Raw genomic sequence first — 72,089 nt, 5'->3', positions numbered from 1 at the left:
AAGAACCTCTGAGAAAGGCATGATTTGTTCAAAGAAGAAGGATGAACACATTTCAGTTTCACTGCCCATATTTTATTCTTTGCCAAAACTCAGAGGAGACCCAGTCACCTGTGGAATTCACTGTGCTAACAAATCGCAAAAGTGCTCAAACTTGAACACGAACCTCATTACAAATATCAGTCAGTTTTAAACAATGCATTTGTGCAGTGCTCTATCTGAACAAGTCATACGTGTACAGCACTCTCCTCCAAAGGAAGGCCAGATGGCATTGCTGCAAAAACTCTTGCTAACTCTGCTAATCTGCTTGTGTAGACTAGTAGTCCTTGAAGAACCACTTATTATCACTGGTGAGCCATTTCTTTCTAGTTGTCACGAGTAAAAATTGCTTTCCTGGCTTTAATCTCTCTGTGAAACCATTGTAGGTAAGTCTGCTACCACAGCAATCAAACAGAATATTGTACAGTGCCAAGACATTATGCTACAAATGAAGTCTCAGCACGTAACTCTCCAAGAACATCTTTCCACCCATTTAAAAAGGGGTGGCACTTTTTCTTGTTTCCCTTGGCAGTCTCTCCAACAATTCTCTAATTAAAAAAATTCCATTGCAGATTATTCTGCCTGAACTTACTTTACTGAAAGAAATTCTACATTCTAAGCATTTCAATACACATTTGGAAGGTACTGTATAGAAAAGAAAATACATGTAATGAAAAGGCAGGACAAATTAGTTTGTGAGAATGAAATGAGCTAAATATCAGCTTGTTCCAAATATCCAGCAGCTCACAGAACTTTAAATTTTTCTGGTTTGTTTGGGTTTAGTCTTTTTTTTTCTTTTAATTTAAAGAATGGGAAAGGTTTTTCCATTAATGGATAGCATACTGAAGTATTGCCATCAGCTTGAATAGCCTTTTTGTGATAGAAGATTTAGATACACTAATTCTCCTAGAAAAGGCAATATACAACTGAAAGACAAGCTTCATTACCTGGAAGAGGGTCACCTCTCCCTCTGCCCTGTGGTGCTGGAAGTTGTTCTGCAGAGGTTATCCAGTTCTGATGGCTCTGGAAGGGGCACAGAGGGGTGTGCTCCTGTTTCTCTTGAGAAATAACTCAACCTTCTTAGTTCTTATAGAATTCAATTCTTTTCTTATTTAAGGACTACTTCACATAGACAGTAAATATACTAGTCCTTTGAACGGCAAAGAGAGTCCTCACCACTTCGATAAATATCTACTTCACTTGTGCAGGCACTGTAATAAGCCTGAAACATTTCAATATGGCTAGGGAATTTCTGCTTGTAAAAAAGATGATCTGTGGAAAGAGTTAAAAACATCGCCTTGCTAACAAAGGACTTTACTTTATCCAGCTAATTCTCTGACCACTTCTCAGTTTCTGGAAAGTGTCCCTAGTTACATGAGCTTCACAACACTGGTATTGTAAGGCTGACCTCTTCACAAATGCTCCCTACCCCTTTCATAGAATCATAGAATAGTTAGGGTTGGAAAGGACCTTAAGATCATCTAGTTCCATGGGCAGGGACACCTCACACTAAACCATAACACCTCACACTAAACCATAAATGCAGAAGTATTCTAAGTGTCTTATTTTCCAACATGAGCACTTAATAACTTGCTTCTTGCAAAATCTGTTTTTTGGTATGTTGAAATCTTAAGTGTCTTGCTTGTACTCACATGGTAGGAGCAGTAACAGAACTGAGGCATGATCATAAGTAACCACATGAATTTGTTCTTCTTTCCTTCCTTACGCAGCCTAACCTACATGCATAGTACCTTGATGTGACAGGTGCTGCTGGAACTGCAGATTTTCCCAGAGCTCTGTTCTGATCTCTAAAGTCTGATAGAGTCCTTTTGCTCTTGCTGTTTTTCTAAGCACTTAAAAACCAGCTGTCATTACTAGGCCCTTAAAATAAAACTGAGATATATGATTTTCTTCATCCAACAAGATGAAGTTTCATACAGACTGAACAGAAACTGCTGGTGTGTTTCAGGGGCTGTCAACAGCCCGGAAGCACTGTGCAGCATTGTGGAGGAGTGCTTAGTAGTCAGAGGTCACTGAGACTGCTGAACAGTGACCACAGCCACCCGCTGCTGTTGATAGTGTTTCTTTCTACACGGCTGGAGAAGCGACTGCTTATACAAATAATCTTTATCACTCTTTTACCAGTAAATTGCTTACCATGTATCTGAAGCTGAGCATGTTTAAGTTGAGCTCATTTCATTTCAAGCCAGCTGCTGTTTTTGTGCTGCTCAGTGAGCACAACCCTTTCAATTTTAATTCTGTTACAAACAAATACAGATAACTAATAACATACGCTTTAAAAAGACATTTTTCCTAGAGTAAGATGTCTTCCCAAGCCCTTTCCAATGCAGAGGTAAGAGCAACAACTGTTCTAAAAACTGCTGTGTGAGCCTCAGGAGTGCTGTGCTCTCTGTACATTGCTGTCAGCTTCCTCAGACATCCAGTGTCCTGAGCCATTCTGTGCACCATCAGTTCTCGCCTGCTAGGGTTGGGCCTTGGGTTTACATGACGGCAGAAACATAGAAATCATTGCCATAGAATAACTTGGCAGTCAATTCTCATCTATTATCCCATCTCAAAGCTAAATATGTTAGAGAAAACAACCCACCACCCCAGAAGAAACTACTGGAATGTATGAGATCAAACCAAACAAGGACTTTTTTCTGAACATGTTTCTTGAGTTAATACTAAACAGAGAAGGCCCTGTGTCTAATATAAATAATGAAATAAAATGAAATCACAAATGGAGATTTCTACAGATCTAAGGTATCTGATGAGCAACAAAACATTAGGTGTGTAGGAAAATTCAGGAAAATTCCAGTTGGCAGTGATCTTACTTATGATCTAAATGATTTTTTTTTTAAATCAGTGTCAAGAAAGCAAAACTGTACTGACTTTTGTACACATATATTTTTCAAAAACATCTAGAAATGGAGTTGAACCAGAACGACAACCCCAGACCCTAAAGCTTTGATGGGGTTTTGGTTGGAAGACAAGTTTTGCAGCTAGGTTTTCGTCTGAATAGAGCAAACCCAAACCTAGGATGAGATCTCCTCTGATTGCTGAAGAAAATTGTGTTTGGATCCGGATTCAGACTTCACAACTTGGGGCCCATCTCCTAAAGTGGTGTAGATGAGGGCCAGAAACGACTGCCTGCTGTAAAAGGAGGCGGAAAGCCCCCCACCAGCTGCATACACAGAGCAGCCTAGCTGCCTGTGTACAGTAGTATCAACACAGCAGGGGTAAGCCCACAAGGAAGTCTGTGGTAAGCTGGTTTGCAGAAGCTAAAAGCGGTGTGCATCCTTTGTAGCACAATAGCAGAAGGTTATTCTGTGGCTGCTGCAAAACAACCTCTAACTCCTTTCTAGGGCTGAAAAGGCAGCCTTTGCAAACGTGCACTAGGCTTTGAAACCAAAGTTCACACTGGTTCCTGCTTATCGCATGTTGGCTCACATGTTTTATCAGCACCTGCCAGCTCTCAGTTGTCACCACTTCTTTCACACCTGGAAGCTCACATTGCTGGTCTATGACTAGCATTGAGTTGCAAACAGTAAGTGTGATGTTAGCATGCCCCAGATGAATCAAATTTGATACTGCAGATGTCTACTTAAGAGTCACCAACACAAACACTGCAAAAAAAATTTGCACCTGGAAGGCCATGTAGAATAAAACATGCTAGAATTATGAAGTACTTTAAATATCTAAACATGAAGTAAATGTAATCTAAATATGACGTACATATGTATGGTGCTTTCCACCTGGGGAGTAAAGTCTACCTTATATGCCCAAATAGATAAGTCTCATCCACACTGTAGGTTAGTAGTTATTACTTCTACGTAACACATGAGAAAACATGTCCACAGAAGTATGAGTTATCCCCCATCTTGTCCCTTCAGTTACCACACACTAAAAGCAACAATTGAAATAATAGATATACATCCTTGCCTAAAAATCTGCTCAGTGCTGTAAGCACTAACACTTTTGGGGTTTTATTTTTAATGTTGTAATGATCACCCCTGAGAAAAGAAATTTGCCTGTGCTTCCCAGGGATCTCTTTCTCCACCATGCATTCCAGCTGAGGATCTTCTAGCACTTCAACAGGGAGTAATATGTCTCTTAGTCTGTAAGAATTATTGGGTTTCCTCTTAGGATTCTTAGAGAGCTTGTATGGCTCCCTGAAGAGAAGAGCAAGCTGTTGGCATGATTGGTGCAACTCTGCAGCTTTAGTGGTTTATTCTGATGTAAAACCCATAATTTTTTGGGGTGAAAATCAACAGGGAGGGAAAAACGGGGGGAAGACTTAGGGCCCTCTAGTGGTTACCTCCAGCTGTTTTCTCCAGTGGAAGGTTTTGAGGTGAGTTATATTTACAGTTACATGACTTGCAGTTCATTGAGGTGAAGGTCTACATGTCTATGTAGGACAGGCAGAATGGTATCTTGCTCTCTTCATCACCTCCATAAGCTGTTTTCAGGTTGCCAGTGAAGCCTCTTCAAAGACATGGCTTCCTTTGCTGTGAGGTGGGTGAGGAGTAAGCAGAAAACAGGAAGGCAGCAGACCTTGGCTCTGTGCTCCAGCTATATCATGCAAAACAAGCACAGCTGGCACCGTTTGTCATAGCACATGGAAGGAATTGTGACTTTCAGGGGATGTTCTGCATGACTGAAGACTTTTGGGGCCTGTGTACTAGATGATTGGGCTGACAGCCATGTCTGGCTTGGTATGGGGAAGGGAAGGAAAAATACTTGTATAAATTTGTTTTTTGCCGATTCTTATTGTTCTCACTGACACCCAAGAGGACAAACATCAGAACTCATCAATAAGCAGCAGCTAGATACACAAATTTTTAGAGTCCAAGACAGCACTTACTCCACATTTTCTATGTAGAAAGTCAGTGATGAAAAGCCTTGTCAATGATTACACGACTGTGGCACCAGCAAACTTTAACTGAAGTATTAAAAGCAATTTAGTTCCAATAATCATATTTGCCTTTTAAGTTCTCTTGCCCACAGCAGCTAAGTATGGAAAGAAGTTAAACAGTGACCTAATAGGTATTTCAGATTACAGACTGATGTTTTTCTTGAATTCTTATTGGTTTTAAGAAACTTTACATGAAATACCATATAAAAGCTTCCACAAGAGCCATGGAGGGTGACCCATACAGGACGGGCAGGGACACATCAAGGGGCACAGCAGCCCAAAGCAAGTATATCAAACCCTGACAGCTGGTGCTGCTGCCCAGCAAGCCAGGCTGAGCAGGCAGTGGCAGCAAGAGGAGATCAGGGAGGCTAGAAAGAGCATCAGTGAGATCTCAGGAACTGGAAAAAGCAGGTGAAGAATGCACTGATGGCAATGGGAAAGGCAGGACAGAAAAGAGAAGCTCTGAGACTGAAACATCCTGCTACAGCTCTGTAAGTTTAGTTACATGGTCTTTACTGCAGTCAGCATAGGCACTGGTAACCTGGATCTGACTTTGTAAGTTAGTCTAATCTACCTTTGTCTCCTCTGGGTCTCCTAGGAGACTATCAAGCAAGTCTGGGAGTAGTTCTCAGTGCAGTATTCATGTGAGCTAACAATCCAGTCCTTGGGAAGGACTGAAGAGCTCACAGCCAGGGCAAACTGTGGGACTGCACTGGAAGATGTTTGGCACTGTCATGAGTCAAATGCCCAGTTTTGCAGTGAAAATAGGATCTCTACTCCCCAGTATGCTTCATGAGCAGATTGGAGAGGGGTGGAAACAGTTTCTGTACAGAAAGCCAAGCTCAGCTACACTGGTAGAAAAATCAGACCTCAGTGACATGGCTTTTTTCAGTGCTTTATGTATCAGCTTATCAGCACATATGACTATAACTAGAAGAATTGTTGAGTGCAGTAATGGAATGAGGACCAGCCTGGGCTAGGGCTCTTCACTGTGGTTAATAGGGCAAATAAAAGAGCTGTAAAGTATATTATGCCACTCCCATTTCACAATGCCCTTTATTCTGGGCTTTGACTAAAAGGCACTATATGACAGCCAGAATTTTTACCACTGATAAATTAACTGACGGTTGTTGCTGCTAGTTGTGAAAGTAACAGTCAGAAATTTCTCTTCTGAATGAAATATTAATGTGCACCCAGAAATACACAAGCACTTTTTGGAGAAATAGCTTGTTAAATCTAACAGTACCACAGTTTGAAACAGCAGTAATTGCAAAGATGTTAAATAAAATGATTGATTTTTAATAGCAGTGTGTAATTGACACCCTGAGAACAAGTTAATGGAGATAGATTAAAATGCTCAGAATAAACTAAAAGAAGGAAAGATATATTAGAGTATGGGAGAAATAAGGAAAAGGAGTCCAAGGAAAGAAGGCAAAAAACCCACAACAAAATGAAGAAAAGAAAGACATGCCAATTCAGAACAGCATGCTCTTTAAAGGAAAAACACTGAAACTAATACAAGAGTAATGTCATGCAAACAGCTGTAAATTACTTTTCATTTGTGATGGAGATCATTGAAGTTGATTTTTCAATCTTTTCTTATTTTTGACTCACAGTAGAAAATCATCAGAAAAGGACAGAGACGAAAACCAGGCCAATATTTATGGCAAGCAAATACATGCATCAAGTAATAAGTACTATAAAAGCTTTTCAGCAAATTCAGTCTGACTTCAACAGGATCTCCTCACTCACTAATGAGCATCACTACATTTCTCTGTGCAGCATCCCACCCCATTGCCTGGCTGTCTTGTTTACCTCACCATAAAGCCTAAAAGCTCCTCAATTTCGAAGCAGTTTTTACATTAGATGGGCAGTGGTCCCTCAAGACAGGAAGGCTCTAACTGCTGTATGATTCAAAGATCAAACTGTGGTAGCACTGAACAAGATGTGTCCTTATCTATACTTCAAATCATGCAAATAGGCAACTATTCACTCACATTCTCATCCCTTATCAGTCTCAATTGCACGTCAATTTGTAGTAGGCAGGGGAACTGCCAAATCATTTTCTCCAGCCATAGGTCACCAGAGACATGAAAAACATTCTTACAGACTGGGCAAAGTTGAGCAAGAAATGTTATGCACCTTTGTATAGTGAAGACTGACTTTAAACCAGCAATGCTTATTTGTTCCATTACTGCAGTCAGTGTCTGGACATAGAATCTGGGGAATTGACACTCCAGAAATGTGAGATTGGCAGAAAATGCATAGTGTTATTTCTCTATAGACAGTGAATTCAATCATGCACCTTTTATTAACTGCAAAGCATCTAATTCTCAGTTATGTCAAGGACTATTTATAACACTTTAATATTGTAAAAGGATAATAAAATGGGTATAAATTGCACTAAAGCTTTCCCTAATAGCCCCAATATTGTTATAGTAATGCAGAGAGCCTTGAATATCACTGAGGCTGCAGATTAACAAACTATCCCTGATTCTTGCAGAAGTCTTTAATGCCCCCAAGACTTGTCCCAATATACCAGATGCAACTTCACACCTACTGAGAGTTTCGGTTGAGCACTGTGTAATATTCACTGTCCAGTATTAGACAACTTCAGACAAGAATCAAAACTATTGGCATTAGCCTGGCTAGTGTAGCCTGAGTTGTGAAGGGAAATTCCTGCCCAATGTTCAGGGCCAGTAGGATTGCATGAAGATTGTCTTCTAACTGGGGAGATGGCATACCAGCTGGAAGATGCAGGACACTGTGTGTGCACAGCCTGAAAATGGGGCTCACAGGCTATTTTGGTGATGGGCTCAGTCACAGAAAAGGAAAATAGCAAAGTGAATTGCATTAGCTGTGTTATTTGCAATCCACAGTTACCCCATTTGTTCCAGGGTCAGTTCTGTTGGAGCAACATACAACTCCCAAGGCATTGTGGAACCTCCTGTACTGCTTGCTTCTGACCTCTAAAGCACAGTAGCCACTTTCTGTGACCACAGATCATAAAAGTTGCCTTGCAGACAAAAATTATAGAACCATGCATTTCCTTCCTGAGATGAACAGCTGTGCTCTCTCAAATAAATTTGTTTAAAGATCATGGTAAAATGAGTCAGTTTAACATCAGCAGTGTACTGAATTCCTAAATAACACAGACATGATCCTCTGCTTGGTGGGGTTGGAGGATACTTTCCTCGGTTCTGGGGCTTTGCGGTTGAAGTACTGGGATTCTTTCAGATTAGATTTAGGGATATGATCTATCATAGATTCACAACTCCCTTTTGTTCCAGGAAGAAAAATAAAACAGAAGGGCCTCTGTGTCATGCTACTTAGGTTCTTTGATAGCTTCACATATTTTCTGAGGCTTGGCATCCCCTGTTCAAATTTTTCTAATGAAGAGCCTAAAATAACAAGCTTTGATGATAATGGATACTACAAATTATGTGGTAATGGAGACAGGTTCCACGCGCTACCATGTTTTTGAGCAACTCAAATTATCTCACAAGTATATCTGTAATAATTTGGTTCCATATCTTTTAAAAATGACACTTCATCTACACTTAGTTTTACTACTTCTTTGTATGTGTAAAAGAGTTAAGACAAAAGATAAAACATGCTTATGGAAATGTGCAAGTTTGCTCATTGTGAGAAGTACAAGAAACCTTAGAAAACTGTATAAAATTATCCAATGTAGTTTGCTTTTGAAACATCAGAATGGAATTCTTCATGTAAAAGGTTGTGTGGTGAGATTAATGCTGCTTCCTGTGAAGCTCTGCAGGAATGGTATCTCTTCTGACAGTAAGGACTTCTGGTTTCACTATTAGAGGTATTTATACATCCGCGGTAAACACAGAATAAGCCAGTTCAGTAAAGCTTAAAACGGTTGATTTGCATTATAGCTAAAATTCAGAGATCATGTGAACAGCAGTGCGCTGAGAGTATATTGCTAATCTGAATAATGTTTCAAAACTTTATTTTCCTAGGTATCATTCATGAGATTTGTACAGAGAGCATTACTAAGATAAATCTTGAAGATAACATTATTCTTGCTGCCTCTGATGTATGCAGAAGTTGATAACAAGCTGATTGCCTTTTGACAAATGATTACACACAGCAGATGTTTTAATTTGATTATATCTGTGAGATAAGCATAATGTTGTGTTAAGTCCAAACACTTTTTATGAGTCTTTCAAAACAATTTGCAATGAATGTAACCTTTTGTAAATGTCCTTGCTTGAGGCTGTGTGTGTTCTCATAATGCTGCAAATTATTAGTAACAAGTTGAAACCAGCAATTATGCAAAAGAAGAAAACTGCATTTAACAGTATCTATAATTCTGTGCTTTATGATAACCTAAATTAAGAGGGAAATATGATGCAAGCAGTGATACAGGGCACCATAGTTTAACACTGCTCTGAAGAGGACTATGTGTTCTTCAGTGAATTATGCACAAGACAGACAGAACTTTTACCAAGCACACTGAAAGGCCAATACTCCATGCCAAGCACCCTCAATTTGAAAATTAGCAGGCAAATGTCAGCTTTGTGAACAGAACACTGTAGGGGACAGAAGTTTTGAGTTGTAAATGATACAGAGTTACAAAATTTTACTTTGATTTGAACTGAAATAGCAGAATTTCCCTGAAATCAAACCTCTTCCTTAACTGCAGTGAAATCAAAATGTTGTACATTGCTCCCATGTTTTGTTTTCATATGCAACAAGGAGACAACAAAAAAAATTCAAAACTAAATGGACTGCTTCAAAATAAAATCTGACCTGTATCATATCAAAATGGGATGTGTCAACTTTTTCAAAGCAGATTTCCTATTTTTCTTTTGAAAGTAATCAATGTTTTTATTTCAGTCAAACTACTTATTCCAGCTACATCATTAGTAGTTTTGTCAAGGCAGTATCGGCATACTATGTATCCAATTGCTGTATTTCATTCACAACAAAAATCACAGGCAGTAACTCCAATGATTGCCAGTGAGTAAACCACCTTGTAGCTTACATTTTATGATGTATACAATTCAAAGAACGTTTTCTTCAGGATTCATGTAATCTAACATCAGATAGCTAAAAAGTAGATGTCTGAGCTAACTATACTCTCTGCTGTCAGCTCATGTGTCTAGAGGTTTTTAAAACACCTAGACTATTTTCCATTCTCTGGTGACTGAGGGAATGTAGGTGACCTAATAGCTTGCTGCCACTGTAATGGCAGTTCTATTCATCCAGCCTTCATCCTTTGGTCCTTGAACCTGACCAGGGACTAACCCACTACAGTCAAATGAAACTGTTCCTTTAGATGTCAGGAAAGGTGCTAGATTGTTGCAGTCATATCCTAGAATTTCACTTTAAGGCTAATTCGTAGACAGCTAAAGTAAGGTGAGATGTCTTCACCCTAAGCCACATATGTCAGCTTTATATAGGCACGAACATTACATTCTGTTAGTGCAACTGTATAGGCCTTGTTTAATTTTGAGTAAGTGGACTTGGGAAGTAGGTTGTCTTAATCAAAGCAGCAGTGGAGCTAATGAAATAATCAAAATAATGGTTTTACTTCAGCGGTTCTTGGCTGTGGGTAGAACGATTTTGGGCTCAAAGTGTATGTTCAGTACAGTGAAACTATAGACTTTAGTAACATTGCAAGTTTTGTAGAAGCTTGAAAGTGTTCTTCATATGAGAATAACGCTGTAGTTCACATGGGATTTTGACAGAAATATGATACTGCAAGATGAGAAATGGTTGGAATAATAAAGAGAGATAATTCTTAGTCCATACTTTTTATGGACTGTTCTAAAAAAGCTGTAAATAAAACTGCAGCAAGAAACACTTAGCTTGTTTTCACCTGGAGGCCCTGAGGTACAAGAGGTGCTAGATTGTATAATGGGTATCTCTTTCTGGGGGTCAGAAAGAAAATACAGTAGTCATGCTTCAATATTTTGCCTTTCTAAGGAGCAAACTGAAATTAGCTGATCCTTCCTTACCCTGTAAGGCTGCAGTTAATTATTTGCAGCTTTAATCTGTGACTCTTTGAAGCCAGCTCTTTCTTACCTCAGGCTGAGGTTAAATATTCACAGTTTCAATCTAGAAGTAAGAAACTGCCATCTGCAAATAGGGATCTGGGAACTATGAACAAGGAAATGGAAAGAAATGACCAGCTTGGTCTTGTTCTATATATTTTGATTGTCCAGGAAATCCTGATTAAGCTGCATTTTGGCCTCTAACAGGGAAGTTTGTAATACTCAAAAAAGCAGGACGTGAGCTTTTGTTAGTAAGCCTGTGTGGGACATATCTGTGAACCATTTTGGGTTTACTTTAACTTCCACCTTGACCTTGGTCACACTAAATACTACAAATCATATGGATATCCAGGTAAGACATATTCCTTCCATGCAAAAACCTTCTAGTAGCATCTACCACCCTCAAGGGCTCTGAACATCCCAAGTACAGATGTAGCACAATCCAGCATGATGTCTTTGGAAATAAAAACATTGCTTATATGGAGATATCAGACTCCTGAAATCCACCTGTTATAGACTCCTAACTTCCTGTGGAAAAGGCAGCATATCCTTTCACGTGAGAGAGGCTGTGATGCCAGGCTGCAGTCAGGGATATGAGACTACTGGGGACCCAAGTACAACCCTCCCCAAGGCCTCCATATCCTGCAAGCCCCTCTCCTATCACCAGACACTAACTGAGATACTGGTCAAAAAATACCTATGTAGGAAAACAGCCATGGCATTCATGCAAGGGAGAGAGATGCAAGTGAGGCAGAGGCCAGCTTAGCAAGTCACGCTTGAGTCATGACTGGTTTGATTAGTAACATTAAATCTGTATTTAATGGCTTTTAAGCTTCTTTTCACATTGGAAGTCAGTCACCGAAAACTAAAAGGAGAGATCAGTATACACAGACAACTTTCCAAGCAAACAGCAACTCTTTGGTACCTGCTGCTTGACAGCTACAAGGAGGGAGAAGTGTATACAGCATACACTATATACTGATGGAGGCTGAGAAATGCTTTCACTTAAGTGGATTACTGAAAACACAGCCAGCTTCTAGCACAGAGCTGGTGCACAGGAACTGATAAGAACACTCCAGCCTGTGCTCAAAGGGGAATCCAACATTTTTCTTAACTCTAGAAGGTGGTGACTGTGTTTAAGCAAATCTTGACTGTATTTAAAGGGGGTGGAGAAAGGAAAATGCTCTTGGAGAGGTTTATGAGAATTTGCACCATAAACTGGGACTGCACTGTGAAAATAAGCATTTAGGGAGTTTTTAAACCTAAATTTACGTATCACAATGAGGGTTTTCTTAAAGTCTGTTATAGGCCAATCAAATGCATTATGCAAACATTTCCAAATTCATACAGAGTTGATATGGGACATTCAGAGCATGATTACATATATTCTCCCTGAGGACTTAGCCTATTTCCTGAAATAGCCAGGTTGGTATCTCTAACTCATGCTGTAACCTACACAAAAGCAAATCAACAGAATTTTAAGACACACTCAAATTATTCCCAGGTGCATCAGTTTGCCTTTCAATCAATGCCCAGACACTTAGAGAGGAAGGAAGAGTCTGAATCTCAAGACAACTGCTGGCTTTGCAATGGCTGGATTTATAGTGGCAGAAAGCTCAGGTCTTACTCAAATTGAGAGTCTAGAGGTTCTGTCTGGGCCATGCAAAACTAGCATTGCCAGTCTGATCCTGTTCCCTGAATTCTGTAGGCAATTTCTGCCTTCTGGAGAAGGCAAAATCTCTTGTAAATCTGCTCCAGAGGGTTGGAGAAGAACTTGATCTTGTCACATATGCAGCACTTGGGACCAAGTGCTGCATATACAGCTCATCTGGGAGCAAAATGCAAAAAAAAAAAAACCAAAACGAGGTAGGTGACAAGTTGTCTCAGTCAGCTTCAACATGTGCAAGTTGAATGCCCAGCTAGTCTATGTGAACGTTTCCTGTTATTACCCTGACTTCAGCCTCCTCTGGCTTTAGTTCATCTGGGGCTTATGTCCATCTTTCTAAACTACGTCTGCAGAGGGGGAAAGAGGCTGCAGCAGCATCGGTAAGGTCGGGAATAAGGGCACAAGGAAGAGCCTCCGTGCCTCATATGACAAGACTGGGCCCTTGTCAACTGGTGAGGAGGAGGAACCGTTTTAGCTGACGTTTTTCCGTGGACCCTGAGCCCCCTCGCAAGCGAAGGAGCCACTCCAGGGCTCCGCAGCGCAAGCTGCGGCTGTGCCAGGTCCTCGTCTCAGGGCGGAGGGAGGGAGGCAGGGAGAGAGGCAGGCGCAGGGCTCCGGGCTGCACGTCGAGGCTGGTCCTGGCGCGCTTGCAGGGGGAGAGCCGGACCTGATTGGGGCTGGCCTCTGGCAGATGATTGACACCAAACTGGGTGAGGTTTCATGTTAAATAAAAAAATAAAAAAAAGGAAAGAAAGAAAGAAAAAGGGCGAGCGCAGGGGAGGGGGTGGCTGTGGGAAGGGGGAGAAGGAACTACTGTAAGAGTAAGAAAGTCCTGCCCAGCTGTTTGCGAAGTTTAAGATTTCCTGTTTCCCCTGCAGCGCCGAAGTGCCGTGTTCAGTGAGTCACCCGCGGTCCCGAGCCGCGGAGCCGCGCAGCCCGCTCCCAGCCCTGCCGCGGCCTCCCGCTGCCTGCCCGGCCCTGCGCCCCCCTCCCGTGCCGATCCGGCTCCGCGATGATTCCCTGTCTGCCGAGGAGCCTGCGGCCGCTGCTTCCGCGCCTTTCCCTCTGGGTCCTCATGGGCTGCTCGGTCCCCGCTCTGCTTCGGGGTAAGTGCGCGCCGGGCCGGCGCTCCTGCTTGACAGTTGCTGGGGCCGGAGGCAGGAGCGGGGCCGGAGGCAGCAGGCAGACGTCCGCAGCGGAGCAGTGGGGAGACGCGGTTGCTAAGAAAGTTTTGAGGCTGGAAACGTTTCGGGAGGGTTGAACGTGTTTGTTTATAACCCCGCTCGAAAAGTAAGCGGGGAAGCAAGACTGGGAACCCGAGGGTCCGTCTGTGGAGGGAAGAGCGGGGAGAACACAGAGGATTCGACAGGAAATGCAGCAGAGTCTGGTCCGGCCGGAGGAGCCCAGAGAGGGCAGCTCGGAAGCTGGCTGATGCCTCCGAGGTAGCGGCTGCCCGGCCCTGCAGCTGAGTCTCCTCACCTGGTGCCGGCAGCACCATGTGCCGGGGGGGCGGCGGGCCCTGGGGACCCGGCCGGCCTCGGCCCGTGCTTCCCGCCCGCTCCGGTGCGTGCTTCGGTGCAGGATCCAGCCCCCGGCACAGTTTTTGCGATGCCCTCTGGGATGGGCACCAGCTCTGCCTGCACGCCCACAGGGAGCAGGGCGAGAAGGTAGCACCCGAGGCACCATGGCCTGAGCCGAGGCCACAGAGCTGGCAGCTGGGCAGGTCAGCTGTTGCTCACCAAAAAGTTGTTTTACATGGGAGTTTCTGCCATGTACAGTGGAATTAAGCCGTGATTGTGAGCAGCTGGACTGAAAGTAGCATTCATTCATGTAGTACTTGGTGCTGATGTTGCTTGATTCACTTTTAATGACACTTCACATCCCTTATTCTATTTTTACCAAGACTTCTTGAAATATGTTTTTGAGGCTGTCTTGTGGTATTCTTCATAGGATAATCTGAAAGGTACCGAGAGTTTAAAGTGCTGCTGCAAAAATAAGGTCCCTGCCCTGAGGAGCTTTCAGTCTCCATCCTACTAGTACTAACCCACATATGTGAACTAACATCTGTAACTGCAATGTTAGGCCCTAAATCATGTTGTAACACAACTGGTGAACCTAAAAAGAGAACATCAGATTGCAGCAAAACTACATCTGCAATAATTTTGAAGAATTAAGGAGATTTTTGGGATGTCTTGTGACATCACATGCCTAGTTTTTATCTTCAGGTAAGATGTGTAGACACCTGAGCTTCTAAAACTTTGCTCTGTGCCCTCTGATTCTTCCTTGTTCATGGTCAATAATGATCTCAAAATTGCTGCTGGAACATAACAACATAAAATGGATAGCTCCTGTAGAGCTACTGCCAGTAGGTCTATGCAGTATGAATAACTTCATGTTTCATTCATGATCCTGTCGAAGTTAACAGATTTTACATACCTGTAAAGTTGTTCATGGAAGCATAGGACAGATATAAAAGAACAGTTCAAGAATAAGACACCACGGTCTAAAAATAGTATCATGTTAAATTTGAGGTGTGCAGCTTCTTGATTTTGATATCTATTTTTATTATTTCCTATTAATATACTCAAGTAGTGATGGCTTTTATTTTGATCCTAGTCTAATTTTTTTTGCAGATTCTGATCACAAAAAGCTTTACATGAAAAAGGTCCATTTTTGTTAATCTGGTGGTATTATTATTATTATGCTCTTTTTTCACTCAACTAGTATAGACAGTCTCAAACTACAGGTAGATTTTAAAAATGGACATAGTTTAAGAGTTTGTTATTCATTCTTGTTATAGGTCCAGTGAGGAAAAACTACATGAATTGCTTGCAATTCAGCATTTTTCATGCTGATCTTCGTCTATACCCTAGGATAAAACTGGGTAGACCTGTTGTCAGATAATCTATAGCTTCTAAAGTTGTTTTAATAATCCTGGTAGGAGTCTGTTGCATGTATAACAAGAAGAGTTGGTCAGAAAATAACAGTTCTGTAGGGGCAGAAAGTGTGAGGTTTGGGTATTGGTGGTTATTTGGCTTTGAAATGACAACTAGAGCTGCCAAATATTTTGGAGAAAACAAAATAAAAAGAGATATTTTGTAACAATCAACAGCTTATCAGTTCAATGAGAAGGAAGCAGTAGAAATACCAATCTCAACTCCCACATATGACTACTAACCGGCTGGCTTTTGCTGGTGAAGAGGTTAGTAAAAGTCTAGCTAAAATTTCATTTTAACATTCTTCACAGCAAAATATTAGACATGGTGCATTCCCATAAAGATTCTGGACAAACCCACAAACTCGCAAGCAGGTCCAATAGGAACAATCTACTTTGAAAAATGTGTTCTCATATCCTGTACTACACAGGTAATTACTTTTTCTTTCCATGGACGAGGTGTGATTTTTCTGGAATGATTACTAATGCTGTATTGAGTGTTTAATCAATCAATGGCATGCAAACTAGCAGTTGTCCACATAAGAAATTGATGCTGTTGTGTCCAAGTGACTATGTGGGTTATTAAAACCAGAAGTTGTTCCTTGGAATGATCTGTGTAATAATTGTTCATTTCTGAACACCAGGAACTTAATTTCTCTGTTCAGCCAAATTCTATTTGCATTATTGTCTCATTTTTTAAAATCCATATCATGGTTAATTTATAATAACAAAATCAAAATTTAGAGCTTCAGATATTTGCAAGAGGGATGTATGGGAACAAACATCTCCGTAACATGGTGGAACATGTTTGCAACAGAATTGAATCAAAAATTCCTGCCCCCATCAAAACTGGCAAATTTCCAATTATTTCAGGAGAGAAGTAGGACTAGAACAGAGATATTACTGCATTTCTTCTATTTATGGGGTATCCTTGAATTCCAAGCCTTTTATACCTGAAACTTTGAAAATCATTTTTATTTAATTGCTATTTTGAGCTCCTTGGCATTAACATTCAGCTGCTGAATTCCATATAGGAATGGTTTCTATTAAAAAATGATAAGCCAGATTTTAAGTTGATGCAAATGAATATAGTTCCATTAGCATTAGTAAAGTTACACAGAGTTATAGCATATAAATTTCCTGAAACAGTTTCAAAAGTAATTTCGAAAAAGGGCAATGGAATAATTCAGATTTTTTCATATTCATAATATTTTTTCACTTATATTTTATAAATACTATTATATGACCTACATTTAGCCAAAAAGCATTGCTTTAAAATTAAATACTTCTTTCTGGGATGACAGTTTCAAAGATGTAGTGTGCTATAATGGTGAATGATAAAAGTTGTCATTGTGACAAGGTTACTTCTGAACTTAGGAGAAAAGATGGTGTCAGGTTCTTAGCAGAAGGAAAGTTCTTCATGATTTGGTTTTGAGGGATGGGGGTTTGTCTTTTGAGGGGAGAAAAAAGAGGATTGTATCAGTGTAGCACCAGTTGTTGGAGTTTCCTATGGTTATATTTCCTTTGCAGGATATTTTTAAGCTTACTTTTTTGCATTTATGGCATAGGAACGTTTTTGTCTCAGTAAGGTATGTCTGTGGTACAGCATTTTGCTAGCATTCACTTTGTATCGCTGTAAGTCCTCTAACCTCAGAATACCTGTGCCCTCACTATGGTATAGTAAGAATGAGCAAAAACTAGTTGGGAGCATTTGTTACTTTCTTGGGTACCACATAACAGGGTGGATTGGTATCAGCTAGGTATGAAATACTATCACTAGTGCTTGATCTGAAAGTGATCCATTCAGCCTCCCCCCCTGGCTGGCACAGCTACAATTGAGCATTGATGGCACAGTGAAAGTCAGGGCTTCTGGCCATCTCTGTGGCCCCGTGGTCCTGGGATCAGTAGGAAAGAGGTGAGTCATTACAGTTCTGGTCTGCTCGTGGTCCCCACAGTGTCCCTGGTACCTGGTGAGCAGAGGAACAGAAAAATGTCCTGAGGCATGTGGGAGACCAGTGATGCAGTGTCTCCTTTGCCACATAGGGGCCCTTTGACTCAGGGGAAATTACCAGGTAGGCACATGCTAGGGACATCAGATAGTTTGTACTGCCAGTGCATTGCAAAGTTGTTAAAATGGACCAGTCTGTGCAGATGTTGGAAAGTTACAAGAGATTTCCAGCATGGAGTAGTGAGAGCCAGTCCTGTTATGAAATAGAAAGTTGTCTGAGTCCTTAACTCCTGAAGAGATTTAGCACTGAGATTTTGGTTTACTTAATAGGTCTTTAGCCTTAAATTTTGTTGTGGTTAGAGGGGATTTTGTTTCTTTCTTTTTTCTTTTTTCCCCATAGGATATTGGGAACTGTTTTTTAAACTCTTGTAATCAAGAATAAAACAAATGGTTACAACAAAATACTCATGCTTTTCCATGGAAGGTTAAAATACATCAAAATAAGTCAGAATGAATATGCCTTGGTTTTGACAGACTACTTGTAAGCCCTTTTGAAGTTTAACTTTACTGGCAGGTGGAAGTGATAAGAGTTGTATTAAGAAACTGAAGAAACCTCTTAGTACAGGAGATAGATTGCTTTTACAGCAAAGAGTGAGCTTACATACTGGGGCAGGACATTGTAACTGTGGCAAATGCCACTGTTCTGTATGCTACTGTAAGAAATAGTTAATAATAAATATTTGCAATATTGGGTTCTCAATGACCCATCTTCCACACTTACTTTTCACGGCACTTTTCATTCTGGCATGAAGACAGAGCAGCAGCACCAGCATTGGTTGAGTACAACCATTTATATCCTAATGCCTGAAAACATAGATTTAGTTAGTGTACAGATGTTTAGGGTAATATTGTATAGAGCACGAATTACTTCAGACACCATCCAGTGATGAAAAACTCATCCAAAGTAGTAGTTAGAACTAACAAATTTCACCAGGAGTTGCTTAATTCACAAATCATTTGTGTCCATTAACTTCTAGGGATTTAAGCAGAATTTAAATTAGAGGGATCTGCCCTGCAGCCTGTATGGGTTTTTGAGTCTAATGTCTGTTTGTTTACATTGCTGCAAAGTTTAGCAATTGTTTCAGATTTCATAGAATAGTGAAATTTGCAGTGGCAGGAGAAATACTAGTTGCTGATTTGTCCATGTTTGTGCATTTTTTTTTTGCTTAAATATGCCATTTCCTTGCCTTTCTTTTGTTCTGAATGCCATTGTTTTTGCTACAGTTGGAATTACCTGCCCCTTTTTTAATTTCACATGGGTTTAAAGCCTTTTGACCTCTGGGAAGATCGTCTAAAGAAGGAATAGTTTTCCTTAACTCAAACAAATGGTATTTATCAAGAACTTCCTGCTGGCATTCATCCCTGAGTTAATCTGGTTAGAATTAGAGCTGGTTGAGAGTTTTTGACACTGTTTTTCATGGGAAAATGCTGATTTGTCAAAACTGAAACAATTTGTGGAAATGTACCAGTTTCCATTCAACTTTCATCAGGAAACTTTTTTTTTCTTCCTTCCTTTGTAGTCCACAGTGGAATTTCTGATGTAGGAAGATAGAGAGAGAAAGATAAATCATCATTAATCAATAACCAGAATAATCAGTGGTGGAGGATGGTAGAAAGGCAGGATCAAGTGCCTGGTCTGACTAGTAGAATGAACATTTGAATCTGGAGCTCCCCCTATCCACTCTCCCCAGGATATTGGAGGGCTGTCACTGTTGTGCACGTACAAACACCCTCACACTCACCACTTCAAATAATTTTGGTTTCACTCTGGTTGGGAATATGAAAATGTATGAAATGTTACATCACTTTGTGGGGCAGGAAAAGCATTTTGCTGATAGTGATTTTTAGGTCAACCTATAGCCATGTGTTCATTTTCTCCTTGCTTGATGGGAATGACAGTGCCCTGAATGACTGATTTCTTCTGATCTGTGTTTCATACCATAATAATAAGCTGTATTCAGAAATTGCTGTCATGCAAAGGAACCACAATTTTGATTATTAACAGTCCTGATAGATAGGGTGATTCTAGTTCTCCAGTCACCCAGAGTAGTATTTTCACAGAAACTTGAAAAATAGTGGACTTCAGGAATAGATAGAGGAGTCTATTTCCTCACACTTAAAGCATCTTTTAGTTTACAACCCATCAGATGACATGACTACAATGACACATTGGGTTAATACTGTGCCTTTGAAACTAATCTGGAATTGAAGGTATTACAAAGCTGTCTTCTGTTTCCTACATACCTTCTGTTTCTACCCAAGGACTTTAGCCCACAGCCTCAAAAGAGCTGTTGCCCTGCTCTGTAAGTAGACATCTGAGGTTTAAAGGTAAGAAAGAAAGATGTATCAAGCAGCCAAAGCTGTAAGCTCAGCCAGTCATTAGGAAGTCACATCACATTCTTTCCAGCTTGTTTGTAGTCACCACTAATACGAGTTTTGAAAGATAGCCTCTGCCCTCTGTGCAGTTCATCGGTTCCTCCGGAATATTGCATTGGTATACCCATGGGCTCCATTTAATTCAGGGTTAAAATTCAGTTAAAAAACTGGTCTATGCAGAAGACATTAGAAAATTTATCATGTGTACCCAAGGTTGCAATGTTCAGGGCTTAGAGGCTTCCTTCGGTTAGAAAAGCAAGTGAATCTGAACAGTACATACTTGGAGAGCAGTGGGAAGGTTTCACAGTCTTACTCGTCAGAGGGCCATTTTCCAAGTAAAGACCCAAGAGGTGTTCTTACGTGCCTGCTGCACTTCAATTGGCCTATTTAAAAACTAGCATTGTGCAAGTGGAATGCATGCAGGGCCAAATGGTCAGCTGGCATAAATCAGCTTTATTTGGTTGAAGGCAAGGAAACTGACCTGATTTATACCAGCTGAGAATTTGGCCACAGAATAAATAATAAGCAACTGTATGTTATGAGGCTGTAATTCCCTTGAGGGGAGTTTTGTGATACCAGTCTTATAGAAGCCAAAGTGATACGGTTCTCTTTCTTGGGGCAGGAGTAATATGACTGCAATATTTTTAAGTCCTCGAAATGATAGGAAGGAGAGATTTCAGGCAGCTGAGGGAAAGATGTGTCCACACTTCTGTAATGTATACTTAAGGATTTTGCCCAAGAAGAATCACAGGAGAAGAATTTGGAAGTATGGAGATGAATTGTTTTGGGATAGGTAGTCCCAAGAAAAGAGAAACGAGAAAGAAGAATGATTTCTCATTGAGACCAGGCCTTTCCTTCAAAAACACTTGTGTACATGTTCCAGTCTGTATGGAAACTGAAGCTCCTCATCACTGATAAGCTGCTCATGTTGGTGTAAATGGTAAGGAAGCAAAGTGGAGAGTGGGAAATGAGGACTAAGGGGCAAGCTTCTCCTTAATATGTGGATGTGGTTTTTAATTTTGTTTAACATTTTGCCCAGAACGGCCATAAGTGAGCTCATACTCGTTCTATTAGCTTAGAAAGAAAAGTTAGATTGTCCAAGAGTTAATTTCTAGTTCTCCTGGGTCTAAATTTTTTAGACATGAATTGCAAGTGAGCCACCTCCTTCTGGTTTTAATCCTGCTGTGAATTCTGCAGCCCAGAACAGGAGGAAGTGCATCATGCATATACGTCACCTGTTGGCATGGTTAGGTGGTGCCTGGGGCTTTTGGATGATAATGTGGTAATTTTGTAGATTTCATCTCACTAACTAATATAAGCACATTTTTAATGTTGCTGTACAAAAGGGGAACTTTGAAATAGACCACAGATGATTAGTAATGGATTATCACTTGTAGTTATTTCCAGGGAAGGAAGCAGAAGCAGCTGTCCAGGATTCTTGTGTGTCTTGAGATGCTGATCCAGCCTGATCCTTCAGGTCTAATTAGTAGTTCAGATGCTATTGACAGCTCACCATATAAAGCTTCAGAACAGCAGTGGTTTGGATAGCATGGCTTAGGCAACAGTGTAAGAAAGGTCTTAGAGCTCAAAGGGAGCTGTGTTTTCTTACCATGTTGACTGCTTCCTGGTTCTCAGTGTTACTTAGCTATCCTGACCAACATCCATATGCTTTGGAAGCTATATGGCTGGAGCAAACTGAAGTAATAGTTACATCAGGTCTTAGCATACCTTGTGCGCTTAGAGTGCTCCAGAGGAGCATAAATAACTTCTGCCCATTAAAGTGCATGCTTGGGGAAATATTGTAGATGTAACTACACTTTTTCCCTTCAATTTTTATCTCCAACTATCTAGTCTCTTAAAATATTCCTTCATTAGACAGTATCCACAGTGCAATTTCAGACCACTGCTAAAGGGAGGTCATAGAATCATAGAATAGTTAGGGTTGGGAAGGACCTTAAGATCATCTAGTTCCAACCCCCCTGCCATGGGCAGGGACACCTCACACTAAACCATATCACCCAAGGCTTCATCCAACCTGGCCTTGAACACTGCCAGGGATGGAGCATTCACAACCTCCCTGGGCAACCCATTCCAGTACCTCACTACCCTAACAGTAAAGAATTTCTTCCTTATATCCAATCTAAACCTCTGCTGTTTAAGTTTCAACCCGTTGCCCTTGTCCTATCACTACAGTCCCTAATGAATAGTCCCTCATCAGCATCCCTGTAGGCTCCCTTCAAATACTGGAAGACTGCTATGAGGTCTCCACGCAGCCTTCTCTTCTCCAGGCTGAACAGCACCAACCTTCTCAGCCTGTCTTCATATGGGAGGTGCTCCAGTCCCCTGATCATCCTCGTGGTCCTCCTCTGGACTTGTTCCAACAGTTCCATGTCCTTTTTATGTTGAGGACACCAGAACTGCACACAATACTCCAAGTGAGGTCTCACGAGAGCAGAGTAGAGGGGCAGGATCACCTCCTTCGACCTGCTGGTCACACTTCTTTTGATGCAGCCCAGGTCTGTAGCTACCATGTTTATTTTACTTCAACTCACTATAAAGCTGCTAATTAACATGGAGTAGCACTTCTCTTTTATCCTGAGCAAGACATTACATATGCTTTTTTAAAAAAAGCTTTTTACCCTAGAATGTACTGCATTGTAGAAACAGAGATAAGTAAGACTGCATCTTTTTCTTTATGTTATCAATAGTGTTAAGGTGGAAAGACAATAAAATAACATGCAGAAGTTCAGCATCTGTTCAGTCCTGACTCACTTCTGGAGTTCACATGATAGTTGGTTGCTTCCTGCTCTCAGGATGCTGTCCCCTCAGCTCCCTAGCTATCTTAAGCTTTCCTGTAACATGACTGGGTAGTGACTCCAGGGTGTCCCATTCTTTTTGAGAAATTCGTATAAAGAGTGCAGGAATCAAGAAGTAAATCTTTGTGTGTTTCAGTGATGCGAAGAATTTAATGAGGTTCTGAACAGCACAAATTTGTCAATTTGTGATCAGGAACACATGAAGATTTCAAGAGAAGAGATGTCGTATGCAGGTGGTGGTCGATCCTTCATTTGTCTGGTTCTGCTCTCAAGCATGCAGCAATTACTCTTCTCATTTGTCTCCTGCATACAAGGAGATCTATGACCACACAGCACAGTGACTGTGCTGTGGCAGCTGGCCAGCTGCCCTGCTATATACCTTCAACCTCCCCACAGTTCCCATTACCGATTTTCACGGTTGCATTGCCCTCTATTCCTACAGTGGCTGGAGCCTTTGCCCAGAAATTGGGAGGCCCATGGTCACGTCATTCCTCAGCCTGAGAGCATCTAAACTCCATCAGAGGTGGGCTCTGAGAGGAAGGATCCTTGCTGGCTGAATCTGTGCAGGGCTTTCAAGGCAACACTCTATAGAGAAAGGGTTGACATGTGTGCGGGTGGTCCCCTGAAGCATGTCAGAGGAGAAGAAAGCTTGTTCCCTGATGGATTCATTCATTATTCCAGCCCCTGCAGGGTGACTGATACTCTCTCCAGGGAGTTCACAGCACAACAAAGGGAGACTTTACATACAGATTTTTTTTTTCCTTTTTAAACTGAAAACAACCGTTTCTCATCCTCATGAAAAGATCAGAGAGGTCCATGTAATAGTCATGACTTCGTAAGCCTCTTTGTTGAAGCTTTCACAAAGTAACTAGGTCAGGAATATGTGCTTCTGGGCTATTGAATTTCCCCTTTTCCTCTCGGTCTGTTCTTCCATTTCCTCACCCAACTTTACCACAAGGGAATGCCTTAAGTCAAAAATCTGGGAAGCTGATCCTTTTATTGCATTTGTAGTCTTTTCATCTGGTATGACAGTGCCAGGCCATTAGGCTTGCAAAACTGGCATAGCCCATGTTTGCATGTAAACAGCAATACCACATTGTCTGGTTGTAACTAAAGCCATATCTACCCTCTCTTTGAATCTGGATGATAGAAACAGGGAGACATTCAGCAGGAAGAGATTGATGGACTATTCTGGAAAAGAGAATACAACCAAAAAGTGTTTCTTCATCTTTGTTTTCCTTTCTCCATCAACTCCTTTCTCACAGACTTCTTTCATCTCACATTTTCAGACTTTTGCCTTGAAGTTTCTGCCTGTTTGGGGGGTTTTGAGGTTCCCACTCTGAGACCACACTGATACTGTGACTATTAGTACAACAGGGAGCCTAGAGCCTCCTATATGCACATCTCCTGCCTTTAATGTGTATAAAGGAAGATAAAAATGTGACTCAAATTAAATCACCAAAATCCAGGAACATGGGATTCAGAATAAGGACTCAGGCATATCCCATGTAGATTTTGAGTTGTTTAAAAAACAGGCACTTGACCCTAGAAGGAAGATTTCAAAGTATCTGTGTTAGGCCGGGAAGCTCCTCCTATACGTGCCAAAAGGGGTTAGAAGCTCATTCTTCTACATGGGAGGAGGAGGAGGTAATACTTGTTGGTGACTTGTAACTGACAACAGCTTTTTCATCTTGACCTATGGTTAAAGCATTGAGTTAGTAAGTGAGAAGCCTGGGCTCCATCTCTGGAGACCCAAACCCAGATCTCCAGCTTCCCACTATTTCATCCATTGTCTTTTAGATGCCACCATTAAACTTCAATGCAGTTATTTGTATTAGAATTTCCACAGCTTCAACTAGTTCTGCTTAACATGTGGCAAAAATTTAGTGCATTGATATGTTAATTACAGTTTCTATAGACAATTATAGAACTTGTGGGAAATGAACAGAGATTGTTTCAACACTCGTCTATTGTGATTGGGAAACTGAGATTCAAAGACAGTCATAACTGCCGTTATTTCTCAACAGAATATCTGAATTAAAGCCCTCAGAACAACCAGAAATGCTTGTCAGCCTTAAATGTCCTGCCAAGTTCAATAAGATGCAGTTAGCTCTTTTTTCTCCCCTATTTTTCTCAGGTTAAGAGACTGTGTGCTAGTAGCTGCCAGGGAATGGTTAAGCCACAGAGAAGCTTTAGTAGCTTACTTGATTTGACCATTTAAGGCCTAACTCTTCCCTCAGTTGTCTATGTATATATTACTGTTCAGCCAACTTGCATTTCCCCTAAATCTGCTTTTTTTTCTGGTGACTTACAATATGATTGTCAGGCACATGCCTGCTGGTGGTTTGAATTCAGAAACATATTGGCTTTTTCGTGGGTAAAAGTGGGTAGCAAACGCTAGAAGCAAACCACTAATTATTTGAAGTGAACTGTTAACCATCAGCTAGTATAATTCAACATAGCAGCACTCAGAAATCACAGATTAGCATCTGCTGAAGATGTTATCCTTATTAACTAATACATGTGAGAGTAAATGTTTTTTGTCCTGTGGTGACAGGATGAGGAATCTTATGCTGTTGCCAGGATTAACTGCAACATTTAAAAGTTTATGAAGTGTCATCATATTTTGCTTTTCATAGTTCTCAGTTGTTAGAAAAAAAATGTTGAAGTAATTGAATGAATTTTAATTCAGATGAAAATTGAAAGGCAATGGAAGGTTTGCTTCTGAGCTGCTGCTTCATGTGCTTGATCTTGTGTTTCTGTCTTATCTTTTCTCAGCTTTCTCCCTGAAACAATCCTTTCAATAGACATAATTGTTTCATAGACACTTAGAGTAGTTTTTTCTTTGCAATGTTTCTTCAAAACAAGCATGTAAGTATAGATGCTCTCAGAGTGCTGGTGAAAGATTATGGTCTTGAAAATAATTTAAGATATAGTTTGAGCACTGAAATAGTGGGTTTACAGAAATGCCTACTGTAGCTAGAGTAACTGGGAAGGGAAACCCCTAGAAACCCAACTCCATGTGTACATTTCACACTTACAATTTTGTTCTGCCTCGTCTTAAACAAAATGTAAGAGCCTGCTGTACCTCATACATCTTAAGGCAGGTAGGCTAAACATTTTAAACTGGTGAGTTCCTCTCCACTAAGCTGCAGCTAATGTAGGAATGTCACTTTATTTTGCAATGGCAACCCTGCTGGGGGCTGGCTGCTGCAAGCAGTGAGTAATATATTGTCATATGGAGTGAGAATTGTTGCATTCTTACATGCAGATTTTTTAATGTCTAATTTTTTTAATGTGGGTCTTACCTGCTGTACCATGCACACATGCATGTACACACAGACATGTCCTTAAAATACTCGGTTTCATAATATAGTAAATGAATCCTTCACTCATGATTTAGAAATTATGGCAAAGATAGGGACCTTTCAATGAACTTTCGAGGGGTGTGTTTAAGGGTGAAACACCTATTTATTTCAGAACAGACAGGTTTCACCCATGGCTTTTATTTTCCTTTAAGCCTAGTAAAATTTCGGCCTCAAATAGATACGAAAGTGCAGATTACTCTTTCCCTTCTTTCAGCTGAATGGTATTGCCAGCTAATGATTCATAGTCTCAAAGGCAACTGGAGGGAGTCATTTGCAAATTAATTAAAAGGAACAGCTAATATTGGGGGGATATGTTAGCAAATTTAGCTTTCACAGATAAAGGAGGTACAGCTTTGTTGATAGATACTTCTTAAACAAGAAATCTGATAATTTTCAAACAGCCTGTCTCAGCAGTAGGATTTCTGCAACATAAATCAGCAAAATAAAGTTTTCCTAAGCTTGAATATCATTAGAAATGTGCATTTTTATGCATATGCCCTTTTCCCAGTACTCAGTATATAATTCCCATTAGCGGTTGTGGAAGTTAGATGCATCTATCAAAAGCACATATCCCCAGGGTATTAAATTCTGTTATTCTGCTTCTTTGCATGTAAGTTGACAGAGACAAATATAACCATCCAAGCTACAGAATTTGAGAAGGATGTGTATTTTTCCCTAAATCCATTCAAAGTGATTCTACTCCCAAGGGATTACATTTGAGTCTAACTTTCCTCTGATTTACTATTTTGGCTGAGCTGATGGATTATGAAAGAGAGTAATTTCTTTTTCATACTGTTTTCCCAAATCTGTCATTCAAAACTTGCTGTGTGGGGATAGAATGGTTCATAAACATTATTTTCCTGGAGGAAAATGGCTTCTCACAGTAAAAAGGAGCTCTGAACAGAGCTTCCGCATAAACATGTTTGCCCATCAGTGACTGACAGAGAAGTGTCTGTGAGTGTTAAGGATGTGGACTTGTTAAATGAGAATTCTTATTTGGAAACACTTATTTCAAATAGACTAGGAAAGACATTGCGTAGCATTCTGTTTCACCAGAATCTGTAGATTGTATTGTGAACTAGTACTATAGGAGGAGCATCCTTTGTTTAGAGGATGTGCCTTATCTTAAATTCCAGATCTCTCAAATATTCCTCAAGTTCAGCGGTCTTTAGAAATCTAAGAAAAATTAGGCCTTACATTAGTAAGTTGTCTTTTTATATTAAGTTTAAACCAAAACTCTCAAGTCTTACATTGTAATTATGAATTTTGCACCCTAAAAATAGCTTTGTTTTTACTTTGTTTCCTTGATTGTTTGTTTATGGCAGGGAAGGAGGGACAGTGGCAGTGAGCACACTTTAAAAAATCCAGCTAATACTGTCCTTTTATCTGGAAAAACAAATATTTATAAATCCCTCTGAATCATGTAACTGTATAACTATTGCAAGTTTGAAAGCACAGTTGTCCGGTTAATCCATTTAAATGCTTATTTTGATTGGGCAGCTGTGAGCCTTTGTGTGCACACAGCTTCTCCCCATACTTCCTAGTGTGATATAAAATACCATGGAAATTCTGGTTTGGTTCTGTAGCAGCCAGTGTAAACACGTACAGTTATCTATCGTGCAAGATAGAGGCTCCCCACGCAGAGCACGTCCTTGCTTAAGGTGGACTTAAGAGCTGTGGCTGAAGCCATTTTACTCTGTCACTTCCAATCCTGGATGTATAGGTTGCTGAGATCATTCTTAAAGAATGTGCGGGTCCAGGTCAGAGGCAAAAATCACCCCCTAACTTGAACTTGCTCCAGCAGTTGACACAAAAGGTGCACTTGTGAAGGGTCCAGTACAGAGGCACAATATGGAGTTGTGCATGGAAAAAGGTGAGGAACTTTTGTTTGAATTCCTGTACATAGGTAAAAATAAAACACTGAGCAGCAGGACTACAATTTATATACTCTAGACTATGTCATTATACCTACAATCTTTTTTGTCTTTCTTATGCTATTTGTGCCCTTGTGCATCATAATTATAAAGTATTTCCTACTTGTGAATGTGACACATAAACCAGTATTTGAACAGATGCAGCCCTTTCTGTATTACATTTTGAAACGGCTTTTGAGTATATATTTTTTAAAATCCCAACTCCATTATTTATGCTTTGTTTATTTTGACTAAAATTTTGTACCTTGGTCCACAGGGTATTACTTCCAGTTTTTGAAAAAGGGAGTGCAGTCAGAATCAGGCCCTTTGAAATCAGAGATGGTAAATACAGTTCAGCAAGGGTGAAACTCTGGCAAGACTTCTGTCTGGGTTCACAGATCATTTTCCCAGATAGTGGTAGTTTCAGGTAAATATTCATCAGACTTTCCCCCTGAAACAAAGCAGAATTGGGGTGACTGGCCAAATCTTATTTTTGTGTTCACATTACAGATCTGCGGCAAAATTAGATGTTTCACTTCAGATACAGGGTGTCTGCTTCACAGGTATCTTCTTCATCTGTCCCCTTTATGTAGTCCTTTCTCTTTAAAAAAGTGTATTCTAAACACAAGACTGCTCTGACTCTTTCAGCATCCTGTGAAGCAGAGACATCTGCTAGGTCTGTGTACTGCTGAGGGATACGGTCACAGAGTGTAATACCTGTCATCTCAGATGACTCCCATAAATGTTGTTAGTGACCAAAAGTACTTTTTCTACACTTCAAAGTCAAAATAACTTGCCATCTACTTTCATGGTGGATTTAAACAGCTATGGGCCCATCATGAGGTGCCTCTGCAAATATTTCTGGGGAGAAACATCAGTCTTTGGAGTACTTCCCTCAGTGTTGTAACATGTGCGGATGGATGAGCCCTAGGCAAGTCCCATCTGCCCTTGCAGTGATGATGCCTGGCAGAAAAGGTTTAACTTCAGAGCCCTTGTTTCCTCTCCTAGAAGGGCTGTGACATCTGTCTTGGAGCAAGTGGCATTTGAAAGCAGACTGCGCCCAGGTTGGAGACAGCAGCAGACAGCAGGTCCCACATGTCCCTGATGCTGTGGGCAGCCTGACCTTGACTCAGAAGTCACTGCAGCCACAGATCCACAGAGACTTTTTCAACCCACAGCAGTGCTGCTGCTCTGGAAATACACAGCTTTGCATTACCCTAGCCGTGTGTTCCCACTCCTCATACCAGATTCTTGTGTTTGCGTAGTCAGATGGTTGTCTAGACTGGTGAACTGTTCTGGGTCAAACTGGCCTATTGGAGGGGGAGGGAGGAGGGCTAAGGTGTGTTCTGGCTCCACTGTGAGGGAGGAGAAAGTGCAATGAGGGATGGGAACAAATAATCAGAGCAGGGGAGCTGGACTGCTGAGGTTTTTTGCAAGCTGAAACTGTTCATGTGGGTATATTTTGTATGGTCCCACTAGAGAGGGAAGGTAAAAGGAAGGTCTTTTGTGTTCACAGTGCTTAAGAACCAAAATAGTATTTTTCTTATATATCTGAGGACTTCTTCATGGAGCAGACAGTTGTTGTTTTCAAAATATGCGTTTCCTTGCATCAGAAAGGAACAACATTGAGAATAAGATGTCAGAAAAGGTATGTGAGTGTGAAGGAGGCTGTGTAGTGCCACCCCCAGAGGTGCATTTTCTGATCCGCCAAGTAGCCTAGCTGTATCAAAGGGAACCTTTGTATTTCTGGTTTTGAGATTTGTCTTAATGTTTGTGCTTCACTTTCAGTGTGTAAAAAGCAAGCAAAATTCTTTCTTCAGACTAACATATTTCATAATCTTTCCTGGAGGTGGTTCTCTGGGACCAGGGAGTGTTCACAAGTGCCTGTCTGAGTTAATAAACCTCTGCTTATCTGTGTTAACTCTTCATAAGGCACAGCAGCTGCTTTTAGGTATTATTTACAGTTTCCTTTACATTTTAGTTACCTTAATCTGCTCTTTTGAAAACACTAGAGTCAAGTTGACATATATTAGCAAGGATGTAACTGTAGCAAGAGTTAACTGTATTTTCAGGAGAAGGATTTGGCTTTTTGCCACCTGAGTTGCTGCATGCTGCCACCATAGAGATCAGTCTTTAAAGCATTACCGTTTTGCACTTGGAAGAGATGCTTTTCTGCCATCTCTCTAGCCTTCCTTGTTCCTACTGAAAATGCTGCAGGCATATAGTCACGTAACATGAAAGCTTTTTCCACATACAGAATTCACACCTTTTGAGCTTATAGTTGATTTAGAAGTACTTGAGTAAATCACAACTATTTTGTGTGGGGTAATTCTCAATTCTGACACTGGCTAGACTTGTTCCTAAAATAACTTATACTGAGATAAATCACCTTTAAAAGGATTTGAAGATCCACATGCAGAACTGTAAAACCCTCCACCCGTTTAATTTAACCAGTTAAACTCACATGGTGGTGTGTGTGTACGCCAAGCCAGCACACAGGTACTTGAAGCCGTTAGAAAAGTTAAACATGACAAAGCCATGTACTAAATACAAGTACTGTAAGAGTATCATTTGTGTGTTTGGCCAAGCAAGTATGTTGCTATTTTTGATTTCTGTGTGGCTTTGGTTGTTCAGTGGTCTGTGCAGAGATTATGCACAGTGGTTGTGCAGAGGGCTGGGCACAGCATTCCATGTGGCTGCCCACTCTGGTGTCACAGTGGTGAGTGGGCATGACAGTTATCTTTGTAAGGGAGAAAGAGGAACTGTAAGCCATGGGCTCATCTACTCTGTCCTTCCCAGTTCCCAATGGGAAGGATGGCAGGGTTTGGGAATACAGTGTAGCAGGAAGCTTGTAGCACTTTTGAAGGTAGCCTCTTTTCCCCTACTATAGGTCCTATTGTGTTCTGCTGCCCAGAAGTTTAGCAGGAGATGCAGGCACTTCCTCTGTCACATAGCTTTCAAAACTTCTCTGCCTTCTTCCTATCTGTAGCCTGTCCAATGAGGATGCTCTTAAAGAAGAGACAAGATTTGCCTTTGTGTTAAGTAGCTCTCACAGGACACGCTTAGGGCTGCTAGTGGGGATGCCTTTAGGTAAGCAGCCCTGATACCTCAAGAATAAAGTTAATTTTTTGAAGAGCTCTTGGATTTTTCAGTTTCTGTGTGGCAGTGAGCACATTCAGTAGCCTTGCAGCTAAACTGAAGAGCCAGAATGTGTCTCCAGGGGGTTCTTCATGGCTAATAGAGTTAGCTTGGCCATATTAGAAAATGTCCTAAAGTGCTGTTCCACCTATATTGGGTAGACTCCTGAGTTTCCCTGCTGGAAACTGGTAGTTTAATGAACAGGCCCCTGAAAACAGGGTTTAACAGCTCTTGAAGGTGGACGTTCCTCATTTCTATCATAGTAAGAGAAGGGAACAAATGTAAACTAAGCTTTTGGAGGGAATATGTGCCTCTTTCAGGACAAATGATTCACCTTCCCCAATGCTATTACAAAGAATGAAGAGCCTTATCATATTTTGAAGTAGGTTGTTGGTGGTGGTGTGACTGTTGAGGGGGCAGGAGTGGGGAGAAGCATGTTTCTGTAAACAGGCTTTCTTACCTAGCTGAAGGGAGAAGTATGATGAGTTCAGAAACTCCATTCAACCTACTTAGAAGATTCAGCTGCATGGGTTTGTTCTGGTGAAGCTCTGTAGCTTGGAGTGGAGGCAGATTTGTGTTTTTCTGAGTCAGAATTGTTCCCAATTATGTATGTTTTAAATGTTGGAGGGGGTTGCCACAGAGACTCTTCTGTCATAAAAAAAACTTTGCTTCCTTCTATATCACCCAAATAACTGTATAATGCTTGACTGGCTGCTGCCTATGTAAGTTGGAAAAATAATATTTGTACAAAGCTGAAGTGTTTATACTCTTTCAGCCCAGTTTCAAGTGAAGTAATGGCATCTTTCACTGGGCAGGCAAGAACAGAAAACGTGGTTAAGTTGCAGAACATGGTTTTTAATGGACAGAATTAGCTATGCAAATGTCAGTTCTGAACCGTGAATCATACTTATTCCAACAAAACAAGAAAGCTTTTTTTCCTAATCTTGTGAACCAGATGAGCATTGCTGTAGTTGATACTTGCTTAGCATCTGAAGTCACAGAAGGAGTTAACCAGCAAAGTCAGCTTCTAGTAAATTCCAGACTGAATGTATTATGCAGGAAAAAATAGACCCTGTAGTAATAGTTGAATAAATTGGTCATCATGCTATATCTCATACACTTCTCCAGTGCTGTGTGCTGGTTTTAGGCTGTGTTAGGGAGGCTGCGGGTTAAAGTCAGGAGAAGATGAAAAGTCCCTTTGAGTGCCCTATGGGAAGCCATCATTTAGATTTTTTTTCAGGCTTTTTGCCTGGAGACAGTATTCTTTTGTTCTGCCTGCCATGGAGTGCCAAACAGTGGCCAGAAAATGTGGAAGAGAGCAGCAAGTTGAAAATCCACAGGTAAAAATCTGTCTCATTATTTGAAACATCACAATAATGTTACTTTTATTCCCTGTTTTCAGAAAGTGTTCACACTTCTATTGTAAGTACTTGAGCGGGTACTTACACCTGCACTTTCAGTCAGGAGTCACAGCATCAAGCTTCCTTCTTAGGCACATTTAAAGCAGTTCACTGCCATGCCCTATACCAGAGAGAAGAGCCCAACCCATGATTAAAACTGCCAATTCTAGCTCGTTTTGAAAGTAGTGAATAAAAATAGTGTTATTTTAATGCTTTAAATGCAAGAATGATTTTTATCTTCAAGATCTCCAGCTTAATATGCTGTTCCCTCCTTTATTTTCTCTGGTTGTGTCCCTCCCCCGAGCTCCTGCCAGATGTGATTCTCTTTCTGTGTCAGTGCCTGCAGCAATCCCTAAAGCAAAGTTTTGCCAGTTCCACTTGCTGTTAAAATCCAAGCATTTCCACTGCAAAGACAAGTTCAACAAAGTTTTCAAACTCCTGCTCCTTTTCCTTCTGTCTTCTCCCTCTGCACGTACGTACCCCACTCCGTACTTGTTGGTAGGTGGGAAATAGTGGTTTCCCACATTTCAGTGCAGTTCATCAGTGCCCTTCTCACTGTGACCCAGTTCTTCTGCTTTGGCCTTCCTTCAGCTGGGGTAGCCAAACTGCTTCTGGCTAGGTCTAGTTTATTGGAATGGCTTTACCTAGTCTGCCCTCTTTTTTCCTAGCAGACTTCTCAGTCATGGCTGAAGAGCAGCTCATAGCCCACACAAACCATTCAAAGGTAGGATTGTTCTTTCCCCCATCTCATAGGGGCTGCTTTGTGATAGTGTGTTATAGGGTTGTCTGTGTGTCTTATTGCATTCATAATTGTATTGTTGCCATCTGATAGGTGTGACTTGCATTTTTTTCCTATGATGGGCAAAAGCCATTACATGATAGGGAGAAGCCATGACATGCATCTTCTCCAAGTACTTCAGAAAGAATGTGTTCATAAAAGGAAGTTATTTTGGTATTTATACTTTGCAGAGCCCCAGTGAGGTTTGATCAAGCACCAAAGCAATACAAAAGTCCCAACCACTGTGCAAATAAAAGTGCAATTAGTACACTTAAAGCTGGTCTTTAAGTATTGACTAAGGCAGCTGTTGTGCTAGACCACAGGACTGAAGATGAAAAGGACATCTAAGAGGTAAAACACCTTATTAGGGACAAAAGAGAAAGTAAGCTGCTAGGGGCAGACATCAGTGATTTGTGAATATATATGATACAGATTGAGTCAGAGACATTCTGCAAAAGAATCTGTAGGAATGTGGTTTTCTGGAGTCCTGACAAAGGGATAGTTAAATATCCGGTGAGCTAAACATATATGGAACCCGTTTTCCTCTTATATGTTTTAGTTGTATGCAAAGGATAGCTCATATTTGGCTTTACAAAGGCTGTCTCACCACTCTTGAAAATCATTGTTGCTAATCTTACTAGAAATAGTCACAAAAGTCCTGCACCCATGGTAATGCTACTGGGGTAAATCATAGTTGAGATAAAGGACTGCAGCCCAAAGTAGCGTCCAAGACAGTATAAACAATGTGAGTTCATACTCACATAGTAAGTATGGAGTATGTATCAGAGCATAACACTCCATTTCATCTCATGAAAGCATTGAGCTCTGACTGAACAATTGAAAATACAAATTTCATAGAGTTAACCCTGGAGGCGTTGTCATGGAAGATGCTAGGTGATGGACAATGTTGCCAACTCCTGTGATTTTATGAAGAGTCATATGATAGCTGTCTTTTTTTGTTTTTAAAGATCAAGCTCCTGGATTCCAGGGATTTATTTTCTTTTTGTCTTTTCCATTTTGTAAGTCAGACAGTAATTCCAACCTTCCTGCTTATAGCCAAAGTTTCAAAACATTATTCCAATGCACTCCAAGAGTCCAGATGGCAGTAGCAAATGAAGGAGAACCCAGTTTTGGTTGGGTGTTCGGTTGGTTGGGTTGGGTTTTTCCCTTCCTTTATTTCCATGATTTCTCTGGCTAGTCTTATGATTTTTAACTCATGATTTTTTAATCTTTGGGGTTGATTGTGGTTCTGTCTTCTTCCTTGTATTACTACACTGAAGATAATCAGTATAATTAAGAATAACCGTTAGGATATACCAAGTGTTAAAAGTAATGCTTGGATCACACATTTTTCTTGACTTCTTCCCTTCTGCAATTAATTCATCAGTATTTGTAAGACAAAGAATGTGCTTTTGCATCATCACCTCTCCACTTTCATGATGCTGGCAGTGTCCCCATTACTATCAAAGTTCTACTAAGTTTATAGATCATGTAGTGAGGGTGGTAGGCAAAATAGAAAAAAATACAATGTTTAGTATTGTTCCTGGCAAAATCTGATGTCTCTATGTTGGATAAGAAGGTAGTATGGCTTGGATGTTCTTCACAGCTGCTGCTGTGCTTTACGGTCACTGAGATATAATGCTGGGGAGCGGTGCTCTTTGGCAGAACAAGGACAAACTTCTTCAAGGCTTTCTGATAGAGGCATCCTCTGTCTTGCAGATTTCCATGATGTAAGGAAGTCTTAAATTCAAGTCTCTCCCACCAGGTAGAATTACTTCACAGCAGCTGAATAATTGAGTTCCCATCCCAATGTCTCCCTCAGCAATTTCTATTTTAAGGGATGAGATCTATCTGTTCAGCAAAGCTGTTTTATATGTATACATGTGCCAGAGGCACTGGATGAGAGAATAAAAATGCGGTAACAGTATGTTTTACAGGATAGGAGTAAGAGAAACTGACTGCTGTTCCTGAAATTCATCCTAAGATATACATGAAGTTTTCCAGTGTAGATATTCCCAAAAAGACAGCACATTAGTTTGGGCTTTATTTAAATGTTGTTGGCTTTTGAGAGTTCTGTAGTGATACTGAAAAATAAGAGGAATGCAAACTGAGGCCTCAATTAAAATTGCACGTCTACAAACAGCAGAAGCAAAGCAAACAACTTCAAGACTCAGTAGACTTTAAGTGAGGTGTACTGTTTATAAGATCCTGCTAAATCATAAAGAAGACATGAACCATAGAGTAAAAGCCGTGTCCTGCAATCTTGGCTTCACTAGAATTCATGAAGTTTTATCATAGAATCATAGAATAGTTAGAGTTGGAAAGGACCTTAAGATCATCTACTTCCAACCCCCCTGCCATGGGCAGGGACACCTCACACTAAACCATGTCACCCAAGGCTCTGTCCAACCTGGCCTTGAACACCGCCAGGGATGGAGTGTTTGTATTGCTTATGTGGCTGCTCTGGTGTCTTTTCCAGAATACCTAGCCCACGTGTTGGCTTGCATGTTCTATGCATTTTAACTGCAGTGACTGATCTATGCTGAACTGGTTGGTTGAAAGCTTCATAGCTAAGAAACCACAGCCTTTTATTTGGGGCCTTCTCCATGGACAAGGAAGCAAGGAAAGCTAGAATTAGGTTTCCTGTAGAAGTCAAAATAAGAAAATTAACACTAGAGAGTAGAAGGCAAAACTCAAATTGCAGGAGACAGGCACACATTTTAGGATGGCTTCCTTTAGATGTTCAAATCTGTGTTTTCTCCATTGACTTTCCCATTATATCCACTTTGTTTTTTATGCAAAATGAAAGGTTGCTTCTGTGCACAGTGTTCAAGTGACTGGTTGTCTGAACAGGAGAAAACCTCGATGAGTTGGCTCATGGGCTATGAAGCATGCAGTAGGATAAGTCAAGCATTTTTAGAGGTGGACATTCAAGCAACTGCAAAAAGAGGAGCAATGTTACTGGTAGTGAACCACATGGGGCTTGTGGGCCCCTCAGGGAATGAGTGAATACATTTCCCTGGGGAAGAACCCTACAAATTTGTATTCTCCAGGCAGGATTTTGTTTCTTAGAGATAGGTCTGAGTTTGTGTGACTTGGAAGCAGACCAGCCTTTCCTGGATTTTAAAGTCCTCAGAGTTTAGTAGCAGGCTGTGATCAGAAGAGTGATGTTAAGGTTCACATCTGACTCCAGATTTCATCTTGGGCTCTTTGCAGATGTTGATTTCAGCAGCAGTCTGATAGTGGAATTTCAGCATCAGCCTGATAGGAGAAAATCAAATGTGCCTTTAGTTTAGAACTAGACAGTTTATGACAATGGGCAAGGCCAAGCTGTATTAATGAACAACACTCCAATGTTTGCTAAAGCAATGTGACAGTATTAGGGGAAGTGCAGTCTCACTTTAAATCAGATGCTGGAGCGTGGAAGAAAGTTTGTCCACCTGGACAATTTATCCAGTACTTTGAACTACCAGTGGCATGAGCAGAGAGGCACTACACTGTCAACCCTTATTACAAGGATTCTGGGGAGAAAATTCGAAGGTAGTCTGTTCTGGGAGTCCTAAAATCCCATTAGATTTTTGACATTAATTTAACCTGTTCAGAAATTAACTGGCCCTAACTACCCAGCCTTTTGCTAGTAATTAAATTAAGGCCTACCACTGTAACATAGAAACATAAGGTTTGTGACATTGCAATGGATTGCTGGTTCTAGATAGTTTGGAGATCCCTCCTTGGAAGGGTTCCAAACATATTTTCATCAATTCGTTCCAGTGGGTGAGCCTTGGCTGTACCCAACATGGCCAGGGATGGCACAGGAACGAGCCCTGCTTCTCAACAAACATATTGTGCTTGAACTAGTTTACCTAAGGACCCACCTTCCTGTGGCTTTTGGCTCCAGTGCTGCAGGATTGAGTTGTGCCTGTGTCAGTCATCCATTGCCACACAGCTGCCCAGTGAAACACGGAGCCATATGAGCTCAGAGCTGAAAGCAGTCTAGATGTAGCTAGAGTCTTTGCAGTTTGAGCAACAGATGTCTTTCCCCTGTGTGCAGTTGTGAGCTGCTTGGCACCCTGCCACAGGTTTCCTCTGTGAAGTTGGGTGAGTCACTTCATCTCTCCCTTGATATTTGTCTGTATTGTTCATCCAGGCTTTTAGGGCCAGAAAGTGCCTCTTACTGGGTAGGGGAACAGTCCCTCATTATCAGGTTGTTTTGATCATTATTGGAATCTAGATATATCACCACAGCTATTAGTTTCTCTTCAGCATGTGGTAAATGAAAGGTACCATCCAGAAGAGAGGAGCAATTTGCCATAATAATTATTATATTAACATGTATTTTATAGAACACTACTTTTGAGTTCCTCCCACACCTACTTCAATGAGGCTTTGTTCTTCTGCATGGCTTCTGGGAATAATTGAGAACAAGAAATATCTATCTGGGGCTTAAAATTCAGCTAGCCTGTAACATATCGCCAGCATTCTCCACCCAAGTGCTCCCAGTGAGCTCATCATAACCCTCCCCTCTGTGTAGGAGTTTCTTCTATACCACTGAAATCATTGGGAGTTTGCCATTGATTACAATGGCAGTAAGATCAGAGACCTAGGGTCAGTACCAGAGCATGCTAGTGATGAAAAGGATTTGTGATTTGGATAAAGAGGGAAGACCTGTCTCTCAGTCCCTCACAATGGCTCAGAAATCCATTTAAAATGTTAGCAAGAGGTCTTTTAATTTCCTTCTAGAAAAAGCAAATATATTTAATTTCTGTAATAAAACATTCTAATAGTAGTAAATAGTGAAGTTCTAGAAGGAAAAAAATTCTTTCTCAGCTAATGCATGAGAGAGGGGGAAATTACAAATCCCTTGTTGCCTGTTATTGATTGCCTAGCAACATTTTCCCACAGAGAGCAATGTGAACATAGTTTTAACACGCAGGTGGCTACAAGAGAAGGGCTGCACTGTGTGAAGCCTGATATCTCCTTAAAGTGGTTTAAGCTACCTTTCCAAGTGTATTGCAAAGTGACTCAGACTGAAACTGTAGTACATAACCTACTCCACTTCAGATAGTTGCGTATTCATTTTAGCATTAGAAAAAAGTTTACGTTGGCATTTTCTGTTCCTTGTAGTCATGCTGGCTTTTCAAAAAAATTTTGAACTAAAAATGTATTTCCTGAAATTCATAGACTGGGGCAAAAAATATCTCTTCCCTGCCCCACACTGAAGTAGATAGCGAGTACTAAGATTCGGAACCACTAAGCAAGCAATTCTTCAATGCCTGGGAGCAGAAATGTAGCTGTTGGGTCAGAGTATACTTTTACAAGGCAAGTTAGTTTGAGTTCAAGCCCCCTTGAGTTAGCACAGGAAGACTCCGGGAACAGTTTGCATGAGCTTCATAGATACCCTATTGCATTCCAGTTTGACTTTCACCCACAACCTCTTACAGACAATCTACCTTAGGTTGAAAGTAACTTCCAGCTCTGTGTTTTTCTGTGTGAACAGTAATCACATTAGGGACAGCACCTATGTAATGCCTCAGGTTAGTTAACACAAACTGGCACAATTCATCATGATCCATATCATAATGCCACCTATGTAATGTGCATTCCCACTCTGGTATACACAGTTACTTTGGCACACAGACCATGATGCAGTATACTGTACATAGGGGACAGATACATTGCCTGTAAATAATGCAGATGGGTGGCTGCAGAGTAGTTATTCCAGTGCAAACTGGACTCACAGTAAGTTTGACTCTGCAAAATGCAAAGCAACTTTTGCTCCCTGTGAAGTCAATAGAAGTTGCCTTAACTTTTCAAATTTGCTTTGATTAACATGGTCTTGACACTGTGGCACTTGGCTTGTTGTAAAGAAAATTGGCAGTGAAAGATCAAAGATTTTCCAATTTAAGGTGTGAAGAAATGTTTGCTACTGCTGAAAATGTTATCTTCATAATGAGCAATAATACAAGCTGACAAACTACCATTATTGAGTTTCTTTTATTTTTTTTTCCTTAAGCTGAAATTATGTCACCTGTAGACAGAACTAAGGAAAATGGATTACAAATGCCAAACCTATGCAAATTTTGTGACATTAAAGTAACAACCTGCTCAAACCAACATCAGTGCAAGAGCAACTGCAACATTACTTCTATTTGTGAGAAGAATAATGAAGTCTGTGTTGCTATATGGTAAGTTATTTCTTCATACAGGTGCAGAGGGAAGCATACCCTCATTCATTATTACTTAGTACTTTCCTTGATTGCTCTGATGTTCATAATGTCCCTACTACCTCACAGGGCTTTGCTCTCTCACTTCCAACTCATATCTGTGCTCAGCATACTGAGAGTTGTTTGAAGTTAACAACAATTCTGATATGAAGTGTTCTTTTTCTTCTAAAGCCTTTTTGTTCCAGCTTATGCTGTTATTGGAAAATAGGCATGGTTTTGTTCAAACCATTAAGTTGCATCTGCCCACAGCACTGAGAATAGAAGCAGATTTGAGACTCAGAGAGGATTACAGTAGAATTTGCTGAAGAAAGACAATTGTCTCTGAGGTTTCAAAGTGAACTACATTATGTAGATCTATCACAGTAAGCTTACTCAACATGTATAGGTAGAAATACTTTCTTATTGGTAAAAAAAAACAAAACTGTGTCTGTAATGACTCTGATATATGAGTAGTGATTTTTTTATGTTTAGGTTTGAAGAAATCAAAAGTATGTGAAATTGTTACACTTCTTTTTCGGATTCATTGACCCTAAACTTGCATTCTAGTCTAAAAACTGAGGTCTTGCCCTTCTATAAATGGTAAGCCAATTCTATCAAAGAAAGCCAGAAACACTCATAATAAGTTTTTAAGTGGACAAAAGGAACAGAATTGAGTATTTGCAACATTGCTTCAGATTTAGGAACAGAATTAGAACCACTTAATTTGTTTATTAAGGGATTAGTTGTGTTCATTGACTTGAAGAGATGTTCAGCGTAATTGGAAGTAGACACTTGAAATATAGGATCAGTCCAGTGTGCTGTTCTGTATTTGTCCTGTGTCCCTTTAGTAAGTGATCAGTGCCTATTATTGCCATATGAAGTGCCTGTAGTGCAATTTAGAATATATTCTGGATTTTTCATGCCAGAATTATACTAATTTGAGTTCTCAAAAGAGGCAAATTTGGGGCAGACACAATGCTGTCTGCTCCCTTTATAAAATATTTCTTCCTTGTTTTCAGTTTTCTCTTTTTCTTTTTTTAGGAGACAGAATGATGAAAACGTAACGTTAGAAACAATATGCCATGATCCCCAGAAAACACTGTATGGTCATGTGTTGGAAGACTCCAACTCAGAGCAGTGTTTGATGAGGGAAAAGAAGGAAGATGGGGGACTGATGTTCATGTGTTCCTGTACCGGTGAAGAATGCAATGATATGCTCATTTTTCCATCAGGTACGTTTGATAATTTATGCTGCATTCCTAGGCTATACCTTGCAAGTTAATATTAACTGTGTCATAGCAGTGGAGTTTGGAATCACATTTTGTGGAGGAAAACTTTTAGTGGCAAGAGCTATTTTGGTCTCTTCTGAGTCTTGCCAAACCTCAACCTTTCTTTTCTGTGTTCAGAGGATATTTCTTCCTGCCAGCCTGTCCTCCTCCTTTTGAAGTAAGTCTGATATTCAGCTCAAGGCACTGCACTTAAAAGTTGATGAAAAGAAAGATGAAAGCAAGATGTTTAGAGCTGTTCTGTTGGCACACCAAAATATAACATATGCTAATTACATTATTAAAAAAATCAAGAGGCAAATGCCATATTTAAGGTCTTGCCTCTTCTAAAAGGCTGTTTTCCCATAATGTGACATCTGTTTATACAGATATGGCTGAGTAACCTGATTGGATGTGAATTTAAAGTCAGCTTCTCTGTTGTAACCGACCATTTACACTTGTTCTGTGGGGCGTGTGAAGTAGCTACAGTGTTCCTTCACTAGTGGATATGTTACCTCATGCTTGCTATGGCATAAGAATGTGTATATGATTTCAGTTAAACCAGTAAAATCTGAGTACAGGCCAAATCACAAGTGTATAACCTGTCCCCTTTCTACTTCATGAAGTAAAGACTATATTGACCTATATAGTGCAAACACAGTAAAGGCAGTGCAGGTGTGTACAGTGCTGGTGGATTCCATGCTGCACACAGATGTGCATGTGTGCACACACACACACACCTCACTTTATTTCTTCTACCTGCTGAATCCCACAATGATTCTTTTACTGAGACTAAGTCAGGTCTCTTGGAGGCAAGTGCGAGGCCTCCTGTGGAGAACTTTGTGTGCACACACTTCTAAATGAGTACAGCACACAGAACCCATCCTTATCATCTGTAAGTTCCTCAGAAAAGGATATAATCAAATCCTCATTACCTGAGATAATGAAGGGTTGGGAAGCTGTTTCCACTCCTGGGAAACGTGATGTGTGACTGCAATGAGACGGATGGCTGTATGAGTGCTTTCTAGCTTTCTCTTCCCTGCCCTCCAATAGAGCAAATTAGTTTTGGTCACAAAACCACACCAGATTAGTCAAGAGTGAGCTAGAAAGTCTTTGCCTCCCTTGGCCCAGTCTATCTATATCTGGTGCCACCTACTTCCCTCTTCCTCATCCAGTCACACTCTAATCTTTATTTGAAATCAAACAACCTGACTACTGATCCACAGTTATATGACTAACCCTTACTTGGGTGGGCTTTAAATGAGTTGAAGTAAATACTGGTATTGACGTGAGCACAGGTGGTAGACAGAGGACCTAATTCTAACAGATTGCCTTGATCTTATTGAAGACAGCGTGTTAACAAAGAAAAGTTCTTATTCCATCAGCTGTCTAGAGTTTTTATGCAAAGTGAACCGCACCCTTGTGGATTTTGGCTAATTTGTTATAAATTAGTCATGTTATAGCTGTTTCTCCTGGAGCTATGTAGATGTATGCAATCATTCTAACAAATGCGTGTCTTCTTTGTGTATGATTATGAAAACCATTTTATAAATTCAACACCAGCTGCCTTCATTCCCATCAAATCTGCAGCACCCCTCACACTTCCAGAGCAGCTTAGAAGGAGCTGCAGTATAAATTAAAACCCACTGGTTTTACTCTAATTCCTTTCACTCCTTGGCATGAAGTTTTTCCTCCTATGTCACATGCTTTAAACACTGTAGGTGACTCATGAAAACTGTATTACATTCACATGTAATAAGTGAATAACCACAGATAAAAAAGAAAGTAATATAAATTTTCAGTTTGTAACATTTCCAGTTCATTCACAAATACAAGCATTAACTCCATTTGGGAGGGGGAGAATTGAGGCTTTGTCATTCTTTTTTTTATTGTTGTGCATTAGTGTTTCTTTTAAATGAAAACAGCCCCTTTGGGTTGCTTGCCTGGTTAGCCATGGCAGGAAGACAAACGATTTTTACAGTATCAGACATGCGGTTTCCTGTCTGTGTTTAAGTTTGAGCAGAACATCACAGCCAGCTGGTCCACGGCTCCTCCAGACAACTAGATAATAGCCTGTAATAATTTTGCCTTTGGAATGTCTGTCAACCAGATCTATTCTGTACATTGTTCTTGCTTTTTTACTCTCTTCATTTCTTGTACACCAAAGCAAGAATTTTTGGAGTGGTTTTGCACAGCCTATGGTTTTGGAGAGTGTACAAAAGCTAGACTAAAAAAGCCTGATCAAACAGTAAATGTATTAATTTATTAAGCTAATAGTGAGATGATAAAAAAGATTTTAATTTTTCACCTGTCAATCACAGCCTTTTCTTTCAAGCTACTGTTATAAATTGTCAGTGCTCTAGCTCTTCTCCTCTTGGGTGCACACTTAAGGCAGACCAGATTTAGTGTGTTCCTGTTTTTTCTGAGGTAAGAAGGAAATGTGGGCAAGGCAATAAGTTTTAATTTCCACAATGAGGTTAGTCACTACGTTCCAGTGATTCAGAGCTGAGCTGTTATTGTTTATAGAAGAATTGTTTTACAACATGGTTGGAGTGCATCAGTCTTGACTGTGAAGGGTAAATCTGACTCCAGTTTTAGACACAAACATCTGAAGGTTTTGGGTAGTGGGAGGTGTTGTGACTCAGCCAAGAGTAGCTTTGGAAATGTTTGAGGTAATTACATCCAAATCAAATGCCTGCTTCTTGTATGGACTTCCCTTTCAGATTGGCCATCTGAAAAATGAGCAAGACACAGTCAGACGTGTGCCTAAACATGCCTGTAGTTCTGCTGTGTCAGGAGGCTGACCCTGATTCAGATCCCTGACATTTCAGGCCACAGGCAGCAGGTGGAAAATGCGGTGTGCAGAATCACTCCAAACAATGTTCTATACTTCTTGAAGAAATAATATAGAGGAGACAGGTAGCCACTGCAAATCTGACTACTCTGTGTTTATTTTTTAATCCCTCTCTTTTTTGCCAAACAAAATTGTGGATGACTGGCAAGCAGCTTGCACTCCTGTGGTGGAAAAATGCTTCTCACAGCAAAACTGAATGCCAGTGTGTTTTAATTATTATTTATTAAAATGTCTAATGTCAGTGTTACTAGCAGGCAAACCAAGGAGCAAAACCACTAGAAAAGATTAGCCGAAATCATTGGGGGAAAGGCCCTGGCTGGCTAGAATCTGGCTGGTTGGTGGACAGGGACTTCTCTTGCTGTCATGGAAAAGATGAGTGCAGGACTGGACTAGCAGGGCTTTTTCCTCCCTAGTGTCTGGTTATGTCTGGTGGATCTTCTGCATCTTGCTTTGCCTTCCTATGTATTGATCTGTTGTGATGAACCAGGTCTGTCTGTAGCTGTTTGCATAGTTCCAGGCCTCCCTTGGTGTTTGGGCAGCTTTGTTCATCAGCTTTTCCTTCTCCACACCGTCTGCCAGCCTCTATTCATCAGCCAGTACAAGCACGACAAACGCCTAACAAAGTTCTTCTTGATCCTGAGCTATTTGGCTGAGATCAAAGCTTATTTATCCAAAGGGACCAAGTAGGACTGTGCTCTTTTCAGCCTCGTGTCTGATCTGTTCTCTGTGAGCAGAGATGACCAGGCACTCATAGTAGCCTAGGAGATTGGATACCTGCATTGTACACAGTGTATGACCTACCTTCTATGCAGTGCAACTTCTTCCTGTTTTGCAGGCTTATTCAGATGCATTCATTCAGCAGTGTGCAGAAGGGTGACCCCAGCACTGGAGACTGTAGACAGGAAAACAAACGCTTTAAGTACTCTTGTCATTAAATATGCAGTTGTTATTCTGAACATCAAGTTCAAATCCAAGAAAAAATGCAGAGATCTCAACATCTGGAAATATGATTTGCCGACCTGTATCACAGCTCAGTTTGGTTTAGAGTTGTTTCATTCTGATAGGGTGACATGGTGATCATTTCTCATCCTCACTTGCCTCGCCCTGCAGCTTGCAACAGAGGTTCAAACAACTCAGTCTACCTGAACAGCTGTGGGTTTGTTTAGGTAGACTGTGGTTATTCCTTATGTACCACAAGATGAGGTCATTATTTTGGATATTCCCACCACACCCAGCCATAATATGGGAGAAACATCTAGCAGCAACAACGTATACAAGTTTTAATGACTATCTGGGTCATCCAAGCAGTTGTTTTAAAATATCAAAACTTCAGTGATAATGATCACTGACAAGTCAAAAAAAAATTAGAATAATGAAGCTAATTGGGAAAGAGGAAGCATTGTGCTGCTAACAATCTTCACGTTGATTATGGTTTTACTGAATTTGCTAATTGAGAGTGTAAGTGTTTGATTCATCAGTTGTCGCTGAGTCATTTGCCTGAACAAATTCCAGAGGATGGATTTGCAGTGTGTCAAGTGCTGTGATTGCTCACTGTGTACAGTTGTTACCTGGGAGATCTGGTATTGTTCTGCTTCCTGAACTACCACAAGCATGCCTGTATGGTGCCTTGTCCTCTGCCTGGATTGCAGGAGATCTGGATAATGTTCTAGAGTTTCCTTAACTTGATATCTCTCACTTGTCTCTAATATGTTGCCCCTGTCTTTTCCTTTCTTTCTCTCCTCTTTCTCTCCTTACTAGACTCAAAGCGTTAGTGGTTTTACTTGACTACATAGGAAGATCTCAAACTTAACAGCAGACTAAAGATCTGTGCAGAAACAGCCGCCAGGCCATAAATACTCATGTGATGAGTTATCCAGTGCTCAAGGAAGAGCAGAAGGGAGATGATTACAGCTGGACTGCTTCCAAGTGGATTTTAACAAAGGCTTTCATTAATCTGTTTTTCTGTTATCCAACTAACATGTTCAGAAGGTAACTGTCTTCCAGCTGCCCCATAAAAGAGGTCAGTAGCATTACATAATGTTGCACAGAGCCTCGCACCACTTGTATATTGGCATTGTTCTCTATGTTTCCTCTTAGGTATTTGCAGCCACAGAGTCCCACCCAATGCCTGCAGCTGTATGTAACCAAAGGAGAGGCTGTCTAATACTGGTGGTCTGATTCACTTAGTGGGATAGAAAGGAAATTGAATGGAAAGAGGCAAACGAAGACAGAATTTTGTTTTGCTCTGTATTATTTATATTGTTTGCTTCCTAGGAAAATAACCATGCAGAGCTCTGTTACAGATCTGTGTAAAAAACAAACTAGGCAGCGCTCTTTCAGTCTGGTTGGCATATTTGTTACAATTTGCATCATTTGAGAGCTTAATAAGTGTGGGAATGTGGCCAACCTTTTATCAGGTTGTCATGGAAGAGACTTTAATAATTACAGACAGAAACAAACTGTAGCTAACACTGACAACATAGTATTTTGGGAAAGGTCGGAGGGGTGAAACTCAGTCTGAGAATAAAAATAGTGGTTAATGTTACATCTGTTGGAACATACTGAAACTGGAGAGATTGATTTGTTCCAGAAAACCACCAGCAAACAGCAGCAGACACTGAGTTGTATAACTGAGGCATGTATCACAGAAACACAGTGACATTGTGTAAAGTTAGAATATGTCGGCTTTCCTGTTGCTGAGCAGGAAAACTCAGCTTCAAAAGTCAACATGTGTGAGAGTTGCTGTGTGCACACGGTGAAGTGACCTGCTATAATGGAAGAGATAAGAAGGGAATGCATCCAGGGGTGGGAGATTTTAAACAAATGAGTACTGTGCTAGCAAACCAAGGAATTACACTTTCTAGCCAGCAGTGAGGGAATATAACAGCAACAAACTATTTGTTCTGCCTTAGAGCTTAAGAGTTTCTTAAAACCTCCTGGGTGCTGAATAGCATACTTGGCAATCAGTTGAAAAATGAAATTCTGCTTACAATAGCTAAAATATCCATTACATCATTGCTGCCTAGCCCCTCTACAAAAGTAAGCCACCCAGAGCAATCAAGTTGGCTGCCCCCCACCCCTGTGACTGCATTCCCTTCAGATGACAGATGCATGTGCATGACTCTTCAAATATATAACACACATAACTGGGTCACGTAACTGGGGGATTTTCCCTGAGTATAACACAGATGTCTTGAGTCCTGATCATCTGATCATGGGTAGTCATGTCCCAAGGGCAAAGCTGTAGGCCCCTAGGGGCAGCAGCAGTTTGTGTGCCAGTGCTCTCCAAAAAAACTGCTCATACTTCTGCCTTACTCCCTCTCAGGGAAATGGGTAAGTGGTGGCACTGGGCAATTGCCTGCACTAAGTGCTGTTTTGCCAGCCATATGTTGACTGCTGAGCACCATTCAGGCTGGCAAATAACCAAAAGGTGAAATGAATGAGTTCCCACACATCTGAGCAAACATTCTTAGGGGCCCAAATTCTGAACCATGCAGATGGCAGTGCTTTAGAAAGACAGCTTTAGAAAGGGGCTCTTAGAGGTGGCTTTACCTTGTCACTTTCACTGTCTTTGAGGGACATGCTGTAGATTTAAAATCCGTGTAGACTTTAGTAAAGCTTTTGACGCCATTTCCTACAGCATTCTCCTAGAGAATATGCCTGCTCATGACTTGGACAGGTGTACTTTTTGCTGGGTAAAAAATGGGCTGGATGGCTATCCCAAAGAGTGCTGGTGAATAGAGTTAAATCCAATTGCCAGCCAGTTACAAGGGCTCAGTGATGGGGCCAGTTCTGCTTAATACCTTTATGAACTATCTGGACAAGGGGATTGAGTACACCCTCAGTAAGTCTGCAGATGACACTAAGCTGGGCAGGAGTGTTGATCTGCTGGAGGGTGGGAAGGCTCTGCAGAGGGATCTGGACACACTGGATTGATGGGCCGAGGCCAATGGTATGAGATTCAGTGATTCTAAGTGCACTGGTGAGGCTGCACCTCAACTCCTGTGTTCATTTCTGGACCGCTCATGACAAGAGAGATACTGAGGTGTTGGAGTGGGTTCAAAGAAGGATAACAAAGCTGATGAAGGGTGTAAAGCACAAGTGTGATGAGAAGCATCTGAGGAAACTGGGGTTGTTTAGTCTGGAGAGAAGGAGGTTCAGGGGAAACATTATTGCTCTATACAACTACCTGAAAGGAGGTTGTAGTGAGGTGAGGGCTGGTCTCTTCTCTCAAGTAACAAGTTGTGTCAGGATCAACTATTTTTCTAGGGAGAAAGCACACTCCCCACAGTAAAAAAGCTCTCCACCCCCCATTCACAAAGCCCAAAAAAAACAATGCCAGTAAAATTGGCAGAAGTTTTAAAATACAAAAGATGGATCAACTTTCATGTCACTTTTATCCTCAAGTTAGGGGTTCCACGGAAAAGGACAGGAATGTCAAAAGCAGATTTTTTTTTCTGAAAATCAACATTTCCCATCTAAAAATGTTTTGCTGAAGATTTCCAAACCATTTAATTCTAAAAGGACCAAAATCAGGAAGGTACATGAGATACTCCACTGAACTAAAGAATTTCATTCTCACTTGAGGATTCTTCAATAGCGATAAACTAAATTACCCTGAACAGCTGCTCAGATTGAAACTTCATTTCACTGAAAATGAAGCATTTTATGGAATTAGTTTTCATCCAGAAAGTAGCACTAAAGAGATGGGGAGACTTTTCCATATTTTTTTGCCGAGTGTCTTGCTCAGGAATTGGTCCACACATAAGTTTCAAACACTTATTTTGCCTAATTCAGAATAATCAGAGATGAAAAGCTCTTCCATGAATCAGAACAGGACTTGAATTTGGAGCTCACATACCCCTGACTAGTCCCCTCACTGATGGGGTTTCAGCACTCACATCTCTTGCCAAATTGCAAGATTTGAACAGAATTCTATTTTTGCAAAAGCATTCAAAAAGTGTTAGTTTTCATTCCAGCATGGAATTGAAACCAAACTTTGAAACCTCAAAATTGCTGCAAAACAGAGTTGTCCTCCAGTCAGCTCAAAGGGCTGCTTTGTGTCTCAGGAGCTTGCAAAATAAGTATATCACAGTTCTAGATCCAAGCCCATATTTTGTGACTGCATTTCTGGAGGTTTTGAAGACACTAGACAAGCTTTCAATACATCAGATGCAAATACATCACTTGAGTTCTGCCAGTATCAAATATATTCTTGCCTTGCTATGTGGCTTTGAGCAGCACTTGGGCAGGCAGCAACTTTAGAACTTGCACAAAGAGCAAACAGCACTGAAGTAGTTCTATCAGTACTGGTTGTGCAATTCTGCTGCCCTGTGCATTAAAGTGCAGGTTCTTAATTTTACTACCATTGTTTTATTCCTTGTTTCCAAGGTTCAGTGACATCGAAGTTCAAAGACACCCAATCCGACCTCATGAATTTGTAGGCTCTTGTGCTTTGAAGCTTTCTGACTGAACAGGGACTGTACAGTGTTTCCATTTTCCTTGGCACCTGAGCTCTATTCCCTAAAGGCTTAGGTAGTGTTAAGGATTGTGCAGGTGGCTTGTGCTTAGTTTAAACCACATACAGGAAGCTTTCTTTTAGCTCAACTTCTCTATTGTTATGCTATATTAATAGGCTCTTTTGAAGCTTAAGAAAAGACTGAGCCACCTAAAAAATAGTTCTGGGTGGGGAAAATTATTTAAGAGCACATTTCCAAAACCTGAAAGACTGTTTCACTTAACTGTTTCATTGCCTGCCTTTGCAGCCAGGTTTTGCTCATTCTGGAGCTCAGTGAGAGGAATTAGCACTCCCATTTTTCAAAGTATAGGGTTTAAGTTATAGGTATTCATTTATAAGCAAACGAACATATTTATTCTTAGATTCCTGTAGTTAAGCCAGAAAATGTTGGCTAGCCACTGTGCAAACATACAGATACAAATATACAGGTTCACCTTTGTCAGTTCTGACACTCAGCTCTTCCTGTTGGCTACTCATTCTTGCACATCTCAAGCTTTGAGTGGCATTTCTGTAGTGTCTTAAAATCTGAAAACGAGCATGTCCCTGCTGCTTTAGCTGGGGGTGTGTGGCTGTATGCTTTTCACTCACTTCCTCCAAGGGACAGTGCAAAGCGGATGTGTCACTTTGCAGCAGGGTGCAGGACAATGCAGTGCTCAGGGGAAGTGACCGAACTGCTCAGCTTCTGCTTTGATTAATTTTTTTCTTTCATTCTTTTTTAAGTGACATTTGCGACATCAACAGTTTCTCCCACCCAGAAATCCCCCTGCACCACAAGCAAAGCTTTCTCTTTTGCAAAAAGAGGAAGAGCCAAAAGAACTGTGTGGAGACTTCTCAGCTGTAGGCCAAATAAAGACAACCTGCTTTAGGGAATTATAGGGGTGATCAGAGACCCTTAAAAAGGTAGCCATAACAGTCAAGGAGTGGTGGCTTTTGAGTAAGGTTCTCAGTTAGAGCTGAGCATGCACCCAATTGCCTTCAACTGCTTGGACTCATGCGGAGAAATTTGGAAGAGAACTAATACCTTTTGGGGGTTTTCTCCCTCATTTAGAAAGACATTTGTTTTTAAAATATCTAGGCTACATATTGCAGCTCTGTGGCAAAGAAAAAGGGCTTAAAGGGCCTGAAAGAGACATGCATGTTCATCTCTGTTTAAAAATTATACCATATGGTAGATGACATATTACTCAGTTCCAAGAGCAGAGCCCAAACTTAAAGCATGCATTTCTGTGGCAAGAAAAAAAAAACCACAAAAGAGAACCCCAAATGTTCATCAAAACTATTTAGCTGATTGTTACAGTTCATAGCTGCATTCATGCAGTTGTAGTCTGCTTGCAGCCAAAACTTTGAAACAGCCATCAAACAGTGTAGTCAGTCCTCCGACAGCATTGTTTCCCAAGTTCTTTGTAAAGCAGATTTTCTGAGAGCAAAGAATGCACATCAGAATAAGCAATGCAAATCTTCTGTTTACTGACAGTGACATTGGGCTTTCTAAATATATTCTTCCAGTAAGGGCCATTAAAAAAAAAAAAAGAAGTTGGGGTTTTTTCACTCTTCCACATGGTGAGAAGCAGAAGGGGTCCCTGCAATCTGTGATTCTTCTAAGTTTTTTGTTTGGTTTTTTTTTTGTTTAACATTTACCAACATTTTTTTTCCAAGGGAAAGCTCTTGAGAATAAGGATTTGCGGTTTGTACATATGTGGAAGATGGAATTGTCTTAAACTGTCCTTCTGCATAAACAAAGGAAAAACATCCTCTGTAGGTGCTCTAGTGAATGCCACTAACCTGTGCTAGCTGGGAATGTCAGTGCTAGAAAGACTCTTCCTTTTCCTTGAAACCCTTTGAAAGAGGCTAGGATTGCATTACTTGCTCTACATCTGGTTGATGAACCTTTCAAACGGAGGAAGCCCATCCTGGTTCAGGATTCAGGTCTTTCTCCAAATAAAGAATATGCCCTTCAGATATCACATCACCTGCCTTTGAATAGCTGATGGTTCCAGCTGCTTTCTGGCTTTTTTAAATGAAAAAGTGATTACCAGTGGAATTGGAGGGCCAGAGGTACTGCTTGTTCTAACTGTAAACTCTTTTCCCTAACCCCTTTCATCATTTCTCACCTTCATTTCATTTTGAGAGGCACAAAGTAGGGAAAACAGAAGCTTGTGGCTAATGTAGTTAGTGGCAACTTTCCTTCAGAGCTTATTAAACTTTTCCTTTTCGTATTGACTTATTTGGCCTGATACACAGAACATGAGTCAGTGCCATTACTGTAAACATCCACCAGTGTCATGCTGCCAACACAAGCTACTTGCTTAGCTCTGGTTGTACCTCCTGTTGTTTTAGTCCATTGAGGTGAGACTCACAGGCTTCTTCTAATCAATCCCCTCCTTCATGGAAAGATAATGTAGTACATTTGCTCTGACTCAAAGGAAGAAATAGACTGGGAGAGTACATTTCCATGTGTCTGATCAAATCAGGTTCAAATAAACTCTGATCCTCCTTCTTTAATCTGTTTTCAGAATAAAACTGTTCCCTTTTAAACTGTCTATCTTCCTTAAGAAATGCTGAACTAGAAGGTCACGTCTAGAGGTGATGGGGCAGCTCTCACCACTAGAAACATGGTACCGTTCCCATTGTATCTCCTTATTTTAGAATATGTCCCTGTGTGCTTCTATGTATTACACATGAGAATGTGTTAGTGTGTGGACTGCACCAGCTATAGAGTTTGGAAGAAGCCATCTACTGCTTTACAACAGGACAGCCAGAAAGTGACACACAAAGAAAGTTTTCAGATACACAAATCCAAGCAAAAAGTACATGGGGAGGTGACAATTCCGATGTGCCACACATGCCTGATTGTGCCTGCAGGATTCAAATACCTGTGTACATGCAGGTGTCTGAATTTGTTCTGGGAACTCTCACATCAAAGTATGAGAATGAGGTTTGCTTTTCGGATGCATATGCAGGCATACATATTGTGCTTGAATATTAACATGCAGTAGTTGCATGTGGGCAGGCTTCCCAAAGATGTCTTTACATGGATCCCACTGAAATATATTGGATCTGGAGTGATAATCAAGCAAGTAGGAATTCACATGCTGCATTGTTTATTTATTTATCTTAGAAAAATTAATTTGTTTTAGTAATTACTGGATAAAGCGGCAGATCTGTTCAGAATATGTTGACAGAGTAAATACAGGAAACTGGCTATTATGCTGAGGAAAATTAAGTTTTCATCCATAATAATAATAATTTTTAAAAAGCTATTAAATTGCATTAGGTTCTTGCTCATTCAGTTCTGTCTTTTTATAAAATAAACAAACAGGGGAATCCTGGTAAGTGGAGGCCTGCATCCAAAACAATATTTTAAAGTAAGAAAGCAGTGACAATTTTTATTATTTACTGTCAGTGGAAGAGATCATATATTGCACTCTAAATAGAAATTATCATTATTAATAGCCTCCTGTATATGTAAAGCTATGACATTATTTAATGTATGTCTTTCTTCTATTCTTCTTTACAGATGACCCTCATAAGCCGGAGGAGAAAGATGAAATTTCCAAAGTTGCAATCATAAGTCTTGTCCCATTACTGGTGATTTCTGTTGCTGTCATTGTTATCTTTTATGCCTACCGCACTCATAAGAAGAGGAAACTCAACAAAGCATGGGAGAAGAATGTTAAGCCCAGGAAGCATAAGGACTGCAGTGATGTTTGTGCCATTATGTTAGATGATGACCGCTCAGACATCAGTTCTACCTGTGCCAACAACATCAACCACAACACAGAATTGCTGCCCATTGAGTTGGACATTGTTGTTGGCAAAGGAAGGTTTGCTGAAGTGTATAAAGCCAAACTGAAGCAAAACACATCAGAGCAGTATGAAACTGTGGCAGTCAAGATTTTCCCCTATGAAGAATATGCCTCCTGGAAGACTGAGAAAGACATATTTTCAGATGTAAACCTCAAGCACGAGAACATCCTCCAATTCTTGACGGCAGAGGAGCGTAAGACAGATCTTGGTAAACAGTACTGGTTGATCACTGCATTCCATGCTAGAGGAAACTTGCAGGAGTATCTCACACGGCACATTATCAGCTGGGAGGACCTCTGGAAACTGGGTGGGTCCTTGGCCCGAGGGATTGCTCATCTACATAGTGATCACACACCCTGTGGTCGCCCCAAAACACCTATTGTGCATAGGGACCTAAAAAGTTCCAACATCCTGGTGAAAAATGATTTGACCTGCTGTCTCTGTGACTTTGGCCTATCCCTGAGGCTGGACCCTTCTTTGTCTGTGGATGACTTGGCTAACAGTGGACAGGTAAGTTAAAAGTTTGAAGAGGGGGTTGTGCATTGTGCCAGTTGAGGTCTCAGTTCCTGGGACAAACAAAAAAAAAAGGAAAAAAAAAAGAAAAAAGCCTCTCAAAATTATTAAAAATTAATGTGAAAGTGTTTACAGACAGACAACTCTAAACTTAACATTAAAGCAACAGCAATCAATGCAAACAGACATGTGATAAAGATGTGCTTCACATAGTAAGGTTTTGCCAGTTTTCTTGCCTGATGGCATTACAGTTTTTGTGTGACTAGACCCACTCCTGGCCTACCCCAGCATATGTGAAGTCTGTCTTCTGTCCTCAAGAGGTGTAAGCAGATAACTAAGTGATAGATAATAACTTTGAAATGATGAAAATAAACTTGTTTATTTAAAATAAATAAAACTTGTTTGGTACATTCTCCACATACAAGCAAATGCAAGAATGTCAAAAATAATTGCCCTTTTGTGCTTTTCCAACTAGGTAGCATGGGTAACACTCATCTATTTCACAGGGATGCCAGGGGAATGTTTATGAACAAAGATTAAATTTTTCAAGTACATCTCTAAATATTGGCTCTTCTGATGAAAACTCATAAATTCAGACCATTTGTTACTTGATTCCTAATTATTCAATTATACATACATGGATTTTTATATTTTTATACATAGGCCCCGTCAAAGCCTGTTCATTTAAGATGACTTTCACTTCACGTGGAACTAATATTTTGTTTCAGAACATTATCAGGGACAGCTCTTCAGTCAGTAGTGCTCTGCTGAGTTCACAAGAGCTTTGCTGTTTTTTGTCTAATGAAAATCTGTCTTTGAAAGTCTCTTTAGTGAGATGCAACTGTCCTGATCTCATTTTGAGCCAGGAATGAATGATAATCAGTGGAGCCATATTTAGAATAAAAAAAACACCACTCACAGTTCCATACCATTTCTCAACAGGCCTTTCTGGAGTTCAAATGAAATTATACCATATTCTCAGCCTTAAGACTGGTCCCATTTGGGATAAAGTGAAAACAGAGTATTCAGCAGTGTAAGGCAGGGACTCTGAAAGTCAACCCCACAAACACTTTGATTGCTTAAAGTTGACCCTTATTTCAAGTTGATTTCTCTGGCATCACTCACAGACACTTGGAAGTAGGAGGATAGTGTTGATACTGCCACTTCCACAGTCTACACTGACACTAATGACAAAGAGCAGAGCTGCTCTGAGCAGGTTGTTGCTTTGGTGTCAGTGTCCTTGGGCATCAGTGTTGAGGCCCCCTGTTTCATTTTGTTTAGCTCCAGTGAATCTGGGGGTGACCCAGCTAAGTGTCATTCTCCTCTGTGACAAGTAGTATGATGGTGTGAAGTGATTCTACTTCAACCTCTACCTTGGTTCTTATGAGCACACAAGTAGTGCCCCCTTAACTTTCCCAACATGCCAATGGCAGTGCTGTAGCTTTTACTGGTCTGGCCTTCATGTTATGCATAATTTCTAAACTTTACCCTTTGACTCAAATCCTTCCCACCAGGAGGTCCAATTTTTTAAAGTATATAATGGAGCTGACCCATTTTTAATTCAAGAAAACATTTAGCTTCCTATGAAATAAATGAAAGAGTGTATTTTACCATTTTTCTGGTCAGTCTTAGTAAGGCAAGTTGTTGGGGTTACAAAACCATCTTCTTTCTGATCTATCCAAGTACCTTCCATATCATGCAAATATAGCCATTATTGACTATACAATACAAGCGCCCTTAGTGACTGGCTGGAACCTGTCTTTTCCCCCGTTAGAACCTTTGCAGTCTTTTCAGTTTGGCCATCCATGATGGGTAATGTTTGTAAACATTTGAATCTTAAAAGAAGTGTAAGATCTCTTGTACAAAAGATTCAAAAGTCACTGTGGGAAGAGAGATGCACCCTCACTACAAGCTTTGGAGAAACAAGAACTGAAAGCAGACTGGTATTTGCAAAGAGAAAGAATATCCAGACTCTAGAGGGATATGTCAGCTCTAAATTGTTGGAGTTTAGGTATCTAAAATACCTTTGGGCCTCAGGGGTCACCTTTCCTTAAGATACAGGAAAAATATCTTTGACCCAAAGACTTGATAATCTGAACGCAGATAAAAGAACATATACAGACTGGAATGATAAATCTTAAAGATGGAAATAAGATTAACTTGATAGCATTCTTCAAGTAGTTTTCTCTCTGCTTTTCCCATTGTACTGTTCAGTTACAGGGCTTCATCCCCCATTGTTCAGCAAAGCTACAGAATCATTTTTTCTGCTGCAAAGAGGGTGTGAAATGTCAGATCAGAACAGCACTTTGTAACAATGTTATGAATCTGTATTTAGGACCCATTCTTGCTAAAATCAGCAGGGATTGTAGGTATGGGACTGTGGACATGTACAGGTAATCCTTCTTAAGGTTTGGATGAGATCTGCTTGGGTTATGTGTTGGGGAATAAACAGGGGGTAGGAACAGCATCTGCTGCAGTTTCCATGCATTCATGTTCTGTAGAGGAGGAAGATGCTGGTCACTTCAGTGGTGCTGAGACATGATTGTCCCAGGTACCCATTCAGTGTAAGGCTGTTGCTCAAATGCTTGGCTTTAAATTCATCAGAGAGATCACTTAGTAGGGAATTTAACTTTGGGATTAATCACACAGGTTTCCTTCTGTCCTCTCTTTATAAAGGTTTTGATCCTACTACCATTTGCATATTGTTGATAAAAATTCACTGCTGTTGCAGAGTCTGTGACAAACCCATGTCGTTTGTTTCTCCTGTTGCCTTCTTACGGTACATTGCACTTTTTGTGGAACATCTTCCCATTTTCACTGAGCCTGGTGTGATAAGACGTGTACAAAAGCTTGTAAAATGGATGTCATAGTTCTCTCAGAAATGTACCTTTACTGCGTGGCTTCTTGTGATTGCAGACCCAGTAACTGGAATGATCTCTTGCAGTTCTACTTGCCAATGGGCAAGATGTAGTGCAAATAGCTTGTATAAATCACAGGTCTTACTTCATCAGCCACTTGCGCTTGTTCATCTCTGCAATTAACCAGACACCTTCCCTGTGAAGACTTTATCATTTCAGAGCAACTGTTGAGTGATCAAAAAATTCTTCCCTAAATCCTTTCTTGTGATAAAAACAGACATTAAAACTTTGTCTTCTGTAACGCAAGGTCATAATCTAGATCTCAACAAAGCAGCTAAAACCATTGCTGAAAATTCCTCAGTATGAATAAAGTTTATGAGAACAGCTTTTGAAACAAAGGGGTTGATCTTTGGGTTCGATTCAAATGTGTGCTTCTGCATTCACTATTTGTGTATTTGCTTTCTTCTGCCAGGCCTGCATTTCCCACTTTCCTTTTAAGCCTACCATGAAAAGAAACAGCTAACACTGTAATATGCAGTGCAAAAGAGTACAGTGTGTTTTTTGCTCATTGGGAAGACAGGCCCGAAGGACAGAGTTTATCTGGGAACAGCCAAAGAGTGAGAGAGTTTGTCAGTGTCAAAATTATTTGCTTAAGGAACTAAAAAGGGCTTCTTTTTTTTTTCTTTACCAAGAGAGAGGTGCAAATAAGTTAGTAGTCAGGACACTGCCAGATTCCCCTGGCAGCAGAAAATACAGCCTGTGCCAAGTATGGCCAGAATTTCTGGATACATGTCAAATGGCACCGTTTCTGTGAAAGCTGAAATTAAATCCCAGCAGAATCCAAACTGTGATTTACAGTTTCAGCTCCTGAGCTTTCCCTGATCTCCTCTCCTGTAGGTTGGCACAGCAAGGTACATGGCCCCTGAAGTTCTAGAGTCCAGGATGAACCTGGAGAATGTGGAGTCCTTTAAACAAACAGATGTGTACTCCATGGCTTTGGTCCTCTGGGAAATGACATCTCGCTGTAATGGTGTTGGAGGTAAGTGCCATCATTTTCTTTTTCTCTCTAAAAGTATGTTTAGACAGACATGCTCTTGTAATTGTCTGGGGAGGAGGCAATTCTTTTTAGCTCTCACCAGTTTTTTAGTGTATCTGGATGTTATAAATTAACAGGCCTTTGGTAGCAAGACACATGTGCATAAGCAAGATTGAAGGGCAAAACCCTGAGTGCACAAGAAAAATGGGTCTTTGATTGGTGTAAGGATGAATCTGTCATTAGGTAGACCAGTTTTAAAGATTATTAATGTCTGGGTTTTTTCCTATAACATCTTAAGTACCCATGAATTGACTAAGTCTGGTTGACTTCACCCAAAATGATTGGAAACATAAGACAATTAGAAATAGTAAGACCAAGAAGTGATAATTGCCTTCCATTTACTTTCCTGAAATGCTAATTCTGAAACCTAATGAGGGCCAGTTAAGTGTCACATTTGCTAGCTGATCATTTCAGTAAAAGCCATCATAGTGATACAAAGGCCTTCTTGCTTTCCCAAAATCCTCTGCTGCTATTCATCATGTTTTGTGATGTTGCAACAGATCATCCTTATGAGAAACCAAGGGAAGTTTGTTGTATAAAATTCAGTAACAAAATAAAAATTATTGGAACTGACTATCAGAATAGCTCCAGGAAAAGCTGCTGTGCTTGTTCATATTCAGAGTTTGATCACTGAAACAAAGTCCCCATTTGTGTTTCACCTAAAGCTGCCCCAGGATTCCCTGTGTGCAGCACTGGTATGTACTAGAAATCCGAAAAGTTGCTGTTGATATGTGTATTACATATTGCCATGTTTAAAGATTTTGACTTCAGGGACTAAAATGAGGCTAAAAATGCATGTAAAAGTCTTTAGTCTGCTGGAATTCTCTAACATTCATCCTAAAAAAAACTGTTGCAGAGTCCAGGGCTTTCACAGGCAGTCTAAGGAGTGAGGCTGTAAAACGTAACATTAATGTGGGTATTATAGAAGATACGCAACCATGATTTGATTTGTTACCTTTCTTCCAAAACTACAGAGGCTTCATTTTTATCAGACCTGGAATGATTCCCTCTTGAAAGGCTGCCACAGAGCCAGGGCAATCTTACAGGTTAGAGCACTAAAACATGAGGAACAGCACACAGGAGGGAAACCAGTGTCCCATGGGAAGATGTGCATAGCTGCTCCTTGTTTCTCTACTAACATCTGTGGGATACTACAAGGGTGTCCACGGAGGTCTCTACAGCTGCTCTGCACAGTGGCTGTGTGGCTGCATCACAGTGCCTGTGTGCAGGAGGGGAGGAATGCTTCCACCTCAGATTCCTCCTGTGCCTGACCAGCATTTGGTCTTGCTGTGTGGGCTGGATTGTGGGCAACAGATTTGCCCCTGTTTGCACTCTGCTGGGAAAGCTACAAAACGCGTATGTGTGCAGAAATCTAGCACTATGAAAAAAAAATCTTTTCTGTTCAAACATTTCAGGGAAAAAACATTTGGTGCTTCAGGAACTGAACCTCAGTCTGGCATATTCCAAGGCAAACCTATCCACATTTAACGGTCGTGGTCATGCCTGTTTCTAAGTGCATTGGCACAACCTTAGCCTTTCATTAGCACTTTGTAAATGTGGCTGAGGAGATTTAAAACCTGAGAAAAAGAATCTTTGCCCTGTCTCTTGAGCTCTCTCTGTTTCTTGCATTTAGGAACTCACCTTATTAATATAAATATGAGCTGTTTGCTGTGGAGTCTTTCATCTTTGCTGATGCCTGAGTCCCTTCCTGTTCATATTTGCCGAGTATAGTGAAATGGAGACTGTGGCAAAAGCAAACCTTATTGCTGCTGTTCTCAGAAGGCAACTGCCTAAAAGAGGATATAAAGGCAGTTTCATAAGGAAAGAAAATCACCACTGTGTTTAGCTAGAGAAGACTGACCCATTATAACCTTAAGAAGAGTTGAAGTCATTTCAGGAAAAGGAAAGATTTATCTGGTGCACCATCCTCTTTGCTTTCAAGGTGAAGCTTAATTCCTGATTACATCCTGATTTTCCCTGTTCATTTTGTCCCTCAGTTATCCTCATTGCTAGAAACACATTTCTTGAATTTCATTTCTCTATTTCAGTTATCTTTCCAGGGGTGAAGTACCCAGCAAAACCATGAGAGTACTTGGGCCAATCTTAGGGGGTGGAACCTGTCTTAGTGTCTCCATCCAGAGCAGTTAAATACTGGATGTAGTTCCCTTATGACTGGTAGTGAGATGTAGCAGCATTGCACAGTATCTCTCATTTCCTTCTTAGATTTTCCCCTGGTTCATGCAGCCTGGCTTTCTTTGCAACCAGCTGGTGAAATACCCTTAGAATGATTCATGACTATAGCTCCCCCTCTGCCTTCCCTTTCCCTCTGTCACTCATGAGACTCCCTCCTCTCCTCGCAGCCTTCCTGAGGAGCTCCCTCTGCTCACTCAAACCCCTCTTTTCTTCCTAAACTGTTTAGGCACTGAGACAAATGACTTCATGTACAAGCTGGAGCAGGCTGACCTGATTGCAGCCACCCTTTCCAAAGGAGACTAAAAGATGTAGACACCATCTTTGCAGGGCAGGCTTAACCATGGTGTCAGCTCAGTGTTGCTAGAGAAAGCCCATGGCTTTTTAAGAGGGCAGGAGTGGCAGCCTAAGCTAAGGCAGCGGCGTTAACAACTTTCATTAGGGAGGAAAGCATGGGGCAGGGGGGCTAATTGCTATTCAGCCATGTAAAGATACAGTCACTGACTTCTTTCACAGAGGGAGTTCTCAGGATTCGTTTGTCAGCTTGCAGGTGTTTGGTGAGTGTGGGAGGCAATGGAGGCAGGTCCTTTCACTACAGCAGCTTTGTCAAACACAGTCTCCATGCTGTGCCAGGCCTTTTCAGTCAGCAGACGTTTAAACAAAAATACCCAGCAGTATAATCCATACTGTGAAGCTGCTGTAGTAAATAAGCAGGTGGGGATCGGCTTTTGAGAAAGGCCATGCTGTTCATTGTTACTTTGTTGTGCTAAATATGGAGAAGCAGAAATGGGGCACAAGGGAAAGGGAAACAGAGGCAAAGATCGAGTTTGACTGATTTTTCACTGGAGTGTAATTTAGGAGGCATAGTTAGAAACTCAGTAATACTACTTTGGGGAGAACTTGAACTGCTCCACGCTGCTGTTAACTTGGTATTTCATTCAGCACAACAGCTGTGCACCAGATGCTGCGTGTTGCAAGAAATAAAATTTCCATCTCAACCACTAGCTTTCAGAGCAACACAGCTTTGGCGACTGAGGCAAGTGTAATTTCTCTGACAGCCTCCTAGAAAGAAAAGAAAACCATCTGTTTTGTATCAGAACTGTTTGGGGGGGGACTGTTAGGGTGGCAGCTATTTGTGCATTCTGCACCTCATGAGATGCTCAGCTTTCATCATACTGATGTGGAGAGGTGACAGTTTCTGGTGGCAGGGAGTGTTTTGATAGCCTGTACAGCCTGGGGCTGTGCCTGTACATTGGGCCCTGAGGTGGCTGCAGCTGCAGCCTGATTTAAACCTTTCCTTCTGTGGAGCAGAGCCCAATTAGGGCATGTCTGCGCTGTGCTGGCTTTTGGTGGCATATAACCCCAAGCTGGTACATCCAGACAGTGCAGCATCACCCCATAACAGTAATTCATGCCCTAGAAATTCTCAAAGTGTCACCACAGTACTACATGTAAGATTCCAAGTGCCATCCATCCTTCAAGAAGCCCAAGGTAGTACTACACTGATGTCTTCTATGTTCCATGCCTTTCCCACCTCAGGATCCAGCACATACTGACTAAGCAGCCTGTAACCATACACTGAAAGCAGAGCTCATGCACTCCCAAACCTCTGAAAGAGTGTCTGTGTTTTTGATCATCAGATGTGAAGTCACTTAAAAATCTGTGCAAGGGAAGATGCACAGTGAGTTCACCCATTCAAACACACCCTCACCATTCCCAGCTAGCATCTGTACTCTGAAGTATCCCTGCCCATGGCAGGGGGGGGTTGGAACTAGATGATCTTAAGGTCCTTTCCAACCTTAACAATTCTATGATTCTATGAAGGACGAATGGGGAAACCTAGGGAAAATGTGAAGTAAGCATTTGAACAGCTTCTTAAACATGGCCATGAAGTGGCTTTCAAGTCTGCTTTATTCATTATTATCCCTTTGTGCAACAGCTAAACAGATCCACTGTCCAGATTCCTCTGGCATGAAGAAAGACACAATCTGCACACACACAGAGGTATGTGCATGAGCTGTCACAGTAGCTCTACTATTGATTGACTTATCCCTTATGCAGCTCTCCCCTTGTAAACTCTAAATGGAGGGGTATTTCAAAAGGATCTAAAAATTCCCAAACCACAGCCCACTGCTGTGGACTGTGCTTCACAGCTGATTTTTGCTGGCTGCCTTTCACCTCACTCCTGCTTTAATTCTGCAAGTGAGCCTTCCTCTTCCATCCTGAGAAGCTGTCCCACAGAAATCAGCAAGAGAGATCATATGAGGGAGTGTCAGCAGGGTTCGTGGGTATGCTGTTCTGACCCAAAGGAAGAGAATTTCACTGCAAAGAGCTTAGAATAGAAAAACAACACATGAGCAAGGCATATTTTTCATGAGGAACCCACAGCCAAATTTTCCAAAGCATTCAACAGGCACAACAAATAGATCTTCAGTAATGTCTTTCTTTGGGGCTAAAGATCCAATCCCAGCCTTTCGGGGAGTTATGGTGAGGTCACTGTCAAAAGACACCAGAGATACAGCAATTATTAGTGTAAGATAGCTCACAACCATAAAGGTTAAATGCTGGAGGTTAAAGTTGAAAGAACTCTGCCATTACTGAGCACTAAAGGTGCTGTATTTCACGGTGCCTGAGGTATTCATGGTACTTCAGCCAGTTGTCATTTTTAGTGCCTGACTGGTGTAAAAACAATCATATAAGGTATAAAAAATAGATTCGGCGTCTGTATACAGCCGTGCACAAGCAGCTAGGCACAAACATCTTAACCTGCCTCAGATTAACATTCGTTACATCTACTGTAGCACATCAACATGATCCATGAATAACCCTAGCTATTACTGCAAACACCTGAGATTCCACAGCATCAGGATGATTTACTGCAAGAGGATTCAGTGGGCTTTTATTTGTAAAGGAAAGAGAAGGAAGGAGATCCTGCATGCTTTTCAAACTGAGGGAAGGCATGACTATTACTACAGAGTCATTACAGCAAATTGGCATCTGGCCTCAATTTCTCTTTCTTTACCATAAAAGAACAACAAACAAACAAACCCAAACCAAAACAAACCTTAAAAACCTGTTTAGTCTTTGTATTTGGAAGAGGAACGCTTGTATCATAGAAAGAATTTCTCAAACAGGGAAAATATAATACAGACATCAATTTTTGAACCATCTCATAAACCTGAATGGCCTTTGAATTAACCTCAGCAAAAGGAGCAGATCAGCAGTACAGCAACAGCATCCCTCTGTTGGGTATTGTGACTCCTCTAACACCACATACTGCAAGATCTCAGAGCCTTGGCTGCTGTCCATGACCACTACCACAATAAAACCATGCCTGATGAAGATGTAGGAAATGGACATCCAGGTCATGGTATTTAAATTTTTCCAGGGAACATTAATATTTTGGTTAGCTGTGAAAGCAAAGGTATCTGCTTTGTAATCTTTGTGCATCCGCTGCATAGCAATCCAGGTCTGACCAGCAAGATGGCAACTTCTCAATTAACTTCTAGGGCTAAAGTTTTGTAAATTTACTTTGGCTGAGTAATCTTTAACTGAAATTTATGTGGGTGAAAATGGTATGCCTTCTTGTAGAGGGAAGAAAGCAAAGCAGACTTTGACCCTTGAGACTGAAAGAAAGTGATTTACGTATGAGAAGATAGGAGTTGTGTTTTGGGATTATAGCCCCTCTCCAGAGCACTGTGGACAGTGGCCAGCACCAGATGGTTCAGGAGAAGGAAAGAGAGCTCTGCAGGAGGTATCTGTGAGGTGATCTGTTGCACTGCACATAGTTGTTTGCAGCTGGATGTCTAAACACTGAGCGTGTGAGGCACAAAGTTGCATATGCTTTCCAAAATGTTTGTTACAGTAACTTGGCTATTCTTTTTAAGCATTAGAAATTCTTTTTCTGTAGCCTGATAAAGTCTTCATCCCATGGCCATCGCATAGAAATCAGAGCTATAGCCTAACTCTAAGATTTTAGAGAAAAGTCCACCTTTTGGTTATGTTCCATACTGTCTTGTTTTTATCATGAGACATGTCATGAAAATCTGACCTATGTCATCTTGATCATTAGTTATTTTCGCTACTTTATCATATGACACTTTATCTTTCCCTCTGAAGTAAACAAAGACAAGCTTTAGAGTTTCTTACCATATTTTATGGGCCTTTAATCATTATTATCACCTTTCTCAGAGCTTTTTTTTACCATAAAATGCCCCTTGAGAATAGTGAGCAGCTTTGGACACTGCATTTGAAGTTCGGTTGTAATATTACATAACAGTACTGTGTCTCCCATCTTATCCATCTCTCTTCACACATCTTCTGGGCACTCACATGTATTCCCTAGACTGCCTTGTAGATTACACTTCAGTTTTTCTTGCCCTCAATTAATTCCTAGAAAGAAATAGGAGGCAGCAGAACAAGCCAGATTCATAAATCTTTATCTGGTACTAGCAAGTCATTAGGCCTGTGAGTAAAGTCTCCATCTGTTCCCAAAGAAACCACAGCATTTTCTTCACTGTGTCAGCATCTGCTATAATATTTCCTCTCTTAGAGATTTCTTGAGTTTTCTCCAAAGGTCCCATATGTCAGCTTCTTCCTTTCTCTCTCCAAAGAAAAGTAAAGAAAATATGCAACATGCAAACAAAAACTAAAAGGGCAGCAGCCCCTTCAGGAAGTTGTGCCACTACATCATGGGCCAAAACTGATCCATTTTGGGAAAGAGGCCTAAAATAAGAGCAGACTACTACTTTCTATAAATGAACACAGCTCAGTAATAAACAAGGGCAGCATGGCAGCTTCCAGCACTCCTCTTTATTGTATCTTTGTCCTTTTCAAGCAACTATTTCATCCTAGCAATCTGGCACATTAACATCTATCATGACCTAGATAGATTTCAGTTTATATTTCACCTGGTAAGTGTGTGTGAACTCGGGGGAACCTAAGGGCAGCTGATTCTTGCAAGCCTGGCTCAAACAAAACTCACCTTGAAGCTCCTGTGTGTTTTGCCTCAGCACAGATTGAAAGTCTTGCAAATCATTATAGGTTATTCTGCTGTTCTGACTGCTGCTAATATGATTATGTACTAAATGGTTTGAATGAAAATTGTTTAGTTGTCTAGGAAAGAAAAGGGCAGGGAGGGGGCATGTGGGAGAAACACATCTGAAACATTTTTGAAAATGCCAACTGGCTTTGCTTTGTTTGGAGCTGGTCAAGCAGAACAGTGGCACTTGAGCAGCTAATCAGTAGCTCCTACTCCTCCAGAGAACAGCCAGCTCCCTTCACACTTGGCACCAGTGCAGTGCAGCTGAATACCCTTGTGTTTGCTTATTTTCTTGGCAGAAGTGAAAGAGTATGAGCCCCCATTTGGCTCTAAAGTGCGAGAACACCCCTGCGTGGAAAGCATGAAGGACAGTGTCCTTAGAGACAGAGGGCGACCCGAGATCCCCAGCTCCTGGCTTCACCATCAGGTAAGAACACCACATGTGAGCAGGCGGGAGCTGCACTGTACATTTGACTGCTTCCTGAAGTCTGAGCCTTAGATCAGTGCCCTGCTCAGCAGGCTGGACGTCTCTTTTGCACAGATTAGAGCTCTGTCACATGGTGACACTGGTGTGGCAGTGGTTAAGACACCACAGTGCTCTGCATCATACCTACCCTCAAGCCCTAGGATTTCTGCTACCCACCAGTGCAATCTGAAAGTGATCAAAAACAAGAAGATTGAAAACCTGAGATCTGACAATCATCCAGACAACCACAGGGTAATTAGGGCCTTGAAGCACACTGTGTGCAGGCTCTGAAAGGTCAAAAAGAGCAATTTCATACATGGGCCCCTTCAGCAGAGAAAAAAAATCTCAGTACTTTATCATGGAGACCAGTCATAGTTGTATCCCAGCTGCTGACAAGTTTAAGAAAATAGGAAATGAGTCTTCAGCAAGCCAGTCTGCTTTTATTCAGGTTGCACATTAGCAGTCTGTTTCCCTTGCAAGTTGTGAAGCACTCTGCCAGCTTTTCCCCATTCATGGACACCATGGTTGCACTTCCTAGGTGATAGTAGATTTCTCAGTAGATGAAACTGAATGGAAGCATGCCAAAGGCATGCATTTATTCACCTTTGCTATGAGCTGTTTTACCAGCAGAGATAAAATGAGAATTGTATCAGAGAAGAAGTGAGGCTTCGTTGTTCCCCTTTTCAATGGAATACATCGAGTGCTCTTTACAGACAAAAGACATTGTGAACATTTATAAAAGCCCAGGCAGACAAGATCAGCTAGTATTTCCATCAGGAGCAATGCAACCCCCCTTTTTTCATTCAGTTGAGATGTTAAAGTCATAGTCTAACACCTGCTTAAGGAAGGCCGAGTGTCCTAAATCAATCATCTTTCCAAACAAGAGCAGCACATCTGCCACCTGATGACTAGAGCAGAGTGTAGCCCCTTCCTGGACCACAGGGACTTCCTCCTTATCAAGTCATCTGTGATAAGTAGGGTTATTGAGGAGTGGCTTTTAACTGGGGAGGAAAGCTCTATTTTGAGGGACAGGTAATCTGATATTAGCAGCACTAAAAATCTCTTTATGTTTTTAGGAGCTATAGATCTTATTAGGAGCCAACTATCTTCTAATAAGTTGAGCTGGGAAGGAGAGGTTATACAAGTGCTCATCTTGGTAGAAAAGAACTAGTTGCAGAAGTTTTATAAAAATTCTGGATGAGCGAGTAAAATGAATCATGAGTTGACTGCAGTTGTTTGTTTTCCACAAAGGAAAACTGAAGTCTAAACTAGTAATACATATGTGGTAGTTTAGAAGAGCCCAATTAGCAAAGCAGGAAAGAATCTTGAGCCTATTCATTTGAGAGAAAAAAAAAATAATAGAAAATGTTTAAAATTAGGAACAGCATGAGAACATTTCTCAGGATATTCAAAAGACATGGTCTCACATGAGAAAAATTAAAGAAAAGAAGGGTAGATAACTGCTTAGGGAAACAGGAGATCAATAGGAAGATCTCTGGACAGCAAACCTAAGGATAAGCAGAGTTTTCTCAAGAGCAAAAAAAAATCCAACTTAGTACTAGTCTGTTGCTGGATATGAAAGATACTGTATACACTAATGCAAAGGCAGAAGTGGTCAGCAAGCATTTCTTTTCTGCATTTGAAGAGCCGGATGACCTGCATGTAATAGAAGGTGATGAAGGCCGGTAAAAGCACAAGTCATTGGCACCTAAACAGGCCTGGAGCAGTTTAGGTGGCCCAGAGAGTTGTCTGCATTCAGGACAGAGCCCCACTGCATAGTGGCACTGCATTACATGGCAGTAAAAGTGGGCAGTACCAATGGTTAGACCTTGCAGAGAAGTGTCCAGGGGCTCATTTTACACACAGCCAGTTGTAACAGCAGGTGTAAGTGTGTCAGTATGCCCAGAGTGCCTGCGTAGGGAAGCACTGGGCTCAGGATCCCCATGGTGCTCAGGCACCACAGCTGCTCTTATAGCAGCAAGCCTGAATGTGGGCTCGAGGTACAGGAGTAGAGCTAAACTTCATCACCTTTGGGTTTACATAGCAAACAAAATGATTGCAGATTTGGACCTAAGTGTCCTGCATTCGACTTCAGATTTCTTCCCTGTGTAAAACCCAGACCTCACTCTGCCTCTAGTACAGGGCACACACCAACTGGGAGGACCACACATCTCTGCTTATGTGTCACCAGGATGGGCAGAGCTGGCTCCAACAGGGTTCAGCTAAAAGTCTAAGGCAGCAAATGGATGCTTGATAACACACTCACAAGACATTTAATGAAAGTGGATTTAATACCCTTCATCTAAATCCCTTCAAGGTTTTACATTGTGGTGTCTAAAATGCAGTGATGCATTGGCTTCCGCAGGGCTGTGACAGTTTGCAGCAGCTGAGGATCTGCTTTAAGCTCCATAGAAGTTGACCTTACTGTAATGGCTCTTCCATATTCATTTCCTTCTTCTGCAGTCTTGTTTTTGTAATGAACTCATTGTTCATTGTGATGAAATTCTGGAATGGATTTACATATTACAATTTCCCTTTCCCCCACCCCCCCTTTAATGAGATTTGTTGCACTGCTGATTTCAAGTTAATGTTTAATATTTAATTTAATTTACTGCTTGTAATTTCAATGCCAGCAGAAAACTAATGTTATTTGTACACAGACAATAATGTTCTGCTATTAACATTGACATCAGTCAACATCACCAATTAGGTAAATTATGCAATTAATGCAGTCTTCTGGAATGTTATTTTTTTTTAAATGGGAAGTTTTAGAGAAGCCCTACTTAATGAGCTTTTAGTGTCATAAAGCAAAGCACACAATTTCCTGGCAAATACCTCATGTTTATAAAATGCATTACAGAGATGCAACTGTGTTTTGCTCCTGTAAACTCATGCATCAGTATTGAAATGAAGGTTAAATAGTTACATCTGTGAGTGACATGTTTAAGTGTTTGTGGGACTGTGGCCCGAATTTGCACATAGATTTAGTTAGTCTGCAAGAAGTTCATAAAGGGATTATGTAGGGCTTGATACTGCTGACAAGCAGAATTTCTTTTGAAAAAATCAAACAGAATTCACACACACAAAGGCATGGGTTAAGTGGGAAGTCATGTTATCCAAGAATTCTGATCATATTTATTAAAAAAAAATGAAACTACTTGATTCTATAGCACCAGTCCAAGGCAACATTGTTCTTGTTATAAATTATCAGAACATACATTTAGTACCAACTAAAGTGCTGAAAATACTGTAGTAGGGTTTCTTTGAAAAAAGCCCCAAGAAAAGCATGCCCCCATATATGTAGCAGCAGAGCCCATAGAACACTTCCAGGACACACATGTATAATGCACTGAACTTCAGAGGTCACTAACACAACTAACATCCGCGGGCTTTGGCAGTACCTGACCCTGTCATCACTGCTCAATCTGTGCTCTCTGCAGGGCATACAGATGGTGTGTGAAACTCTTACTGAGTGCTGGGACCATGACCCCGAGGCCCGGCTCACAGCACAGTGTGTTGCAGAACGCTTCAGTGAGTTCAAGCATCATGACAAGCTCTCAGGAAGAAGCTGTTCGGAGGAGAAGATCCCTGAAGATGGCTCTGTGACCACTGCCAAGTAGTGTGCACCCGAGAGCTCCGAAACGGAGGGAAATCACTCCTAGATGCATTCACCTTGGCAAAGGAAGAAGTCTCAGTTGTTGATTTGACTAACTTCCTGGGGGACTGAGGCTGTCACTACTCCCTGTAAGCTCTGGCTCTGGATAGGGAGATGTATTCATGGGAATTAAGAGCCAGGAGTAGGTGTCATACCCTAGCACTGGCTGCTGGCATCATGTCATAGGAGGAGCTATGTATGTTAGCACTTCCTCAGGAAATGGGATTTGAAAATAGCTAATAACATTATGCACTTTATTAATGCCTGTATATAACTATGAAAATGCTATTTTTATATATATATACATATATATAAAATGTGTGTATGTATATATATATCTATCTATATATCTATAAACAGCCATGCTCTGAAAAAAAAAAGAGTTAAAACAAAACCAAGTGCTTCCAGGTAATTACCGGTGTGTTGGAGATCCCTCCGCTTAGGGTCGGAGACTGGGGAGACTGGCATAGCACAACACCAGCAATTGTGCACTAAGCATTCTGCCAAAAAGATAGGAATACTATGTGATAAGAAGATGGCTTTCAAAGCATGTGCAGTAACCAGCTGGCTGTGGGCCTGCAGTTCACAGTTGCAGGAGCAGTCTCACATAGGACAGACCAGTTTGGCTTTGCAGTTGTAGCTGCATGGTCCAGTCTGCAGCACATCTTGGAAGGTCAGGCATGCCTTTGCCCTTTCACCTTAACCCCAACATCCTCAGTGTCCCAGAATGGGAGTGCACAGAGTTTTGGTCCCTCCCAAAACTGTTTTGATATCTGTTTTGATTCAGAGGTCATTAACGTTACATGTTTATTGCTTTGAACTCAAGCTGCTTGCAAGCAGGTTGCAAAACATCAGCAGGATGAGTTTTTCCCTCCTCCCATCCCCACCCCAAACCATACAAAACAAGACAGGGCCAGCAATCCAAGCAGATGTTTTATATTTGCTGTGCTTTCTGAGTGCAGGCAGTACTATTTTTTTCCATTCCTTTTACCTTGATTGTGCTGCTGTAAGAGCAAGCATTTTTTTCCCTATACATCATGTCTAATTGCTTGACACTCCAAAGTCCAAGTGTCCTCTGTGTTTCCTAGAGAAAAGTAAAGAAAATCGCCAGTGCCTTTTATTTTTGCAGAAGAACCTTGGATGGGAGGGAAAGTTCCATGGCATTAGGTTAATGGCATATCCTGCTGTCAGCACTGCTTGCATATAGGGCAGCTCAGCAGTTAAGAGAAACAAACCAAAAACCGAAGAAAGACAATTCGTTCCAAAAGCATCCCTCAGACACTGCTTGCATTCTTTTGGTTCTCCAAAATATTTAAGGCAGTTGATATCACATTTGGCCTATATAAATGACAGCAGTGTGTTTAATAAGTGCTAATAGTTTTGTCTTCAGGAGTTTTGCAATGATTTTTCCATATTATTCTTCCCTACAGCATGTAAGCAGGCCTTGGTAATTAGAAATTCAGCCAGCACAAACCAGCCCTCTACAGATGTAGCTGGTGTAATTTATTAAACACAAACAGTGATATTTCTCTAGAAGACATTGCTGTGTTCAAATAGGAGTTAAGGTTTATGTTGACAAATATTTTATTTGAAATGATTTTGTATCCTTTCATTTTAACCAAACTACTCAGAAGTATTTAAGCAGAGCAGGGCAACAGTGGAATTCAGAGGTTATTATGTCAAATTTTATAGGGGGCAGGGGATGTTTTTCATAGAAATAGTGAAGTGCAGGAAGGGGCAAGGGCTGCTGGCAGGGGCTGCAGGAGTGGGGTCCACTGCTCTCTACCCATGCACCTTGGCTGCCCAGACTGCAGCCCGTTTCTCTTCCTTTATCCATGCCGAAGGTCAAGGCATGGTGTTCAGTAGTTCCTGACAATACTGACATTTTATGGGGGTTTTTGTACTACTACATGTAAAGGACAATTTTATTCTTTTAAGGAATATTTCACCTGTACATCATGTATGAAATAGGAATGTGAACAATATATACTCTTGTATATTGAAAGTTTCAAGCACTTAACTTGCTTTGTAAACTGTTTGGGGGTTTTGGTCTGTTTTGTTTTGTGTAAAGCAAATGTTTATTGGAGCAAATAAAATAACACAATCTCCAGTTTGTCCTTCATCTCTGAAACATCCAGAATAAGAAGAGGACTCTTCCTAAATTGAACCCTGTCTTAAAATGATTCAGGCCCATTCCTTCCCACCAGAGGCCTGAATGTCATGATCAGTGTGTCCACTGGCCTTTCCATGTGTCTTTTGCTGATGACTCCTTCCTCCACTCTCCACCCTGCCCTTCAGCAGAACAGCACTAGCAGATACCGACACTTGCTGGCCCATTAACCCCTATGCTGTAAAACCTTCACAAGTCTCAGGGGGAAAAGGGAAGGGAGAAGAAAATTCACAGGTGATGAGCTCATGCTTTTAGGTTCCTCAGTTCTTGCTGTAGACATGGCACTTAAGGACATTGTTTAGTGGTAGACTTGGCTGTGTTAGGTTAATGGTTGGACTCCATGATCTTAAAGTTCTTTTCCAACCTGAATGAATCTATGATAAGGCTGTAGTTAAACCTCAGTCATTTTGTTGCTGGTATTAAAATGAGCCAGAAGACAGCTCACTAAATCTGTGTAACTGAGAAGTGTATGATTAATATGCCTTAAGTAGCCTTACAGCTACTGCTGTCCAATGAGAGCTTTCACCTTTTTAGGGTGACACCCCTCCCATGGAATACATGATGTAGGCATCTGAGACTCTCCAGGCATTACCATTTTTTTCAGGGGTTGTATTTTGGTGCCAAAACCTCCATCAGAGTTTATGCTTGACTGCAGTGAATATCTCCTCAACCTTCATATACGGATTCCCCAAAACCAGCACCCAGCTGTCTTCATTCCTGAGTTGAGCAGAATCACAGATAACTGAGGCTGGCAGGGACATCCAGACCCTAGGCAAACCTATCATCACTGTGGTCAGCCCCACCACTTGCTGGGGCACTGGTGGCATTAGCCACCCCTCACCAGTCCCCACTGCTGGTCACATGGGGATCACGTGGGGCAAAGATCTTCAAGCCTTGACATCCTGTTTACACTGGCTTAAAGTCTAAGTCCTTTGGCATAACAAAGCAAACTAGTGTTGCAAAACCAAATATAAAATGTATTAAGAAAATGTAGCAGACGAACTCCACAGACCTTTCAGTCTTGAAGTGCACAATATACTTGAAATAAAGTACACTATACCCTTTCAATTATTTTTTC

The 72,089-nt window shown here is 41.0% G+C and overlaps 1 protein-coding gene across 1 annotated transcript; it reads left to right on the top strand.

Annotated features, from left to right (window-relative positions):
* Positions 1 to 13,431: 13,431 nt before the first annotated feature.
* Positions 13,432 to 70,951, top strand: TGFBR2 (transforming growth factor beta receptor 2). Its single transcript, XM_005152844.2, has 7 exons — positions 13,432 to 13,749; positions 39,389 to 39,560; positions 40,620 to 40,810; positions 52,733 to 53,532; positions 57,291 to 57,432; positions 65,020 to 65,147; positions 68,627 to 70,951. Exons 1-7 carry the CDS (start codon positions 13,656 to 13,658, stop codon positions 68,804 to 68,806), a joined length of 1,707 nt encoding a protein of 568 aa, XP_005152901.2. The 5' UTR covers positions 13,432 to 13,655; the 3' UTR covers positions 68,807 to 70,951.
* Positions 70,952 to 72,089: the final 1,138 nt, after the last annotated feature.

The sequence above is a fragment of the Melopsittacus undulatus genome, chromosome 1 (assembly GCF_012275295.1).
Source record: "Melopsittacus undulatus isolate bMelUnd1 chromosome 1, bMelUnd1.mat.Z, whole genome shotgun sequence".
NCBI lineage: Eukaryota > Metazoa > Chordata > Aves > Psittaciformes > Psittaculidae > Melopsittacus > Melopsittacus undulatus.
Note: the sequence above shows the minus strand (reverse complement) of the source record. Positions and strands in the feature narration are given on the sequence as shown.

Coding starts and splice junctions, on each gene's coding strand:
- TGFBR2 (XM_005152844.2), top strand. CDS start 13,656: ATGATTCCCTGTCTGCCGAGGAGCCTGCGGCCGCTGCTTCCGCGCCTT. Junction 13,750..39,388: donor GGTCCCCGCTCTGCTTCGGG/GTAAGTGCGCGC, acceptor TTTTTCCTTAAG/CTGAAATTATGTCACCTGTA. Junction 53,533..57,290: donor ACTTGGCTAACAGTGGACAG/GTAAGTTAAAAG, acceptor CCTCTCCTGTAG/GTTGGCACAGCAAGGTACAT.